This window comes from Panicum hallii, chromosome 3, assembly GCF_002211085.1.
Source record: "Panicum hallii strain FIL2 chromosome 3, PHallii_v3.1, whole genome shotgun sequence".
NCBI lineage: Eukaryota > Viridiplantae > Streptophyta > Magnoliopsida > Poales > Poaceae > Panicum > Panicum hallii.
In genome coordinates, this window is record NC_038044.1 from 38,095,623 (window position 1) to 38,167,711 (window position 72,089).

General features: G+C 46.0%; 2 protein-coding genes and 1 pseudogene across 13 annotated transcripts; 2 read left to right on the plus strand and 1 right to left on the minus strand.

The window, feature by feature from the left end:
* Positions 1-3,381: 3,381 nt before the first annotated feature.
* LOC112886900 (fatty alcohol:caffeoyl-CoA acyltransferase-like) lies at positions 3,382-5,203 on the minus strand. Its single transcript, XM_025952920.1, has one exon. The coding sequence runs from the start codon at positions 5,050-5,052 to the stop codon at positions 3,649-3,651; it is 1,404 nt and encodes a 467-aa protein (XP_025808705.1). The 5' UTR covers positions 5,053-5,203; the 3' UTR covers positions 3,382-3,648.
* Positions 5,204-16,078: 10,875 nt separating this feature from the next.
* On the plus strand, positions 16,079-20,966 carry LOC112885920 (pentatricopeptide repeat-containing protein At3g46610-like). Of its 12 annotated transcripts, XR_003227297.1 has the most exons (5): positions 16,079-16,299; positions 16,380-18,315; positions 18,928-19,011; positions 20,305-20,387; positions 20,473-20,966. XR_003227297.1 is itself a non-coding variant. In XM_025951622.1 (3 exons), the coding sequence occupies exons 1-3, from the start codon at positions 16,138-16,140 to the stop codon at positions 18,929-18,931; spliced, it is 1,980 nt and encodes a 659-aa protein (XP_025807407.1). In that variant the 5' UTR covers positions 16,079-16,137; the 3' UTR covers positions 18,932-20,966. The 12 variants fall into 12 exon arrangements, 3 of the variants coding, with proteins under 3 accessions (XP_025807407.1, XP_025807408.1, XP_025807406.1); XR_003227295.1 differs by having other exon boundaries at positions 18,928-20,387; XR_003227296.1 differs by having other exon boundaries at positions 20,305-20,966.
* Positions 20,967-39,676: 18,710 nt separating this feature from the next.
* On the plus strand, positions 39,677-42,601 carry LOC112885417 (annotated as a pseudogene).
* The last annotated feature ends 29,488 nt before the right edge of the window (positions 42,602-72,089 follow it).

Sequence of the window (72,089 nt, forward strand, 5' to 3'; positions counted from 1 at the left end):
GTGCACGTGGGGGGGGGGGCCGGGCGGCGGTGTGCAGCACAGAGGGGGGGGCGCGAGCGGCGAGGCGGCACAGGGGAGGCGCGGGTGGCGAGGCGGCACAGCGGGCGGCGGCGTGTGCGCCACGGCGGCCGTGCGGCCGCGCGCGTGCGCCAGCGACGGGCGGCACGGCGGGCGGCGCGGCACGTGGTGCACGCGCGGGTACGGGCGGCCGGGCACTGGCGCGCGCGAGGGGAGGGGGGGCCGGTGGCCGGCGCGGCGGGTGCGGCCGGGCACGCGCGCGGGAGCAGGGGCTCGGGAGCAGAGACAGGGGAAAGAGAGGGGAGAAGAAAAGAAGAGGGAAAAAGAAAAGAAAGAGGGGAAAAAAGAAAAAGGAAGAAGGGAGAGGGGAAAGAAAGGAAGAGAGAGAGGTTGGGAACAAGAAAAGAAAAGAAAAGAAAGAATGGGAGGGAGAGAAAGGAGAGAGAGGGGGAAGGGCGTGTCGGCGCCGGTCGCGGCGGCAACCGCGGCCGGTCGGCCACGCGCGCGCGGGGATTCGCGCGCGGCACGAGGAGCGCCGGCGCAATTGCGGCAGCGGTCGCGGCCGGTCGGCCACGCGTGCGGGATTCGCGCGCCGCGCGAGAAAGGTCTTGTGCCGGCGCAAATTGTGGGAAGCGGTCGCGCGTGATCGTCGTGACACGATAGCGAGGGTCGAGGCGGTGCGCGTGGGGGAAGCCGTGCGTTGTGTGGCACAGGGCGGGGGACGTAACGCGCGCGTGTGCAAAGGGGGTCAGGGTGTTACGGTGAATCCATTTTTAATCGGAACCTTTAACGCGTAGCTTAGGCTTGAAATTCTTAGGGCGTTACAGAACCAAACGGATAGTCCAGCCTGGCCATTCTCTGTTCCGTTTGGCTGGTCCGTGGAATGGGATCCGTCCCCGGCTAGCAATGACCCTCCGGAATGACGCCATGTTTCGGGCTGAGCGTGGTGTCAACTTTCGCGACGTGTGTAGTCACGTGTTAAATTCTTCCGCTGTGACTCTGAACAAGCTTGCATAACTTGTGGTTTTTAAACAATGTGTGTATAAGTTTAATTTAAGTTTGAAACAGATTGTAATAATGTTTAATATTTCTGTGAATTAAAAGTTGGTGAGCTGTTGTGTGATTGTAAACTCGCTTTCGTGTGAGGTAAACCTACCTCGATCCTGTGTAACCGTGGTTGAATCGTGTAACCGTGGTTGAATCAGGCGGTGACCCGACAGACCAATGGGTTGTTCCGTTTGAAGTGCGTTGAGTTAGTATCATCGGTATAGTGATGAGTAGCGCACTTGAACCGGAATAGTTCAAGTGGATTGGTTCTGCCACAAATTTTAAGGGCATTTAGCTTGTGTAATTGCTACAATTCTATTTATGTGGACCAGATGGATGAAAAATTTAGAAAATTTAATGTTTTTCTTTCCAAAAGATACATTTACATGCGAAATGGTGAACGTATTAGGTTTGTACAAGTATTTTGGTATATAAACAGTTCCATAAACCTTCAGGGGTATTACAGGTATTTCACCCACAGCACACAGTTTCCCACAGCTCACAGCTGCTCTAACCAAATGGTCTTCTACTTTTCCCACAGCAACTTACAGCAGCTTTTCCACAGCCCACAGCTCACAGCAGTTTTTTCAAAAGTCACGGCCCAACCAAACACACCCATAGTCAGATCACTTCTGGTCAGGTGCTGCCTATCTCTTCTTCCCCTTAGTCATGTGGTGATGGAAGTCCACCGCAGTGGTTCTGATGGTGTTGGTTTTCATTATCTACTTTGTTGTCCATTAAGATTTGATCGGTATGTTAGGATCGGTATTTGGTTTGTTGTGCTTGGAACTCGGCTTACTAGTGTTTAGTTTGGTTGTTAGCTTGAATGATTTGTTAAGGGGCCGACCAATATGAGATATCAAGCAAGTTGTTGCGTGCTTCTCTGTTACATCTACCGTAGCTCCATGACGGTTCTTTTTTTTTGTTTTATGTAACCGTTCTCCTAGAACGATTAAACTAGCCTGTTTTCCGCTATCTACCAACGATTATTGAAGGCTGTTTTAGTATTATACTTCCTTGTTCTGAGGTACTTTCATTAAGCGTAATGCTACAGTCCTGTTGGCCACCACTGACAAGCCCGCCTCTGCTGAAGGTGCAGTCTCTGAAACTGCAAGAGCATCTGACGAAACTGGAAGCCGGTTGTGGAAGAGGAATTCTGGTCGAGATCGTCGTCCTTCCGTCCGGTTCCACGGCCCTGATTGGTATCGGCGATTAGTGGGATAGTTGCCTTGTGTGCTGCTCGGAACAATTGTAAGATTAATTTAACTACATGGAGGGGAAGATTGTGTCGTTTGTTCTTTCAGAACACTGGGTCGCTATATCACAGATTCACAGACAATAGATACCCGGAACAGCAGGATCGGATCGACCTTTTTAGTTCGCAATGAATTTTTCCCATTTTATGTTGTTTGCCCGGTTGTCCTAGTTTTCCGTTCCCTGTTTGGAACTTTGGATACATCAGTGTAGCTGAATTTTTCATCTGTCGTGCTGGGTGCACTAACGAACGGCTGAACACATGATCAGAGTTTTTTTTTATCTAACCTTATCAGAGTCAAACACATTAAAGAAGATCAGTTCGTGTCATATTTTAATTTTGTTTTCTACATTCTTCTAAGTATATTGTGTGTGGGGTGGGTGGGTGGAGGGAGGGTACTGCTACAGTACCCTTCGAGGGGAAAGATTTCTGTCAGCAGGTCCCTTTCTCGGAAGTTGAGGTACCGTTATCACAAGCTGCTCATGCAAAATTTAAAAAGTTATAATATGTGAAAGAATAGTATAGAAGCGCTCTGCCTTGATTTTGATGAGAAAATTTCCTATTTGATATTTGACATTAGTAAGTTGTAAATTCCTTATTTAACACTAAAAAATTTTAACTTCTCTATTTGATATTGGGTTGAACTTTCCTTTCCTATTTGACACTTCCGTCCATTCCGTCATTTAACTTACGCAAAAACATAAACAGTACCATATAATTCCCTCTCTTTTCTAGGCTAAAATGACTATCAAATCATCTCCAAAATTCATGAAACTTTATGTAGAGATATAATGAATGTAGATGAACTTATTTTGCATAAAAACACATATGTAGCATTTAAAATCTTAAAATAGAAATCCACCAAAATAGATTACTTTTGAAAATTATCTGAATTTTTAGGGCACAAAAATATTTTCCAACAATTATGCAAGGATGAAAGAATTTACAAAATTACTTTTAATGATAAGTTAGAAAGAAATTTTGAACTTCTTTAAGAAAAATAATTTATAAAGTTGTTGCCAAAAAAATTGACCGGTATTAAATTTGTAGTTAGTTCGAGAAGATGAAATATGCTGATTGGACTTGTATTCCTTTTGACGGATCTGGACAAAATACTGAAGTCGGCCAAGACGATAAGTTAGATGATTGTCTGAAAGTGTCGCTGTCGTGCTGCTAACTGAAAGACATTTCAGCCATTTCAGAAGATGCATAGAATTTCATGCAAGCAGTATGTTGTCCGCGTTGAAAATTAACGTGCACATGCAACGACAAGAGGTAAAGAAAACTGAAAGGTCAAGAGGCACTCAGCCGCCGACGAGCTCTGGAGTCTAGACCAGGCCAAGATAGTCTGCCGTGAGAGGCTTGAAGATGTGCTGCTCGTCGGACTCGAGCGCCGCCGCAAGCCGTGGCCACACGCACGCGCTTACGAACCAGGACTCGTCGCCTCCCGCAGGGCGCGCGCTGATGGCCATGAATCCGGAGCTCAGCCGGGTGTAGCGGAAGACGGGCATGGCGAGCACCGCCTGGCCGAAGCCGAAGTCCGTGTCGAGCGGGAACGACGCGAACACCGTCTGGCTCAGCGTCGGGGCGCCGAGCCCGATCAGCGGCGACTCCACGAAGATCTCCTCCTTGTGCTCCTCCACCCAGTCGCTGATCTCCTGGACGTACTCGTCGTAGTCGATCGCCGTGATGGCCTCCCGCACCATAGCCGCGACGTCCGCCAGCGGCTTCCGCTGGACCTCCTCCACGGTCGCGTCCGCGGCGGTGTACGTCGTGGCGTTGCCGAAGTAGTTCGGCATCACGGCGGCGAGCTCCGGCGCCGTCAGCCGCTGCCGGGCGTCCACCCACCACGCCAGGCGGCAGCGCTCCTCGGGCACCCGCGACGCGGCCACGACGCCGGCGAGCGCCTTCCACAGGTACGCCGACAGCGCCTGGACGCGGGAGGCGCGCCTGCCGCCCTTGGCGCTCGACGCCTCGCGCAGCCGGTCGAGGTCGCCCGCCTCCACGTAGTAGAGGCGCTCAACGAAGCTGTCGTGCGCCGTCAGGACGTTCACCATCCGGTTCTCGTCGAACGTCGTGAACAGCTTGTCGACCCGGGCGCCGTAGGACGGCCGGTCGCGGGGGCGGAACACCGAGCGGTCGTGGCTGGGCTCCCCCGTCCCGGCGATCGTCCCCGACCGCGAGAGCTCTGACCACTTCCGGATGAGCTGAGTGATGGCGGACCCGTCGCCGAGGAGGTGGTTGATCCCCCACACGACGGCGAAGCGACCGCAGGCGAAGGAGAGCAGATGCACCGAGAGCCCGACGTCGTCGGGGAACGGCAGCGCGATCTTCTTGAGCGTCTCCGCCTCGCCGAAGTCCAGGCTGCCCAGGGCGGCATCGACCTCTGCCACCACGAGGTCCGCGCCCTGGTTGTGGCAGTGGAGCTCGGGGAGGCCGGAGGTCGGGTCGGCGGCGATGCGGCCGCAGAGAGGGTAGTAATGGTTGAGCAGGGACGGCAGGCCGGACACGAAGGCGGCGACGACGTCGTCGAAGCTGCGCCCTGCCTTGGGGAGCTCGTCGGGGTAGAGGCAGGCGATGCGGAACTGCCCCGTGCCGCCGTTGTAGAGGTCGATGTTGGAGACGGCGGCGGTGTGCGGCTGGATGGACGGGTCGGAGGCCTTCACGAGGCGGCGGCTCACGACGCGGAGGGGTGGCTGGTGGCCAGATGCCTCGACAGCAGCAGGCGCCATTGCTATTTCGCTCCTGCTAGCTGCCTAGCGAAAATGGATTGGGTCGCTGCAGCTTCGAGCTAGCTAAGGATCGGAGAGCAAGATGATTGGGTACTCCACATCTTCCGGAACCATTTTATAGTTACGCAAGTAATTGTGTGAACTGGGAACTGTTGGCAGCAAAATTTTGACTCTTTATCATACGATTCGTCAACCGTTTGAATGCCTGATTATTTGACCGAGCTGCTTGGTTGGTGGCCGGTGTCTCGTTTTGTAGATTAGGTGCATTGGATGATGTTTTGCTAACTCGTTATTAGAAAGTTTGTTAAATTCGGCTGCTGGTCAACTGTTTGAATGGTGAATCGATCGTGCATGCGTCGGGGTGATGTCACCGCCGTTGATCGATCTCCTGGCAGCTGCTGCGAGCTAGAACTCCAGTCCAGCTCACGTGGGCTGCGTGCCTGCTTCCTGATCATGTGGACTATGGATGCACCCGCTGGACAGACCCGCGCCCCGAACCCCCATCGCGCCGCGTTTTTACCCGCTTCGTTGAAGCGGACGTATGCGGGCTGCCCGCATCAACCAGCGCCGCAAGAACCGCAAAAACAAAAGGTCAAGCGGTGGATGCTGGACGGCAACCATGACGAGCGGCGAAACCTTACTATGTTTCACCTTTCACGCTGGTCGGCGAGCGCATCCACTTCTGCCATCGCCGCTGTTTTTCACGCTCTCTAATCCTTCTGGCTCATCGATTGATCAGGGTTCAGAATGCCCTCTCATCCAATAGCGCCAAGATCGAGGATTCGAGATCCCTATATTCCATCGATCTTCCTGCTTGCTTGCGCTCGGCACCGCGTGGTGTCCAGCCTCCCTGCGCATCCACTCGCCCATGGATTCGAGGCTGCAGACGCCAATTAGTCATATCCATGAAACTTGCCGACCTCTAATTGCTCACCGATGTGACACATGAAATAGATGTGGCATTACCGAATTAACCAAGTCGGTAACGAATCTGATTGTTTTAGCTGACTATCTTGATCGCCAAGTGATTGATTTGGGCTATGTCCAGTTCGATTTTGCCCAATTTAATGGCTTTATCCAACGCACAAGCCAGCGCGGCGTCTTCCTAGCTGTGTCTCAACCTTTTAACCATGCTTGCGGCGCTGCAGCAATCGGTGCTAATCGCCCTCACCAGCAGAGGCAGAATCACAGCGCATCCAGGAGATGCTCGCGGGGGCATAATGGACGACGGCGAGCCAACCGGGTTCCAGCAGGTGCGGGAAGACGACGTGGCGATGTGGGCCTAGGTGGAGTGTAGGTTGCCGCCGCTGTCCTTGAACGCGGAGCGATCAGTGGACGGGGCGGAGGACAGCTAGCGCGGGGGAAGACGGCGGGCTGCCGCAAACGCGCCGAAAAAAACTAGCGGCGGTATACGGGCCGCCACATACGCCCGCGACAGAGCTTGAGGCTCGTGCTGACGCGGGGCGGGCAGCCGCAAACTGCCCAACTTGCAAATATAATGTGGACCAACCACACCATGCGTGCACATAATCATGACAATCCAGACGTGAATACTGTTCATCTTCCCGGGGGCGGGGGGGGGGGGGGGGGGGGGGGTTGGGGATCAACACATTCCTACAGCCGCCGCAAGTATATGGAACGGTGAGAAGACCGAACCTGTGACAGGCAACAAAGAACGAACGGACCATGATGTCTACTGCAGAGTGCAGACAACATCTCGAGACAAAAACAAAAGGCATCGATGCTTTTGAGCCGTTCCCAATGGGAAGTTTGTTTCCAATCCCGGTTCTACACTCGCCTAGATGTAACCCAACTCACGGTCGATGTGCTGATAGTGGAGCGCACGTGTGTAGGCCCCGCAGGCCCAACATTTATCCGACACCTCCTTTACCTTTCCTCCCTTCCCCCTTCCTCTTTCTGTGACAGTTCGTGTATTTATAATGCTAGGAATATATTTTGTTACTGTGAAGTATGTATTCGTAAGTATGTGAAACTTTTAAAAATCTAAAGTGCGAGTAAAAAGGGTATTTTTGCAATTACAGAAAAACCTAGGGTTGTTTTTGCAAAATGTATTTGGATTAGGGTAATTTCAAAATAAGTGAAATATGTTTTTCTTACTTAATGTCTTGTAAAAAAAATATATTTATTCAAAAGTTTAATTTGAAATGTGTGTGGTGAAGTGTGTAAAAAGTTTGGGGTAAAACGGTAAAAGTAAGGGTGTTTATGTAATTTTATAAAAGTACAGGTCCTTTTATGCAAGTTTCTGATTTACAAAAGTAACTTTCGAAATTACTCAGGACTAAAGTGTAAAAGTGCAAATCATTATGACGTGTCATAAATGCTTGCATTTAAGTCCTGAGTATTATAAAATTTTACTCTTCAGGACAAAAGCAATTCAAATCCAATTTTTGTTCAAAACTTCGCGTGTAAAAATATGAATTTTGAGTTTTTGAACTTGAGCCCTAAAGCAATGTTATAGAGTTTGAAAAACTCTCCAACTTTTGTTTTGGGCATTTCTTCATTAAGGTTTTAAATCAACGGGAAATTTTAGTTTTACAAACAGGTCCCTGCAGTTTTTCCATATTGCGTATAAGCCCTTGGGGAAAACCAATCCCCTTTCTTCTCTGTTTCCTTATCTCTGGCGCCCTTATCTCATTCCCCACGGCAGCAGCTCTGTTCAATTCCATTTTCCCCTCCCTCTCTCCTCCAACCAAGCTAGCACCGGCGGCATGGGGGCTCTTGGGGCCGGACGGGCGACGGCCGTAGCTCGGGGGCGCGCGGGAGCACGCGGCCCCAGGCAGCGCAGCACGCGGGGCCAGCCAGGGCAGCGGGCGGCTCCCAGGCGCGGGCGTGCTGGCGCCAGAGCGAGCGAGCGGCCCCACGCGGGGCGCGCGCGGTGCGGCTGCGCGGCGGCTCGGCGAGCGCGGGCCGCGGGAGCCGGTGGCGCGTGGGTGAGCGCGCGTGAGCTGCGGCAGCGCGCGGAGCGGAGGGCCCGGGTGAGCGCAGGTGGGCGCTGGCAGTGGCTGGGGCAGCGCACGGGCGGCACCGGGCAGGAGCGTGGCGAGCGGTTGGTGGCGGCGGCAGGGCGGCTGGGCGCACAGGCGCGGGGCTGGCCGCGGCTCGAGCGGGGTGCAGGAGGCGCGCGGCTGGCGGGCGTTAGGACGAACGGAGGCAGGCCGGAGCGGCGTGTCGTGCGGGCAGACTCGCGCGGGAGCACGGCGCGCAGGCAGATGCGGGCAGCGCACTGGCGTGGCGCGCGCAGAAGCGGAGCCAGCGGGTAGTGTGTGACGCAGCGAGGGTGGCTTGTGGTGCAAGCGTTCGGGCGAGGTCCCGGGCGGCAGAGCAGCGCGGCGCTAGTGCACTGGGCGAGCGAAGGTGCGCGGCTCGCGCGGGAGGCGTAACGCTGACGCGTGAGTGGCACGTGAGCCAAGCGGCGCTGGAGCGGTTCGCGGACGGTGCAGGAGCGAACGTGAGCGACGCCGAGCGGGTTGCGCGAGCGTGCGCGCGGTAACGTGCGAAAGCTGGCGATGTGTACAGGTGTTGGACGGCCGGAGCAGAGCGGACCCATGGGCATGAGCGGGCGATGCTGGAGTACGACGTGCCGAGCAACGGCACGCGCAAGAGGAGTTGCGGTGGAAAGCTGTTGCGCGAGATGCAGGAACGCGATGGCCGTATCAAGGACGCAGCTCAGGTGTTCGACGAAATGCCGATACGCGTGGTGCTGGAGAACGCGAGAGCCCTGCTGTTGGGCGAGGCATCAAGGGTGCAAGACGCCGTCCAGCAGATGAGGAGGAAGAAGGGCAGCAGCACGAGGTGGTCGAGGCGGAAACAGCGGCGCGGATTTGACAGCAGCTGATCCGCAAACAGCATGGCGTCCAGGGTTTCCTCCAAGGGTTTGACCACGTCAAGTGCTCAGCGTGGGGCGGCGGAGGCCACAGTTAGTGATGCGGCTACGAGTTTGGCGAGGCGAGTCGGAAGGAGGAGTTGTGGAGCGAAGGCGGTAGTTAGGCGTGACGAGCTCGGAGGTGCCTCGATGCAATCAAACACGGCAACCCTGCCCGGCAAACTTCTTTGTCAACCATGGAATCTCTTTATCGTCGAGCTTTTCTCTTCACCGATCCTATTCACCACGGGAAATCACTTTCCGTCTGTTCTTCTCCACAACCAAGGTTTGCCCTGATTCTCTGAATCTTCTTAATGCCGGCGATTCCTTTGCCGGAATATCGTCGTTCTTTTTCCTGTTATCTGCTTTCCCGGACCAGGGACTTGATTGCTATGTTTTAAAAAGTTCTAGGGTGTTCTTTGTAAAATTTCCAAAGCTTTCTATATTTCAAATCGATGAACTTCTACATTTCATAGAGTTTCGCAGGAAGTTCATAAAAATGTAAAAACAGTTTGGTTTGAAACCCTAGATCAAAATCTACAAGTTTATGTGGTGATCTTGAATTGAAAATCTTGATGTGTGGTCTAGGTCAAGTATTAGGGAATGAATGTTTTGTTGTGCTTTATATTGTATGCTTGTACTATAACTAAAAAATAAGCCATAGAATATATGTCTTAAATAGAAAGGTGTGATATCTAGTTAATCCTATCACCCTGGTGCTTATATCCTTGCCGTCAAGACATAACCCTTGTCTTGATTGCCGTTTCCGTAAAATTCTCTTCGTATAAAGATCTTTGTTAATTCATGTGCATCTGTTGCTTAGCTTATACATCTCTGCAGCTGCATTTCAACATCAGCTTTTGGTTCAGCCGCTAAGCATCCGTTTTCCTTGAGTCTAGGATGTTTCTGTGTAACAGCTGTCAGACGATACTTTTACCATCGGCTGGTTAGCTGATACGGTTGTTACCTTTCTAGTATCGGCTACTGCCAATACAGTCCTTTTGTTCTGTCCTACATCGACTGCACAGAGTCGATGTATCGGAGATGCACACACAATCTTAGGGTTCTTGCCATCGACCTACCCAAACCAATTTTTGGTTGCTTTTCCATATCGATCAAACAAGGCCGATCAATCTTTAGTTTCCCATCCATATCCACACACTTCTATCAGTCGATTTATCGACTGAGAGGTCGGCTTTATACTTATCGGTCACATACCCTTAACCTCACTCCAATCGGCTGTACGTCACTCAATAGTTGTGCTGACGTAATTAAGCCAATAAAACTTCACCTAGTTACCTAGAATAACACTTCAGCACATCTCAGTTAAGACACAACTGCTTTAGGAATCCTCCTTCTGCTAAGGTAATCGATGCTTTCATCGATCATCTAGGAACCCGATGCACTCATCAATCAGCTAAACCCCCATTATTTCCAATCGGCTCTGTTGTAATCTTCAACGAGTAGCCGATTCTAATTAGTTGTCCACCTTAAGCTCTATCTAAGTTTAGTTCAGATCTTTCTGGTTGATATGTAAGTAGTATGTTATATGAGTGCTAGATTGCAACTGAATTGTAACATAAGGTAGTTTTATGTGCACACTTTGATGAAATGTTGCATTGCATGTAGATACGATTACTTCGGCAACGGTACCTACGAGATGTCCCCGGAGTCTACGGAGGATGTTCCTAAAGACCAAATGAACGTCACCAAGGAATTAACTGAAGCCCCGAATCAAAGTTCGGAAAATATTAACATTTCTGACTTCAGCTCCACCAGTAAAGGCAAGCCCCGGACATATCCCACTACTTTATTTACACTGCAATCTATGTCTATTTATCTATACTTATGCATTAAGTCTAGGAGTTGAGATGAAACCCTAGTTGCATGATCTCTTAGGAATCCAATGTATTGAACCCGAGTCCTTATCGCTTAGATGCTCTGCTAAATAGGACCGGTAAAAGTCGGGTGATTTCCTGTCACTCGCGCGATATAGGAGTTGCTTGTTTACGATTCCGCAATCATTATAAGGATGATGGACAGGGTCATGTGCTGTATCATGACCTGTGGTTTACCCTGTCTGTTTTGATAAAAGTTTTAAGGTCGAAATGTGTGGTAGTGGTGGCTAAGCTTTTGAAAGTACTAGCCACATGCCGCGAAATATGGTAAGCGGTAAGCCTAGTACCCGATTGGCCCGACAAATGGACGCGCTTCCACCACTCGACTTTTATTTTATGTTTACACGCACCGACGTGTGGGAGTATGTTCTGCATGGCAGACAGGAATACGGGTTTTGTAGTCGCGCTACAGACGTATGTCCTGCACGAGTGATGTGCGTATGGTCCTGCAGTCGCTTGTGGTGGCCCTGATCCATAACCCGGAATATGAGGGAAACGGTTGCTCGGAACACCCTGTTGGTATTCCAAGCGTGTGTGTTAGGTGTACCTTGCAAGTTTAAATTCGATTCGAATCGTCCGCCTCTCACGAGGATTGAGATTGCTTATCCCTTCTGCCACATCGAGTAAAAAGTATAATTGTTGATGGAATAATCTTAATGAATGATAATCTATATCATGCTTGTTTAGTATAGGTGCTTACCTAGAATGGCTAATCAAGCTAGAATCTAAAAGCTAAAACTTAAAAATGGTTTATACTCTCTGTTGCTTTTCAGCTGAAAATAAACTCAAAGCCCCATATAGTACCTTCATGAGTCTAATTATGGGTTAAAGTATACCCAAACTCGGGTAAGTCTTGCTGAGTATTAGTATACTCAGCCTTGCTAGTTTTATATTTTTCAGGTAAATCCTTTGAAGATTCTACTCTTCCCCTGCCTTGGCCCTGTGCTCTTCCAGAAGATTGGTCCGTGGAATGGGATCTGTCCCCGGCCAACACTGATGATACCGAGTGATGTCGTGCCTGGGCTTAGCATGACATCCATCTTGACGGCGTGTTGTGAATCGTCGCGTATGTTTTTCGTTGCTAAAAACCATAACTTAAACAGTTTGTAATGTTTTCTCTAAATTTGAAACTTTGCACTAATGTTGGAAACTCTTGTAACGTAATTCTTTGTGATGTAAAATATGATGGTGACTGTATCTCTGGGCTCACCTTCGTGTGAGGTAACCTTATTTGATCCTGTGTATCGGTGGTTTATCGGGACGTTACCCGACAGGCCAAGGGATTATATCGTTTGAAGCACGTTGGAGCCCTCGGGAGTGGACTCGCGTACTTGAACCGGTATAATTCAGGTTGGTTCTGCCACACTTTCCTCCCATCTTTTTTTCTCCACACGAGAGTATGGTGAGGCTGTCTCCAGCGGAGACGGTAAAAGGTTCGCTATCCTAAATTTAGCGAACGGGAGACATCACTACACGGTCCAGCGGGAGCAGGTAGAGCGTGCGCTATTTTAGCGGATGGCCACCAGTGCTGCTAAATGTGGTGTCTCGCTCGCCCTTCTGTATCCACTGCTTCCGCCGCCGCAACACGCTAGCGCTAGGTCTCGGTTTTAGAGAAAGATGACTTTTTAAGGATGGTAAGATATAGAGAATGAGATTTAGAGAATGCTGTTGCAGAGTAGGAGATATAGAGAACGGAATCTTTTTAGGGGAGTCTGTAAAGGATAGGGAATATTTCTTTAGAGGGGGAGCGTGGCAGGCGGTGGAACGGGTCCCGATGGAGTGGTGGAAAATGGGACCCGCAGAAAGCTCTCGCGCGGGGCGCTGGCTGGAGCGCGGAGGGAGGGCCATCGGGCATGGTGACCTCCCCTCGCGGGAGCGGCGGCGTCGGGGAGCGGGCGGCCCGCGACGGTGAGCGCGGCGTGCTCCCGCGGGAACGGCGGTGCCGGGAGAGTGGCGGCGGGCTGCCCGGTCGTGGCAGCTCCTGGAGCGCTAATTTTTTTCGAGTTTTTCTTTCTACGAGTATAACTTTTGTTCCTGATTTTTTCTTCTAGAAAAAGGTTTTGCGCCAACTTTTTTTCCAATTTTTTTCATCATTTTTCTTTCGAAAACTTTGTTTCCGATCTTCCAAATTTTTTTCTATAACTTTATTCTCTTTTTTTTTCTGCAAACTTTTTGCCTACTACGTTTTGTTTTAAAATTTTCGTTCATAACTTTTTCTAGTAAATTTTTGCTTCACTTTTTGTCCGGGAACATTTTTTCCAATCTTTATTTCAGATTTTGTTCAAAAACTTTGTTTCTAAAAGTTTTATTAAACTTTGGTGTATAATTTTTTTGGGATTTATTGTGTGGTGAGCGGTGTCCGAGATCGACCGTACGGAGCGCTCCTTACGGTCGACCGTAAATTAGCATGGTCCAAGTTTGTTCTCGTTATTTAGGCAACAATTTTTATGTGTTGTCTTTGAAAACAAAAATGAAATGATATGGTATATATATGAGCTATTAGTTTCAACCATCAACTAAATCTCATGATGGTTAGATGGTAGTCTTGTAAGCATAAAATTCAACCTCTCACTAGAAGACACATGACACACTGCCGAAATAAATTTATTAGAGACAAGAGGGTAGATTAGTCTTTTGCCACCCCGAGGAACGTGGTATGAGTCCGAGATTTAAATCCAGACCGGTCCGTCCTGCACTCTACCCGCACTCTAGTAGAGACACGATCCGTGGGATTCGAACTCAGGTTGCCAGCCTCGCACCCACGTGGGCTGACCAACCGAGAGCTGAGCCCCGCTCCTCTGAAGTAATTTATTGGGATAGAGATATCCTGAAATTAAAAATAAAATCGAGTCATCGCATTATAGCTTGCTCTCCAACCAAACACCTCCCTTAGAATTGTTGCACACCAGGATTAGTTTTCTCCACTTGATTTGAAGCTTTTGAAATAACAAAACTTCCAGAACTAAACATATTGTTCCTTCAGAAAAGGAATTTGGGGCAGATATGTTCAACTGAATGTTGACACAGTCATGCACAGCTTATCACGGCTAGTCAAAAGGTGCTCCAGCTAGGTGTCCGTAATTTACTCCTTCTATATGTTGATATTATTAACTACCATCTATGTGCTAACTTTAATCAATACTAGATTCTGGAGTAGATCTAAGAGAAAGTTCAACTCTGATCCGGGCGACCAAATATGAGATGAGAATAAATGACGCTATTGGCAGGAACTTTCAACGTTTCTCTGTAGTAAACATAGTCAACAATTCTAGGAAGTTTTTGCAAATGTTGAGAATTGTATTCAAACATTGATGGATATAAAAAGTATATACAGTTCTCACGACAAGTTATGTATTTATAATTGGTTCAAACATATCATGAAACATAGCAGGTAGCGCTATCGTTTCTTTTAATTTATCTGAACCAATAGATAGGAGAAGTCATACGTACATAGCTCTTAAGCTGGCCCCACCTTAAATATTGCCGCCACTTTGTTGATGGTAGTCTAATAACATCATTCTTTAAATGTTAAGGCACGCATGGGCAAAAGGGTCAATATTAATGAGATATTACAAATTGAACAAAATTCGTCTACTATATGTGTATTAGTAGACAAATTTATCCAAGCTTGTCTATATTGAATAAGACAAAGTGTACAGTCACCCACAGCTTATCATGGTTAGTCAAAGGTGCCTAGAGTCTATGTGCTAACTTTAATCCATACTAGAGGAGATATAAGAGAAATTTCAACTCTGATCTGTAACCATCAGGTTGATAAAGTACTATGAGATAAGAATAAATGACATTATTGCGGGAGTTTTCAACTTTGCTCTGTAGTAAACATGGAGATGAAATCTAGGAATTCAATGCAAATGTGGAGAATGGTTTATACATGCATATGGATTACTCCCTCCGTCCCTAAAAACTGCAACTCTCGCTTCCTAAGAATTCAAATAATTTCAAGTTTGATCAACTTTATACAAAATAATATCAATATTTATCTTACAAAATAAGTATCATTATATTAATCATGTAATATATTTTTCATACTAAATCAATTTGGAGACATAAATGTTAGTAAATTTTTATATAAATTTGGTTAAATTTGAAACTGTTTAACTCCTCGAAAAGCAAGAGTTGCATTCTTTTTGGAACGGAGGGAGTATTGGATATACAAAGTTTAGATCAAACGCGACAAGTTATATATTTATAATTGGTTCAAACATATCATAGCAAGGTAGCGGGTAGAGCTATTGTTTCTTTTAATTTGTCTGAAACAATAGATATGTTGTTTCGTGGCACTGTAAAACTGATTTTGGTTTTAAAGCAACACAATGAAAAGGGTGTTAATTACTCCTGAAACTCTAAAGAAAAGTAACACGAAAGCGAATGGTGGCATCACATCTGGTTGGTAAGTTCAACGGTTTGACCAAAAGATGTCCATCTTCCTCAATCCCCACCAACAACCGTACCCCACCTGAGCTGGCTCCACCCATAAATATTGCCACCATCCAAGAAGGGTACGCCACCTCCCAAGAAGGGTAGTAATGGTAAAATATAACTTTCATCGTTTTTTTAAAAAAAGAATAGATCTTTAGTGTCATGCTTTTTAATACCCGATGTAAACTAATTTCTAATTACTATGTTACCACCCAATGTCAAAGGATGATTACTTGTACATCTTTCAAATATTTTCCTAAGTTTTAAATTAATAAATAAAAAATAGCCATTCCAAATCCTATAGTGTTGCTGCAACTTTAGACTTCATCCCCCTAGCCCATGGCATTTCTAAATGTCAGAAATCAATTCTTGTTTCGCGGCGCGTTTCTTAAAGCCAGGAGGCGCAATAATAATGATTATAGTAAGTTCTTTTTTTTTCTACAGAGTGTTCTTTATCTATTGTATCTGTAGCAATTTTTCATCCACCTTATCATATGACTCAAATGCTTTTTGTGTAGTCGCATATGATTCAAATACTATTGTATTTTATATGAGCATAGTGGTGTTGTACATGTGCTCATATATTTAGCACGACTAACGAGGCACTCAGCATTTTGGCGTTTGCACGTGGATCAAATTATTGCTTAGAAATGTAACTTTTTCCAAAGTAATAAAAGTCTCTCTTCTCCTGGAAAAAAAATATGTGACACTATCTCTCCCTGGACGAGCCAAGCTCGACTATGTTGACACCCGACAGAGGTCACTCGAGTGCCACGGAGGCAGCATCGGCTGCAACCACAAACAGATAGCCTTCCCCTTCAGCGGCCACGACCACGAGTGCCCGGACGCCCGCCACCCGTTGCCATGGCCTCCTCCCTGGCCGCCTTCCACTCCGCAGCCGGCCACGTCCCCCGCCCTCGCAGGCAGCAGGGCGCCGCCCACGGGCGCGCCTTCTCCATCCTCCAGCTGCTCCACCTTCCGCCGGAGCCGCTGCCCCGCCGCCGCTCCCGAAGGGTCGCCGCTGAGGTACGCCTGGACTCTATGCGGACTCAAAAACGGACCTTTGCTTCGGAGATGTGACGTGTCCCGTTCTAGGACCTTCGCAGTTCGCGACTGGCGGCGCTGGCACCACCACCGGCGATGGCGGCGGCGGCAGGACGAGGGGAGTCGTGGGCGTCGACGTTGCCGCGGTCGCTGCTGTGCTGCGTGAGGCCAGAACGGCTGATGACGTGGAGCTTCTGGTGAATGGTATCTTGGAAGGCGGCGCCGGCGAGGGCGGCCTCCTGCCCCTCCAAGTGTACACCACCGTGATTCGGGGGCTCGGCAAGGAGAACTGCCTGGACGCCGCGTTCGCCGTCGTCGAGCATCTCAAACGGAGAGGGGTCAGGCTCAACCAATTCCTTTACAACTGCCTCCTCGGCGCTGTCAAGAACTGCGGCGAGTTCGGGCGGATTGAGGGTGTTCTCGCTGACATGGAAGCGCAGGGAATCTCCCCAAACATTGTGACCTTCAACACCCTGATGTCCGTCTATGTTCAACAGGGCAAGACGGACGATGTCTTCAGGGTGTACGCCGAAATTGAAGGCCGGGGACTCGTGCCGACTGCAGCAACATACTCCACTCTGATGTCAGCCTACAAGAAGGCCGGGGATGCGTTTGCAGCCATCAAGTTCTTTGTCATGCTCAGGGAGAGGTACAAGAAGGGTGAGTTGGTGGGGAACCATGACAATTGGGAGCAGGAGTTTGTCAAGTTTGAGAAGCTTACTGTCCGGGTGTGTTACATGTCAATGCGACGGTCTCTTGTCAGTGGGCAGAATCCGGTCGGTGAGGTGTTGAAGGTTCTCCTTGCCATGGATGAAGCAGGTGTGAGGCCAGAAAGAAGCGATTATGAGAGGCTTGTCTGGGCGTGCACTGGGGAGGAACATTACGCCATTGGCAAGGAGCTGTATCAGAGGATTCGTGAGCGTGATGGGGAGATAAGCCTGTCGGTCTGCAACCATCTGATTTGGCTGATGGGCAAGTCTAAGAAATGGTGGGCAGCTCTTGAGATTTATGAGGATTTGTTGGAGAAAGGGCCGAAGCAGAACAATTTGTCTTATGAGCTGATCATGTCACATTTCAACATTCTGCTGAATGCTGCAAAGAGAAGGGGAACTTGGAGGTGGGCTGTTAGGCTGCTTAACAAGATGCAAGAGAAGGGCTTGAAGCCTGGAAGCAAAGAGTGGAATGCAGTTCTACTTGCATGTTCAAGGGCTTCTGAAACATCGGCCGCAGTGGATATCTTCAAGAAAATGGTAGAGGAAGGGTTGAAACCAGATATAGTTTCCTATGGAGCACTGCTGAGTGCACTTGAGAAAGGCAAGCTATATGATGAGGCCCTGAGAGTCTGGGAACACATGTGCAAAGTTGGTGTTAAGCCAAACCTGTATGCATATACAATTTTGGTTTCAATTTACATTGGTAAGGGCAATCATGCTATGGTAGATACTGTTCTTCACGATATGGTGTCAACACAGATTGAGCCAACAGTTGTAACCTTCAACGCAATAATCAGCGCATGTGTGAGGAATAATATGGGTGGCACTGCTTTTGAGTGGTTTCACAGGATGAAAATGCGGAGCATTGAGCCAAATGAAATTACGTATCAGATGTTGATTGAAGCTCTTGTACAAGATGGTAAACCAAGGCTTGCCTACGAGATGTACAAGAGGGCTTGCAGCCAAGGTCTTGAACTTCCTGCAAAGTCATATGACACTGTAATGGAGGCATGTAAAGCTTATGGTTCCCTCATAGATCTAACTACTTTGGGTCTTCGCCCTACGAAAAGGGAGGAACCCATCAGGTTAGAGGATAACTTTTCGAGTTTTTCTCAAATCAAGGAGCTGCCTAACAGTACTCAACATTTTGGAGGCACTGGAATGTATGGATTTTTTAGATACAGAATGGCAAGACCATAATTATAGCATGCTACCACTCCCTTGTATAGTTGTCTTCACCCTCAAAAACCTATTCAACATTAAAAAAAGGGTCACTGACATATTTGTAAGTTCCCAAAATTGTAAAAATTATTACATTAGCATTTTTTATTCCACTTATGTTAGAGTAGGTCTTTTAAAATATGTTTAAGTAATTATCTTTTGTTTTCTGCTGTAGTTCAAAGTTTACTCATTAATCTGTTAACCCCATACTTAGTGTTAACAAATATTTGAAAACACATCATATGCTTCTTTTTAAAATTTGCATGGAGATATCTGTGTAAATAGTTTGCTGATCCAAACAGTAGTTAACTTTACTAAATTATCAAATTTAGTACATAAGCATTTTTTTTCATTCCTCTTATGTTAGAGTGGATCTTTTAAGCTTATGTTTAAGAAATTATTTTGCTTCTCTATTGTAGTCCAAAATTTATTCGATTGATCTGTTGATTTGTCCCCACACTTAGAGTTAACAATTATTTGAAAACGCATCATATGCTTTTTCTTACTTGCATGCAGACCATGTAAATTTCTATGCAAACTGTATTTAAATTTGTATCACGTTATCTTTACTATATCACTAGTAAGATATAGGGGCCCTGCAAAACAAAAACAGTCAAAATCTAAAGGCCTTGCTTTGCAATTTGAAGCGTTGAACCTTATCCCCAACTCTGTTCAGGTAATAGGAGTTACTATGAAACGACCCACTGCCTTCTGATGGTTTCACCAAGTTTCCTATGGGATCTGAAACTTGAAACCAAAGGTTTGTTATTGTCGTGCTGTCTTTTGCAGTTTTCCATTAAATTCATTTCTGTGTTCCACGTTGAATTGCATATGCCGAACTGTCCCAAGTCGCCTAGTGTCCAAGACTCCAGGTTACACTCAATCACCCTCCCACATACAGTTTCTATGTCAGGTTTTGCTCTGGTGAATCTCCCGTGTCCAGCTTCAGTACTTCCCTTCATGAACTACAAATTTTATGAATACAATTGTACACCTTTTAACTTCTGCATACAACTAATGTCTTATTTTTATTTTTTTGGTTTGTTACATGACATTTTACATTTGGTGGTAATGTTTGAAATCCCATGATTAATAACAAAGACAAAGACCTGATAACTGATATGGACTATTCAGGGCAAAACCTGATATGGCCTTCCCTGAAATGGAAGCATGTAAAGCTTATGGTTCCCTCATAGATCTAACTACTTTGGGTCCTCACCCTAGAAAAGGGAGGAACCCATCATGTTAGAGAATAACTTTTCGAGTTTTTCTCAAATCAAGGAGCTGCCTAACAGTACTCAACATTTTGGAGGCACTGGAATGTATGGAATTTTTAGATACAAAATGGCAAGACCATGATTGTAGCATGCTACTACTCCCTTGTATAGTTGTCTTCACCCTCCAAAACCTATTCAACATTAAAAAAAAAGGGTTATTGACATATTTTTAAGTTCCCCAAATTGTAAAAGTTAGTACATTAGCATTTTTTTATTCCTCTTATGTTAGAGTAGGTGTTTTAAACTTTGTTTAAGTAATTATTTTTCTTGTCTGCTGTAGTTCAAACTTTACTGCATTAATCTGTTAACCCCCATACTTAATGGTAACAATTATTTGAAAAACACCATATGCTTCTTTTTTTAAGTTTGCATGCATATATTTGTGTAAGTAGTTTGCTGATCCAAACAGTAGTTAACTTTCCTAAATTATTAAATTTGGTACATTAGCATTTTTTTCATTCTTCTTATGTTAATATGGATCTTTAAGCAATTATTTTGCCTGTCTACCATAGTACAAAGTTTATTCGATTCTGTTGATTTATCCCCACACTTAGAGTTAACATGTGTTTGAAAAAGCATCATGTGCTTTTCTTACTTGCATGCAGATATACGTGTCAAAAAAAAAATTGGCCCGAACAGTTGTTACATTTTAATCATGTTAGTTTTAGTATATCACTAGAAAGACATAGGATACTCGCAAAACAAAAGCAGTCTAAAAATCTTCAGGCTTTGCGGTGCAATTTGAAGTGTCGAACCTTATCCCCCACTCTGTTCAGGTAATAGGAGTTACTACGAAACGACCCACTGCCTTCTGATGGTTTCACCTAGTTTCCTGTGGATCTGAAACTTGAAATCAAGGGTTTGTTACTGTCGTGCACTCGTGCTGTCTTTTGCAGTTTTCCACTAAATTCATTTCTGTGTTCCACGTTGAATTGCATATGCAGAACTGTCCCAAGTCGAACATACCATCCACATTGGGTTTGCGGCTCATGCCCAAGACTCCAGGTTACACTAAATCACCCTCCCCCATAGGCCAGTTTCTATGTCAGGTTTTGCTCTGGTGAATCTCCCGTGTCCAGCTTTACTACTTCCCTTAATGAACGACAAATTTTATGAATACGATAGTACATCCTTTAACTTCTGCATACAACTAATGTCTTATTTTTATGTTTTTGGTTTGTTACATGACATTTTACATTTGGTGGTAATGTTTGAAATCCCATGATTAATAACAAAGACAAAGATCTGATAACTGATATAGACTATTCAGGGCAAAACCTGATATGGCCTTCCTTGAAGTTATTATTGCAGGGAAAGCACAACTATATTTTGTACAACCTCCGGTTGGATTTTATTTGTGGTCCGGACCGGATAGGTTGGTTTACTAAGGATTGATTTTTGTTGGAATGACAAATAAATGCGACCGGCAGTAGTACAATACTATGTGAGCAGTTGAGCCCCTTCTGATAGTCATTTTTAAGCGTAAAGAAAGCCTAATTGAGTATTATATTAATCACTATTGCCTTTTACTACCAGTTCGCTGTATTAATCTGTGATACAAATTTGTTTGGGTCATTTTTCATCTACTACTTGGTGGGCCTGAGGCAATTCGGTATGCAGTGCCATAATGGCAGCTATCTTGATGATGCGCAAAAATCAGGTGCTGCAGAAAAATGCTACAACTTGAAATTTGTGTACACATAAATTTAGATGTTACAATTGCAAAAAAAAAATTGTTCTTTACTAATTTGCATCGCTACCATATCATTTCTGACTATTTTGATGTTGGTCTTTTGCTTCGGTGCCCTGAATTGCAATTGAGTTGAGTTAGTTCTAACTTCTAACATGTCACGACAGGAGTGACATGTTTTTATTTTAATAGATTACTCATTTCAAAGATCTCAGGTGCAAGAAACAATATTGCACTCCCAAAATTGAGACACTAGGCAAGTTAAACAATCTGGATTTTCTAAGTACTCCCCTCTGTTTTTGTACAATTTAGTTCTCCCCTCTGTTTTTAAAATATACGATGTTTAGGAAGTCCTAATAATAGCTCTGTTTTTAAATATGCTTATACCGGAAAAACCAATAAACCAAATTGACAACAACAAAGCCATACAGGCTTTATACAAAAGCCGCGGCCTGGAGAGCAGCACATTGCCAATAGCTGGGAACACAACCCCGCAGGATATTAAGTTACTAACAATGTTGACAACATTAGAAGCATATGATGATAAGACACTAATTCTACTTCGACTCTGCTAAAGAACTGGACAATCCACAATAATCCCTTCCAGGTAGGCTGTGGAAGCATATGATCCACGAACATCTCTCTGCGCAGAATTTCAGAAGGAAAAAATTGGAACAGAAATTGAAAAGGCGAAGATGAAGGACATGGACCGATATGCAATTTCACGAGGTATACAAAAACTATATTATTCAGGTAACCACGACAGACTGATTTGCAACACGCACCAGGAACTGCAAAGATGCAATGTGATTGGCCTGAAGAACTCCTTACTGAAGCCGCGCTCACTCGCCCAGTGAAGACAGTAGGCCGCCCAGCTTCGACCGTCCCATGATCGAGCGTACCCTGAAGGAAAAACTAGGCTCGCTTCGGGATTGGCTCGAGTGCTTGTCCCGTTCTTCGGCCTTTCTGAGGAGTCGTCGATCTCCGCAGGGTATATATTACGGTTTCAGGATCCTTCAGGACTCCTGTGCACCTTCCGTGCGATAGAAACTCATGGAATCGCTAAAGCCCACTACAGCCCAGCAGCGGCCCACTGGGCACAGCAGCGCGCACAGGCAAGCAGTAATCATGCTGACGAATGACGATAGTCTTGTTGCAGCGCCGGAAGGAGGCTCAGGTCAGTCGTGCATGTACCTTTGATTATTTTTATTATTTATACTTCCTTTTGTTTTTTTTAGTTTGTAATAGCAGATTCAACATTATTGTTATAGCTGGATCAACATTTTGAAAAACTTCTTCAACATTTTTAAAAAATATTAAAACCGTATATTATAAATGTTGAAATGATAAAAATGTTGAATTAGTATATTGAAATGTTGAAATATTAAAATTTAGAAATTTAGATCACATACTGGATTTCATTTTGTTGCATTAATTCTGAGAAATACCGTGGCTCAAATGGATTTAAAATTGGATGCATGGTTTAAGATAAAACAGCATTTGAAGCTTGAATTTGTTTAGCATCCCACCCACCACCCTATAGCTGTACATCGGGCCGGGCCGGCCCGGCCCGACTCTTACATGGGCCGTGCCAATCTATAAAATGCCAGCCCGGCCCAGCACAATTACACTAACGGGCCGTGCCGTGCCGCCCATCGGGCTGGCTTCTCGGCCCATGGCACGGCCCATTTAGCACGACAGCCCACTAGACCCATTAGGTCTGTCGGGGCTTTACAGCCCGCTCATCCAACACATGATTTAATTATTTAAACAACAGAATAGAAGATGTATATAGAAAATTTCAAACATACAGCACTCAACTCAACCAGAAAATATTACACAAATACACAGTCAAACCGTCCAAAATAGATCACCAAATAGTTTAAGTGATACAAATTGCCCAATTCAGTTGTGGGTTGCCTTAATGTTTGGCTGCCTCATTAAAAACCTTTCTAAGTAAAAACTCATATCAACTACATGAGAAAACCTTAGAAAGGAAAAGAGTACAGCCAACAACCCACTCTCAGTTGGGCTTAAGACGGCGCTTCGTCGATGTACAAGTCCTCGAATCCAGAGAGAAGCTCCTCATTCTCCAAGTCATGCTGCTGCCGAGATGCTCCAAACTCCCAGTCCTTCAAACATGAAAGCATCTCCACCATCTCGCATGTCAAGCTTCGACGCCGCTCTTCAATTACCCTGCCAACAAGAGAAAAGGTAGATTCTGAACTAATCGTAGACACAGGAACCGTCATAATATCTTTAGCAAGGATAGATAGTACCGGGTATAAGCGCCTGTGATCACGCCACCAGCTCAAAATGTTAAAGTCATCATCAAAATCAGAAATAGGATCACTATCAAGATATGATGACAACTCAGATGACTGAGAGGCAAGCAGGGGGGTTGTAGCAGTAGCAAATGTAGGTGAAAGTGAAGCAGATGCATTAGTACAAGATGATGGGGCTGAACCTCCACCAACTGCATCAGAACCAAAAATCTTCCCCCAAACTTTCCTCTTCTTTCCAGCAGTATTAATTTGAGGTTGACGATGCGACTGAATGTTACCAAATTTCTGCTCATACTTAGCAAACACTTTAGAAAGCTCAACACGAACAGATTCATAATACCAATAGTAATCATGATTGGTAAGCTGCGAAATAAGAGAGAGTGCCTTATGAAAGCGTCTAATCTTAGCCCTAGGGTCAAGAATAAAAGCAAATGAATACAACATAGGAATAGTCCTCCAGTACTTAAACAACTTAGCTTTCATAGGCAGTATAGACTCCATAAGCAAAGGATCATTCTCATATTTATTCAGATGAGTAGCAATCTCAATAATATGATGCAACATGATAGGAGCAGTGGGATAGTAAACACCAGACATCTCAACGGTAGACTCATAGAACAATTCAAGAAATGAAAGCAGAGTTTCAGCAACATACCAATGATCTTCAGTGAGAAGGGTCTGACCCATAGCCTGCTTATAGTGAGTATGGATAAAAACAGAGAAGGTGAAGAAGGTGCTTTAACATGAGATAAGTGGAGTTCCATCTCACATCCATGTCCAAGCCAAACTTTCTAGGACGGACACCCATAGCAATACAATAAGATTTGTATGCAGCAATCCTTTGATTAGATGAATTCAAGAAAGATATGGTAGTTCTGAATGCTTCAAGATAAGGTTTCAAACGCTTCAAACCAGATTTAACAATCAAGTTTATAATATGACATGCACATCTTTGATGCAAGAAAACAGAACCAATGTATCCAGAGAATTTAGGAGTCAAAGAAGTCATGGCATTAGCATTAGCAGATGCATTGTCAAGAGTAAAAGAGAAGATCTTATCAGTCAACTTCCACTCATCAAGCACAAAACCAATTCGCTCAGCAATATTAGAACCAGAATGAGAACAATCTATAAGACGCAAGCCAAGCAACCTCTTCTCTAGTTCCCAATTAGAAATAAAAAAATGAGCAACCACACTAAGATAATCCTCCTTAGCATTACCATTCCAAATATCAGATGTAATTGCAACAGAAGAACATGCATTTAAACAGTCCATAAGCAAAGTACGAGATTGATTGAAAAGCTTAGCAACATCTCTAGTGGTTGTCTGCCTAGAAATAGGGGCAAACCTAGGATTATGAGCACGTTTGATATAATCAACGAAAGCATTATATGCACCAATGCCAAGAGGCAGATCTAACCTAGCAATCATATGACATAATTCAGTACGAGCAAACTCAGCATTGTACTCCCAATTTCTAAGAGAACCATCAGAACTAAACTGAAGCACAGATTGAGACCTTGCAAAATGATCAGCCTTCTTACTACATGAAGCAAGATGCCTAATTAAATGACCAGTACCATTAGTAGAAACACCAGTAAGAACTTTCTTGCAGAGGGTGCATTTAGCACCAGAACATACCCTCTTACATTCACCTCCTCAGAGATCTCCTCGAAGTTGTTCCAAACGTGCGAGGTGCGTGCCCTTCTCCTGCCCGGGGTACAGGAGGTGGTGGAGGATGATCCCCTAGGCTCGGGTTGGCCCGCGACCTCGATGAAGAAGCCATCCAGGGGGCCGCGCCCGCGCGGGGGGCCGCCGGGGGGGTGCGGGCCGCGGGGGCGGGGCCGCCGGACGCCGGTGCCCGGGGGCGCGGGGGGCCGCTGGACGTCGGTGCCCGGACCGCCCGACGCCGGTGCCAGGGGCGCGGGGGGCCGCCGGGGGGGGGGCGGGGGGTGGGGCCGCTGGTGGGGCGTGGGGGGCGACGGGGCGGGGCCGAGGGGCCGCCGGGGGGGGGGGGCGGAGGGCCGCCGGTGCCGGGCAGCCGGGGGGCGGGGGCACGGGGGCGGGGCCGCCGGGGGGGCGCGGGCGCCCGGGCGCCCGGGCGTGGCGGCGTGCGGCGGTGCGGGACTGCGGGAGTGCGGGACGGGAGTGTGCGGGTTAGGGTTAGGGTTCTGGGAGTGGGTGGGGGGCCGGCCGCCGGGGGGGGGCGGTTTATATACGACACGGGTTTATTGGGTTGGGCCGTGCCTTATGGGCCTTATCGGGTTGTGACGGGCTGCAATTAACCGGGCCGTGCCGTGCCGCCCATCGGGCTGTCTTCTCGGCCCATGGCATGGCCCGGCCTTTTCTCGAGCCTGGCCCGGCCCATCGTATATCGTGCCGGGCCTCTTTTGGGCCGGGCCAAAATCATCGGGCTGTGTGCCGGCCCATTTAGCCCGGCCCAAATGTACAGCTATACACCACCCTCCACTCAGATCGCAACACGTGTCCCCAATATATTGTTGCTGCGCTTCTCCGTGAACCCGCTCCGCATGCGCAGTTCATGCAAGCTGTGCTCACTTACCTCCAGGTATGATCTCAGCCATCCAATGATATTATACGGATATCAAACAGTGGAAGATGTATTGATTAAAATTTATCGGAAGATGTATAGGAATTCCCCTCCGCTTCTCCTTTCGGTTCCGAGTTAAAAAGTGATCCAAATCGGCGATGGTGTAGCTGCCTGATCTCTAAACTATAGATGACTGGACAAGCGGCACGACGCGACACAGCACAGGCCCGACTAGGCACGCTAAGCTAACCGGGTTCAGACGACACAAAGGTCAGCAAGGGAGGAGAGGAGAAAGGAGCAGATGCTGATCCCGCCACCGCCTACAGCTCGGATCCACCGTCCCCCGCCCGCGCACCGGCCGCCGCATGCCATCCCTCCTCACGTGCCAGACATGTGGGCACTGGAGAGCCAGTGCGGTGGCTGGAAGGAGATGATGGAGATCGAGGGGAGGAAGGAGGCAATGCTGGAGAGCTAGTACGGTTGCTAGAAGGAGATGATGTTGACCGAGGGGAGGAAGGAGGCAATGCTGATTTTTATATGTATACTCTAAGTTTACATGGACCTAGCGGGCCAGCCGGGCTCAACTGTGCCAGCCATTAACTTGCTATGGGGTAAGGGTATGGCCCAAACATGATACGGGTCACAGGCCATGCAGGCCCAGCATGATGCTGACCGGGCTGTGCCGTACTTAGGCAAGACCAAATTTCTGGGCCAGGTCCCGGCCCACGGACCTTTTGGCTGACTGATCCTGTGATGCCTAGAGATGGGTTCCTTCGCTCTCCACTCTACAAGAGATGTAGGATCCTTCGCTTGCAAGCGGGGCGGGTTGTGGGCTTGTGGCTACCCCGCGTCTGCTCAAGCCGCAAGTCCTGTTGCGGGCACATGCGGCTGCCCGCATGGCGCCGCTTGCTTTTTGCGGGCTTTGCGGCAGCCCGCAGGCGCCCCGCGTCCGCTTGCCCCCGTACGGCCGCGTACGTCCGCCTGCCGCACAATTACTCAATTAGCCTTGCTAAACAACATTCCTCCAAATTAAATCATCTCCAAACCTTACAGATCAAAGGCTCAAAGCCACCTCACCGAACTATCCATGAGAAGCTCTTAGCAGAGGCTCCTCTAGCACATCAGGACTAGAGTACGTAGGGGATGAATCGGACCAAGAGGAGCGTCCCTGACTCCTTTCGATCTCGAGGCTGGAGCTGGAACAGCAGGCGAAAGTCTCGACGTGGAGCACAGACGGATCAAACACCCAAGCAGGCGAAAGCCTCGCCGCTATTGTAGGAGTTAGAGGCACACAACGCGGCAGGTTGTGGCGCCGCCGGGTTGTGCGGACTCGCCACGTAACGCCGCTAAAACGATGCGGGCAGAATCGCGGGCTTTGACGGGTTGGCGTCACGGGTCTTTCCAACGGGCTTGCGGCAAAGCCCGCCCCGCTTGCAAGCCTAATCTACCAGCGGATCAGAACTAGGGCAGGAGATTTGCATCTCTTGTCATTACAGGAAAAACAAGTCCTTTCTAGAGCATGAGAAGCTTCATCCCATCAACTAGTGATGCCGTGTATATAGTTCTTGGTCAAAGGGGAAAACGTAAAAATGACGGAATCCTAAAAAATTCTTGAGCAGTGAAATCTATAGGGAGACCTCGACATAAGTTGCTGGCAATCGCACATACCCAGAACTTCGACGTAATACTACGAATAGCAGTGCATAACTGCTACATCTCGTCGGATCTCTACTGTGTTTCTGGCGTTCTGCAAATATTATTCCATTCGGAAACTATGGGATGGTATTAAGGATGCGAATGTCTCGTCGGATCTCTACTGTGTTTCTGGCGTTCTGCAAATATTATTCCATTCGGAAACTATGGGATGGTATTAAGGATGCGAATGACTACCTAATAGTATTTTTTAGCTAATTAATTACGATAGCATACCAGTATAGTTTATTTCTCCTCCCAAATTATTTACGCAGAATACCATTCTAGTTTATTTTGCATCCTAGTTATATATATAATTTTGCATCAGACCTCCGTCCACCTGATGACCCAAATTATATATAATTTGCATCCCTAGATGGCATACTGTGGCAACAATTTAATTTCTTCGTTAATATTAGCTTATAACTAAATTCAAATCATATATATGTTCAGACCTTCCTCGAAAGCCAATATCTCAGTAACTTTTACACGTTCTACAATATCAGTTAGTACACGTTAAATCTAGAGCGGACCTTTGGAGATGAACAATTTCATATGACTGGCAGACTGAGTCAACTTCCTCCTCCTTTTCCAATCTCAAGAAAGCTCGCAACACATTGACAATTAGTTTCTCATGATTAAAAAGAATAATGGCAAATCAGCATTTATACATATGTCCTTCAGAAACTTAATCTTTGCCACTCCAAAATCCAAAGAGTATCCCACGTCGAGAGCTGACCTACTGTTAGAACTGGGAAGAAGTCCACAAAGCATGGGCAGGGTCGTCCTTTGGCTTCACATCCTAGCGGTGCTCTCGGCTATATAAACAGCCACATCGATCACGGTCCATTACCCCAAAACAAACATTCAAGAAAACATGTCCCCGTCGAATTTGACCATCTTGTTCTTCCTTTTTTTTTAAACAGAAGGGGTATTCCCCTACTGGTTATATATTAATTAAAAAGAGGTAAAGAAAAAACCGTCCAAGAACTCAAGACACAAAGAAAGAAACAAAGAAAATCAGAAAAATTACAAAAGGGTTTCTAGCCATTCGTACATCAAAGGTTTTATACTTGCTTTTGCCTTTAGGATAACCAAGGCAAATTCTCTCTTGAAGTGGCTCAAGCAATTGTCACGGTGAGTGTCACACCCCGGGTCATGGGACTACGCACATGACGTACATATTTTAGGATAAAAGATGGAACATGACCCACGCCCTACATCAGCTATAACTACTCGTACCGTAGTAGGACTAGTTCGGAATAGAAGAAAACTACTCGAGTAGCACTCGGGTAGGACTTCTAAGCTCGTATCTGGCTAGAATTTCCATGTAAACTTATCCCCCAAGATTATATAAGGGCGGGCAGGGACCCCCTCGAAACACATCAACATCTAAGGCAGTACAAACCACCATACATGACATAGGATATCACGCTCTCGGCGGCCCAAACTTGTCTAAATCTTGTGTTCCTTGCACTTTCGAGTTTCTGATCTCAGCGACACCCTACCTACAATCTACCACCTCGTGGGTATCCCACGGTTGGCTTGGAGGTTAAACGCCAACATCTGGCGCGCTAGGTAGGGGTGATCATCGATGATCCCTAGGAGAACTTAATGGTATTTTTCAACTTCACCAGTGCCGTGCTTGATGAGGGCACAACATTCACCTTCAGCTTCTGGATCTGCGTCACCAACGGCTTGGGTGGTTTCAACAACCACCTAGCCATCACCAGGAAGCTGGAGGTATCTGCTTCGGCATCCAGTCGCGACATCGACAACCTTGCTGATGATCTCGACGGGATCCGACTTTCCGATCTAATCGGAAGCTACGCAAGTCATATCAGGGCAACCCCTCGCCCACCGATCAACCCTAGTGATCTAATCGCTGAGGTAGATTGGGTGGATGACAACATCGCCAAGTGCATAAGCTCGCGGAAGACGCTCTCCAACGGCCTGATGACCCGACGTCCCCAACCTGGAACCACCTTAAGGCTCCACATCATCTTCTTGTCGCCACCAGCGACATCTTCTCCGGCATCCATCAAGTCAACCAAGGTATCGCGGATTGCATTAGTTTTGCAGAATCTATCCTGTACTGCATCACCCTTAGGGAGCTGGAGGAATTCGACTATGATTTCGATGACTTCATCGGCAAACTCAAAAACCCTATACCAAGTCCAATTCGATCTGAGGCGGTCCCACCCAAGACCCTCTCCGTATTGGAAGAGGACTTGGATCATCTACTACAGCTTGGAGAAGGAGAAGCCACCGCATGTCAGGGGCTGCCGTTTCCGACAACCACTCGGATTTAGCCACTCACGCAACATCTATAATAGGCAACCGCCAGCGTCTGGTAAGGGGACCAACTCGGTCGGGCAGGCTCGAGCATTGGAAGGGTACAAAGCCATCTAAATTTCTTGATCAAACCCACCACGATCCATTATCGACTAGTGAACTCCTATTCCAAGAAGGCAGGCCTCTTGCCTCTTCCGACGATGAAGAGGAAGGCCAGGTTGCGTGGAGTACCAAACGCATTGAACCGGATCGAGAAGTATTCATGATTCACGTCAACAAGGACAGTGAAGGCCTAGAGCATGTCCAGCTAGATGACTATGATGGCGACTACATCTCTGATTTGCTTGACCAAAGCGTGGACGTGATGATGAGTTTTGATGTTACAAACACCATTAAGATAGAAAATGAAGACGACGTCCAGAAGGAACGCCGCAAGCTCAGAAACGCAAGGTGCGCTGAATGCAGGCACCGCGTGGTCGAGCAGCACCAGCGGGGGCAAGGCAACCTCTACGATTGCTCCACAAGCGACCTCCACACCATCATCAACGTTGGTCGGGATACCCGCAATGTCATCATCGCCAGGCAGCAGGAGCGTGAAGAAGTGGAAGCCTACAACCCCACCAACTATCACATCTCCCTCGACTACCCGGATATAACTCGAGAGCGCAAGCCAGAAGCAGGGGAACAATCCACCCAAAGAAAGAGAACCCTCAACTTGAAGAAACGATTCGAGGAGGCTCTGCACAAGCAATATCCATGGCACCTAAAGGGCAGGCATTCCACCTTTGAATGTCAAACCCTCCGAAGGGCTCTAGGAGCTCCACCACTCAACGAAGACTGTGAAGAAAGGCGACGGGACTACCCGAATAATGATTTACTCATAAATTACTACCCGACTCAAGGAGGTTTTCTGAGGGTCTTTTGGGTGTTAAGTTTAACCATTGTTTTTGGAATTATATCTTGAAACAAGGGGTTCTGTAAACCCAAAAGCACCCCTTTTTACCGCTTAGTTAGGGTTGCCATTTAAGTTTTCATTATCTATCGGGTTAATTACGACTTCCTCACTATATTTTCCCAATGAATGTTCAATATACTTAGTACAACTTTTTTTCAGTCGATCTCTTGCCACCTATTCCTTTGGCCACGAGCCTTTTTCACCAACACTCGGGGGCTAAGGATAGGGGCGGTGGGGATGGGCTCGGGAGCGGAGGATGTGATCCAACATCTTCAAGGCTAATCTCAGGGAACCGTGTCACGGCCGAACCATACAACTACCAAAAGTGGTCGCCTCGTTTGGCATTAACTAATGGAACCTGCTAATTAGTCGAACAAAGCATCCATGAGGTTATGCTTCAAACACCTCCAGTAACACTCTGTTTTACTAGTTCCCGACTAGTACTACACATAGTCTACTGAAGGGCCCTCGCTCCCACACTTCCAGTAACACTCCGTTTACTAGTTCCCGACTAGTACTACGCGTAGTCTATTGAAGGGGCCTTACCCCCACACTTCCAGTAATACTCCATTTACTAGTTCACGACTAGTACTGCGCCGTAGTCTACTGAAGGGGCCTTGTTCCCACAGTTTCGATAATACTCCGTTTACTAGTTCCCAACTAGTACTACGCATAGTATACTGAAGGGGCCTCGCTCCCACACTTTCAGTAACACTTTGTTTACTAGTTCCCAACTAATACTACGCGTAGTTACTGAATGAGCCTCGCTCCCATATTTCCACTAATGTTACGATTACTATTTCCCGACTAGTACTCTATGTTATTGAAGGGGCTTCACTCCCATACTTCCAGTGGCACTGTGCCTACTAGTTCCCATCAGCCGCCCGCTCGGCCACGACGACTCGGCCATGCTGACTACTCCATCAGCCGCCCGCTTGGCCATGATGACTCGGCCACGCCGACTCCTCCATCCATTGCCTGCTTGGCCACGACAACTACTCGGTCAGCAGCCCGCTCGGCCACGCCATCTGCTCCGTCAGCCGCCCACTCGGCCACGACGACTGCTCCACCAGCCGCCTGCTCGGCCACGACGACTCGGCTACGTTGACTACCCGTCAGCCGCCTGTTCAACCACTACAACAACTACTTTGACTTCACGAGGACGCTCGGCGACCTGCTGATGACTACTTTGACTTCGCGAGGACACTCAGTGACACGCCGTAGCAATGGCCTTGACTACTCCATTAGCCACCTGCTCGGCCATGATGACTCAGCCCGTCGACTACTTCGTCAGTCGCCCGCTCAGCCCCGATGACTACTTTGACAACCATTGATTTACTCAGTCCCAGCGGCTTCATCGACGGTTACCCCACGAATCAAGATAGACAACTCTCCATGCTTGTCTGGTTCCCATGCTCGGTGGCTGGATGCAACAGGGGTACTCAATGTGCTTTCGGCGGATTGTTTGGCCCCCACGCTCGAGCGCTGGATGCCACAAAACTACTCGGAAGACTCATAGAAGAACCCGATTTAAGAGACTTTTGAGGATTACTCTCAGGAAGATAATTGTTTAACCATTATTTTAGGAATGTTATTCCAAAATAAGGGATTTTTCAAAATTTTAACCTAGAGGTCTTATCTAGATATTAAATTAGGAAAAAAGATTTGATTTGAGTGATAATTTAGGTCTCCTTTGGGGAAGTTAAGCACATTTTTCAGGGATACCATTCCGAAAAAGGGGTTTTTGAATTTCTGAACCAATTTACCAATTTTAACCATCAATTCAAACTCTTAACATTTTACACAGTCCATGCCACGACCTTTTGGATCCTTTTTTCCAAACCCGGGAATTTGTATTAAAGGCTCGGGAGCCGCGGGACACGTGTCATCGATGACTTATTTTTCAAAGTTTTGGAAGATAAGGACAGAAGATTCAAGACTAATTTGACCCTTAGTCTTATTCTTCGATTCAACCCAAGGCTCGGGGGCTACTCCATATGGAGTGCGAGTTCAATCGCACCCCATATAAAAGAAGACTTGAAAACTACTCAGGGCATGAGCACCTCACAGCCTTGATGCAGCCAAGGAAATACTTGGAAAATACCTTCAAGATAATGTTCGGCAGAACTTGAAGTCACCTTCGGAAGTATTCGAAAGCCTGCAGTACTCGACTACGAATAGCTCGAGGGCTTGTCAGACCCGGAGCCACGGGACTACGCATATGGTGTACATATTCTAGGATAATGGATGGGACATGGCCCACGCACTACATCAGTTGTAACTACTCGTACCGTAATAGGACTAGTCGGAATAGAAGGAAACTATCTGAGTAGCACTCGGGTAGGACTCCTAAGCTCGTATCTGGCTAGAATTTTCATGTAACCCTGTCCCTCCAGACTACATAATGATGGGCAGGGGCCCCTTCGAAACACATCAACATCTAAGGCAATACAAACCACCACATAGAACGTAGGGTATTACACTCTAGGCAGCCTAAACCTGTCTAAATCTTGTGTTCCTTGCACCTTCGAGTTCCTGATCTCGGCGACACCCCACCTACAATCTACCACCTTGGAGGTATCCCTCGGTGGGCTTGGAGGTTAAACACCGACAGTGAGGTTGCAATTCTTTGAAAATGAGATCATTTCTTTGCATCCAAATGCACTAGCTCAGAATGCTGATCACTTACATGAAGAAAGGGACTGCCAATTGATTCTTAAGATCCATAAGAGTGTCAAATGAATCAACTGCAGTCACCAGAAGACCAATGGAGGCCCAGCTGGCTTGGGCAAATGAGCAATTAATGAAAAGGTGCGCCAATGATTCTTCTTCTCTGTCTACACATCACACGCATGTATAATCAGGAGGCACCATGTTTCTTCATTGCAGTAGTTCTTTGGTACTGAGCCTATCTTTGAGTTTGTCCTTGTTCTGATATGCAGACTTCCACAACCATTTGAAGGCGACATGAATCACCCTATGACCAGTGAGGTGGTTGTATGCATAGGAGGAGGAGTAGAAAGGAGCTCCCCAAATATATGACCAGAGGTCTGGCTCATGAGTACCAATCATGCTTGAGAGGTCCTGAGCAAGCATTGTAAGCTACTGAAGTGCAACTGAAGAGATGGGCAGATGAAGTAAGAAGCTGGTCCTACTACCTCCCTGGCGGATTTGAGAGAGATAGTTGGATCCTTAGCAAAAGAATAGAGCTCAGGGAAGTGATGCTTAGGGACTCTATGCATCCAGAGATCTTCCCAGAACAGACAACTTGCTCCATCCAAAGTGTTTACCAGTGCCATTCCTTTAAAAGAATCCAAGAGTTTGAGAAGATCTCTCTACCAGAATGACCCTCTTTTTTTGATGATGGCAAAGCACCATTATTATAGTATTTCTCCCATATTAGATGAACCTAGGGGACATCTGATCTGTTGAAAAATATGTGTAGATGTTTGAGCAGCAAGGCCTCATTCTGAGTCTTTAGATTAAGCACACTAAGGCCACCTTCCTTTTTTTTGGCAAGAAAACCATCTCCCATGCTGCTTTTGGTGTTTTTTTTGGCATTAATATCTGCTCCAAAGATAATGCTTTCGATACTTGTCTATCTGCTTGATGACTGTTTTATGGAGCTGGAAGGTACTCATAAAGAACATGGGTAAGGCAGTGAAGATTGAGTTGGTGACCTCTAACCGACTAGCCTGGGAGAGCAAAGTTGAAGTACATGTGAGTCTCCTCTCACATCTGCTGACTAGTGGAAGAAAATCTATCACCTTTGGTTTTGTAAGGCCAAGGGGCAAACCCAGATAGGTGAATGGAAGAGTTCCAACAGAACAACTGAAGAATTAGGCTAAGGATCTGGATCTGTCGTCCTCCATGTTTATGGGAAAGCATTGATTTTGAGTAATTCACTTTAAGCCCTGATGAGAATGAAAAGGTGTGCAGAAGATTCTTAAGCAGTGTTAACTGAACTTCACATCCTTCCATGATGATCAAGGTGTCTTCAGCATACTGGAGTATGGGGAAATCCTGAGTGTGGTGAAGTGGAATAGGGAGCTGAAGATGTCCAAGTGCTTTTTCATGATTGATGAGACTCTCAAGGATATCACAAAAAGAAGTGGGGAGAGGGTATCACCCTACATAACACCTCATCTGCAATGGATAGTTTTTCCTGTTACACCATTTAAAAGCACAAATGAGGTACTAGTGTTGAAAATGATCTTCATCCAGTTCATCCAATTAGGGCCAAAGCCTTTAAGTGATATGATATCAAGCATTGCCTAATGTTCAACTTTGTCAAAAGCCTTTTCGAAATCAAGTTTCAGTATGATGATCTCCTTTTTTGATTTATGACCATGATGGAGATACTCTAATGCCCAGGCAAGACAGTCCTGAATTGTTCTTGACTGAATGAAGCCATATGGTTCTTATGAATGATAGGCTGGATGACAGTCTGGAGCCTATTAGCCAATAACTTGGTTAAAATCTTCATGGAAGTGTTTAGTAGGGAGATAGGTCTGAAATCAGAGGCTCTAGAGGCACCATCAACCTTGAGTATGAGAGCAATGAGGGATCCATTAATACTTTGTAGGCAGATATTTCCATCATAGAATGCTTGACAGTGATTTTAAAAGTTTTATTTCAGAATTGGCCAACATTTTCTCACAAAATTAGTATTGAAACCATCTGGGCCAGGTGATTTATCAGAAGGCAGGTGCTGCATGATATCAATCTCTTGTAAAAGGCTCTTTCAAGCACTCAAGGTTGGGAGAAGCCTGTATGAGAGTGTCCAAGTCCAACAACATTGACTGGAATTCAGTTTGGCCAAGTCTATCTTTAAAAGAGTCCCAAAGTATGGCTGCCTTGACGTGTTGTGCATACTGCAAGTCACCATTATTGTCCACTAATGTAGTGATTAAGTTTCTTCTACGTCTGATGGTAGCATTTGCATGAAAAAAATTTGTACCAGCATCTCCACAGGTTACCCATTTGATGGTACCACACTGCTTCCAGTAAATTCTCTGTTGCTTTAGAAGAAAGAGTATTTGCTTTCTAGGAGGCCTTTGAAGTTCCTCTCCATTACAGTTAAATCCCTGAATTCTTCTAGCAGGTTTAGAAGGCCAAGAATAAGTTTAACATTAGCTATGTTTTCATTTAGACTTGAAAGATAAGCTTGCCAGGCATTAATGGCCCTTCTAAGATTCTTAAACTTGGCCAAAATCACCTATGCCATGTCTGTCTGTGGGGTTGGAAGTGAACAACCATGATTAACCGCCTCTAAAAAGTTCTCATGTTCCATCAGATAGTTCTCAAATCTAATTGTACCTCCTTTTGGGATGTCTTTGCCAACAGTGATGAGACAAGCCACATGGTCCGATGTTTCCATTGACAAGGTGTAACCAAAGTTCCAAGAAAGCTGGAAGTCCAAGCATTAGAAGTGAAGAACGAGTCAAGCTTTTCAAGTAAGGGCGGGTCTTGCTTATTAGTCCAAGTGTATTTTCTTCCTTGTAAAGGAAGTTCAACAACTCCTAAAGCACTGATAGCTTCATTGAAAAGAAACATCTCATTCAAATCTCCACCCGACTGGTTTCTATCTTCTGGCGATCGCATAAGATTGAAATCCATAATAAGCAGCCAATCTACAACATTCGGCATCTGTATATTTTCAACCACGAGGTAAACAACTGTTTTCCAGAGGGAGAACGGGGACCATAAACATTGGTCAGCAGCCAATCCAATGCATTGTGATTAGAGGTGAACTCCATTGAAATACAACATTCATTACTGAAAGCTAAGGTGCCTTGGGACAAGTGAGATTTCCAAATAGTGATTACACCCCCTAAGGCCCCCTGTGAGGGTAAATATTTGAAAGCATCAAAGCCGGATGGGCAGAATTTCCCGATGAACTACAAGTCAAAAGACTCCTTTGTCTCTTGGAGGCAAATGATATCACATTTTGATTCAGCAATTTTATCAAGAATAGAGTCCCATTTTTTATCAGAATTTAAACCTCTGATATTCCAGCTGAGAATTTTCCATGATCTAAAAGAGGTTGTACTAGCCATGGAACCACACAAGATTGGGTAGAGCATTGCAAATATAAACTAGATGTAGGCAAATAAAGAGCTGTCCAGACATAGACACCAAAGGAAGGTAAAACAAGGCTACATCAAGCCAAAAGGACATCCTGAGAGAGAGTATCCTGGAAAAGAGGACTTCCAGATTTAGGGGAGGTCTAGATGAACCAGAAGTCCAGGCAAGAGTTAGACAGACTAGATTATTACAGGCCAAAAGGAAAGAGGCTAATGTAAACATGGGCAACAAAATCACATGCTGAAGATCCTCCAAAGGAAGATCACTTCCTGGGCTTCTTTTTATCTTTGCTAGGGTTTGCATCATTTCCATCTAACCTTGGCTTCTTCTTTGAAGTTTTTTTCCTCCGGGGCTGTCACTGGCACTTTCCTTTTCTTTTGTAGAGCAGGGACTGTGAGATCCTTCTCATCAAGCTTGCAGAAACTGGCACCAAGGTTTCTTATAACAGAAGGAGACAAGTGGGAGGGGGGGGGGGGCAACGGTGCAGGCAAGACAATCTTTTGAGGAACATTAGGGATCTTTAAATCCCATCTTGAGGTTCTGCATTCTCTGACTCCTTCTCTTATGAGGGTCCTTCAACACAGCAGCCTGTTTAGCATTCTCAGCCTGGTCCAGGAAAGATTTTGACCAAGGTCCTGAAGAGGGTGAGATCTTGTGCGGAATCTGGTCAAAAGGAGAGCCAGGAGAGGTTTTTTCTTGAACTGCTTTACCTTTGCCTTTCTGAGATGGTGGCGTGGTGCAAGTGGTTTCTATTTCCACTTGATCCTCCAAAACCAGTTTATTTTTGGGATCAGGCAGGTCTTTGAAGCAAGAAGTGGTAGGAAGAATCGGGCACTTGGCTGGCAGGGTGAAGTGAAGTCCTGAAGAAAGGTTACTCATGTTTTGCCAGGCTTGGGAAGTCATGCATTTTTTTGCCCACTCAAAACTGGAAGGATTTACTAGCAGAGCAGTCATGAAATCAGCCCAGGTGTGGGGTACTAGGATTGAGTCTTGTGAGGAGCCTGAAGCAAAAAAACTTTGCCCATAAGCTCACAGCTTTAGCATTGGGCTTGGGCTGGGAAGTGCTAAGAGATTGAAAAAAAGGAGGAAAAGACTAGATCAGTTGCAGGTTCCATCATCTCCACAAAACCAAGCTGCAATTGCTCATCCTGATGCTGTTCAGGCTGGTCAACTTCATCAGGGTTGACATCCATGAGATCTTCTAGCTGGATCTCATCAGGGTTGATCTGTTCTAGAGGGAAGAAAACTTCCACATGATTAGCATTAATTTGATCCATCTGCACCGGAGCATTCTGTCCCACTGGGTCTTCCTCAAAAAAATTCCCTTCATCAATGATATATTCAGGCTGTGGTCCAATATTGGGCTATTCTTCAAGGGGTTTTGCAATCTGCACTAAGTCCTTAATACCTCCCAAATCTTCCTCTAGGGGTGCAATAAGGTCTAAACCATTCTCCTGGGCTGGCAATGGATCATTGAGTTCAATGAAGCCTCCCCTGGTTGAGGTAGTACAGGAACATCCACCAAGAGAGCATTGACCTCAACATCAGCAGGCCCATTGTTGATTTGATCAGGCCACAATCCCCAGCCTTCAGCATCCATGGGCTCATTACCATTTCCAGCAACATCATTAGCATTATCATTTTGATTAGCATCATCTGCATTCTGATGTGGGCCTTGGCCAGGTTGACCAAATCCAAAGAACTCAAACAGGGTGGGCTGTATATCATTTGGGCCATTCGGTGGTATGTCCTCATCAGGTGGAACACCTCCTAGTGGCCTTGCTTGCAGGATCTCACATTGGGCTGTCCAGGAGTCACCTTCAAAATCTTCTCCCTCAAAGCACACAATAAACCAAGGGATTTCCGTGAGTTCAGCCACTCTAGCCTTAACAATGATTCTAGCTGGATGATTTGGATCCTCCTCCCACACCAGAAGTTTACCAAAGTCTGCAATTGCTTTTTCAATATCCTTTTGCTTCCAATAGTCAACGTTAAAGCCTAGGATCATAAGACAAACCTCATAATTCATCATAGTGGTCCTATTATTCTACCCTCTATTATGTGTCTTAAAACTGATTCTATAATTACCATAGGTGTGAGGGCTACTTTGGATTAAGAAATCTCTGTCATGATAATAATTCAGACGCACATAAGCCTGACCGTAAGGACAAGGTTAGATCGATTTGAACCCCACTTGTTTGTGATTGCGAAGGAAGTCATCAAGCAATTCTCTGATGGACTGAAAAGATACCTGCTCCGCTGAAAGTGGCTCAATGGCGACGATAGCGGGGTCGCTGTTGTGCCTACGGGCACTTCCAAGAACTGCTCGAGTCATGGAATTACGGCCTTCCACATGGACGCGATGACAACCATGGGGCATGAAAGGGGTAGGGTTGATGAAGCGGTAGGCCATTGGCTCCTCAGTGCACGGCGATCTACGAATATTTGGGGGCAGTACTGTAGCACCAATTGGGGTTTTCTGAGCCGGGAGCTGCTCCGCATTGGAGTTAGTGGGGGTGTGGAGGCGAAGGAGGGTGGAGCGGCATCAGAAGTTGGGAGCGACTCTGGCGGCAGACACTTCGAGATGCGGCAATGCAAGGCGAGATTGGTATCACCGTCTCCGGTGAGCTGAGGTGGGAGATGCCACTCAATGGAAGACGAAGTGGTTGCAGCTGATTTGCCTAAGATTACCTGAGCAAAATGGCCGAAAGAAGGAAAACGTGGAGGGCCACTCTCACAGGGTCCACTGGCCGATGACCTCGGAGAGTCAAACCACAAGTGTGAAGGGCTTCCATTCATCACATGAAGGAAGGAAGGCAAGCTGCCTGACGGAGGCAATTCCAGAAACCGAGGTGGGAACCTGTAATGAAGGGAGATATGTCCCAGCCTGAAGCAGGAGGTGCGTGGGAGGTGCATCTGACCCTGTTTTGGCACTTGGACATGGAATGTTTATGGGAAAGGCAACGGGAACAAGGAAATCGGCCCAAGTTCATGGGCTGAATGCGAGGAGGTGGGGGCAGTCCATGTGGGCTGGCATTAATGCCCAAATTAAGGGAGAGGTTCAAATTTAAATCCAAATCTCTCCTAGATTTACGCGTGGCCGTGTTCTTCGCGCTTTGGATGAACTGGTCCGAAGAAATGAGATTACGACACAAATCATCTGGATTCAAGCAGCCAAAAATAGAGGTTCGAGAAGAAGATAGCTTAAGAGAACCAACGGAACACGATTTGCACTAAGGGTGGTGAAGCGCGGACCACATCCATGAAAGAACATTTGTCTTTATTTAATCGAACCTCAACCCACTAAAAATGAGTACCACGAGAGGTCGAAACAAAAGATTCGACAAGAGCCATGCCTCTTTTATTCTAGAGATCGAAGGACAATTTGAAGGAAGCATCACTCAAAGTGCCCAGCTTATAGACTAACAAACCAACTTCGTGAGAAAAAACTGTGAACTTAAATATTCAGTCCTTCACTTCAACAACCGCAAACTCAGAAGCAATCCCACCAAGGATTGATTGAAGGATGAGACCAACATTGGTCACGTCAAGTTTCAGTTTGGAACGTGCAAATGATGCAATGAGCCAAATGCTTCGGGCATCATCTGGAAAGGGAGACACGATCAGGGAATCCAGGAGAGATCGTACCTTTCCCGAGAATGCAACCCCAGGAGCAGGGTCAAGGATGGAGGGGAGCATTGCAGAAGGTGGCACGGAGCGATCAATCGGACCGATGGATCAAAGACGGGAGGAACCATCACCGCCAGTTGCCGGAGGGGAGCACCCTGACTCCCCCATCTCCTTACTCCTCCACGGTCCATCTTGTTCATCTTGCACCTAGTGTTCTCCTCCTCGCCACGCGCACTTGCGAGTGAGGGATACGGTGGCAAACCCCTAGTGATCCCCATCACCAAGGACGAGTCCACCTCCCTCTACACAATACCCTTCAAGGACGACGACTGCAGCCTCGTGCTCGACCGGCCCGCTCGTCTGGTCCACCTGCGAGGCCTCCCACGAGACGTGCGGTTCCGACCCTACGAGCGCGAGTGTGTGGACGCCAACCGGTCACGCTGCCACTGTGCTGGGCGCAGGCGACCAGCGGCCAAGACAACCAGCCGGACTTCTCCTCCGGCAGGTGCACCGCCCACCCTTACAACCCCTTCTTCGGCAAGTGCGCCGCCGCAGACCTGACCCAGGCGCGGATCTCCATGAATGCCACCTACGGCAGGAACCCGCTGTGCCCGGCATCCTTCCCCGTCCTGGCGTCGTGCGCGCCGGGCACCCTCCTGGCATCCCTGCCGGCCGGCGCGGTGGGTGTCGCCGGACTATCCAGCTCGGACCTCGCGCTTCCGGCTCAGGTGGCCGCTGCTGCCACCTACTGCTGAATTGCTCCTTTGCATGGGAGATCTGGTACAAAGTCCTGCTTAAGCTGAACTAGCAAGCCCTCATATCGAATGGTCATTCTCATGACCTCGCTGATTGGTGGATGACTTCTCGCAAGAGCTTGGCGAAGACTGATCGAAAGTGCTTTGATTCCTTGGTTATCCTCACCTCTTGGATGATCTGGACCAAGCGCAATAGAAGAACTTTTGATTCCAAGGTCAAGACCGTTTATGAGCTCTTAGCTTGCTTCGAGGAGGAAGCTGTTGCCTGGTTGCTAGCACGATTTAAGCAGATGAGTGCCTTTGTGGCTGTTTGTGATAGAGTTGCTGGTCGTCATTTGTTGATCATGTAATATAGTTCCTAGGATTTGTGAGTTTGGGATCCCTGCTCCTAAATTTCCTTGTACGGACTTTATATTCTTCTTCCTCTTAATGAAAAATGTGCCTAGGCACGACCGCGAAAAAAAAAGGTGGCTGCTGCGCAGAAGGTCCCCAAGAAGTTCGCCGTCTGCCTACCCGGCGGTAGGCGAAGCGCGGCCATCTTCGGCGGCGGGCCGTTCTTCCTCATGTCGCGGTGGGGGCTGCCCGACATGGCCCCAACGGTCGCTGTCCCTTTGCAGGTCAGGAACATGGATTTCTCCGGCAGGTATCACCATTACATCAAGGCCAAGAACTCAGTGTAGCGCTTAGCCCAACGGACAGATACACGGCTCTCCGCTCTGATCTGTACTGCGTGTTCCTGAACACCTATGATCGGGCCACGTCTACTAGCTACTCTCGGGTCACTCCGCCGGTGGCGCCATTCGGGCTGTGCTACGACACCCAGACCATGATGCTATCAAGGTTCGGCTATATCATGCCGGAGATAGTCACGATAGTTGAAGGGGGCAGGAAGTTGAGGTTGGATGACAACGCACTTGTATAAATCAATGATCAGACGGTGTGCTTGGCATTTGTTGAGATGAAGCAGCAGGTGGTGCACACAGATGGACACATGGCGGCGATTGTGTTTGGAGGGTATCGGATGGAAGACAACATTTTTCAGTTCGACTTGGAGAAGATGCAGCTTGGTGTTAGTGGATTGCTGTGGTCTAGTACAAACTGCGGCAATTTCAACTTCACAGTGGGCGTCTAGTTTACTTGTTTTGCGTGGATGAGATGGGGTCGTTACTTCCAAATAATTGATACCAATTTTTGGTGACCTCTACATGTTGTCATTAGGGTTTCAATTCATGCGGATGGATCATTTTTTAGTTTATGATTCCTTCCTCTTTTGATGACTGCCTTTGTGTAATCTTTTGAAAGTCCGAAGTCGTCATGAAGAAGTTAGCTTCATTTAAAATTGAAAAATTCATGTTATAGTAATCAAAGGGATAGCTTTAGGGCATCATATTTGTATTAAAGGAATAGAGGTTGACAAAGGTAAAATTGGAGTAGTAGATATTTTTGCAAAGGGAATACCGCTCGACTTTGACAATGCATGCACATGGTGGTGGTGCTTTGAAATGCTCAAAGAAGCTTTAATCTTAGCTCTACTTTATTATTCCAGGCTTGAAGTGGACTTACTACAGTAGACACAAGTCATTACGCCATTACCGTGGTGCTTGGGCAGCTGAAAGATAAGAAATTAAACATTATTTATTATGTAACATTTCGTCCAACCACTACTTTATTTTTTTTAGTGGCCAAAATATGAGGGTCTGGCATTTTATTTATCAATCAGTGACTCCCACAATGGGCTACACACAACAATATTACGAATTCAATTTGCTTTGGCTTCCGTTTAATATCCCTACCTCACATTAACTTTGTGGTTTCTGCGGGTGGTTATGGTATTCGACATCTGTACGTTCCTTTTGAGGAAAACCTCTACATTTTGTTTTTAATTAGGAATATGTATGGAGCCTTAACTTTGATAGTTGTACATGTAAGGAGATTGCAAGTCTTTATTTTGAGATAAGAAATGGGTTGCTAAGCAAAAGGTTAAATACATTTCGATCTCATACTTTCATTATGCAGAACTAATTAATAAGCAACTAGCGAACTAAGCATAGCTCAGCTGGTAACATTTCTTGTGGTGGAACCTGTCCACCTAGGTTCGAGTCCTCGACTCGATACGGGTGCTCACATTTTTCTAGATTATTCTAAGATTTAACCGGAGCTATTCTTTCAGTGGTAGGTGACGTGCCCGTCGACAGCGAGGCACCTGTGGTGACTTCGTCAATCTCGAGGATCAGCTGGCTCAGTCTCCCGGAGGTACTCATAGGGATAGGGTTGCGTGCGTGTATTCGTAGGGGTAAGTGTGTGCGTGCATATAATGAGTGTATGCGTCTGTACTGTGTTTAAAAAATTAATAAGCAACTATTTGTTTTGCGAAAGAGTACGTAACTAATACTTTGTCATTCTAGTCCTCCATATGGTTTTGGGAGGACCTCTGGATTGGGAATGAAACACTGATGACAAGATATCCTTCTCTGTATAACATTGTTAGAAGGAAAAATGAAACAGTAGCTAAAATCCTAAGCACAATTTCTTTAAGCATCTCTTTTAGAAGAACTCTGAAAGGTGATCAGCTCGCCATGTTGCTTGATCTAGTAGCAAGGGTGGTAATTGTTCCTTTGAATGGACAGAATGATGCCTTTATGTGGGCTTTACATAAAAACAATTTTTTCACGGTGAAGTCCATGTATACGGATTTAATGTATCATGACAGAATACCGTCCAAGTGTTTATCATGGAAGCTGAAGTTACCTCTAAAAATCAAAATGTTTTTATGGTATCTGAAGAAAGGAGTTATTTTGACAAAAGACAACCTGGTGAAGAGAAAGTGGCAATGTTGCATCAAGTGCTCTTTCTGCTACGCTAATGAAACCATACAACACCTTTGAAAGTGCATTTGGCCCCCTAAGTGGGTTTTATTTGGTGTTGATGACATACAAAATTAAAGAGCTAATGAGTTTATCAAGTTATTGACAGGTTAAAATTTAATGAAATAAAAAAGAGCAAGAAAAGACGCCAAATTTGCTTAAAGGACGGTGTTGGGTCTAAAAGAAGACCTTTTAATATTTTCTATTTTGAATTTGAGTATAGGAAATACTGTACTATTTAGAGGGATGCGAATGGATAGTATGAAGGTGTCAAAGTGCTTCTTTGAGATACTAACCATCGAGGAGAGACATAGAATCACACATGTTCACCTAGTTTTCTGACTGTTTCAGTGTGTGTTGGAAGTTCCGAAGTTCCGACACTTGTCGGAATTCCCAGTAACTTCCGACAGGAGGTTCTCGACCAGCCAGTTTTAGCTGGGTCGGAAGTTCCATCACTTGTCGGATGTTCACTGTACCTTCCGACAAAGGGTTCTCAGCCAACTGATTTTAGCTGGGTCGGAAGTTCTAGCCCTGTGTCGGAAGTTCCAACAATCACTTAACCAATGCACTAATGGCTAGTTTTGGGGGCTCGAGTATTTATACCCCCACACCCGCTCCTTTATTTGCTATTGACTCCACACGCAAGAACACCTCCAAGAACACTCATTCCACTCCCCAAATCCTTCCTTGAGCTAATCCTTTAGTTGATTTGAGCTAGGGTTGGGTGAGAGCAAGATTGAGTGTGAGACTTAACCATTTGAGTGTGAGGGCAGCCAAGTTCATCTCAAAAGCACTTGAAGCATCCTGATCCATTGATTTGCGTTTGTTACTCTTGAAGCTTGCTTCTAGATGCTTTGGTGTCGCTGGTAGAGCGTCCTCTTGTGCGTGTGCACTTCGGAAAGTTTGTATTACCCATCCTTTGTGGATTTTACAGTAAGTGACTCAATCCTCCTTTATGGTTGATTGAGTGAGGTAAAGGGTTAGTGGAAGACCCGGCTCTTTGTGAGCTCCTCAACGAAGACGTAGCTTCCTTAGTAGGAGTGAACTTCGGGAACAAATCTCTTGTGTCTTGTGCTTATTGCATTTATTTAGGTCTTGTTGACCTAGAATTTGTTTCGTGCCGATCTATGTACCCGAGTTGTTGTGCTTGCAAAGATTACCTGCAGAAGTCTCCTAGTATCATTGCGCAACTTTTGATTCAGCCAGGTTCTGCAGTTTCAAGTTTAATTTTGAATTTCGTATAAGAACTTTCCTTTTGTCGGAAGTTCCAGTCCAGTGTTGGAAGTTTCGACCCATCGCGACTTCCTACATAGTGTCGGAAGTTCCATCAGATTTAATTGCTGTGAAGAATTTTTCAGGTTTACAGTTAGGCCTATTCACCCCCCTCTAGGCATCACCATGATCCTTTCAATTGGTATAAGAGCCTAATCTATTGATTAAGGCTTAACCGTTAAGGGATATTATGATGTCTAAAGTTGGGGATGGTGCTGGCGCCACTGCAACCATCGCTGCTCAAGTCGATGTCGGTACCGGGTTAGATGGTACCAGAAATTCCTTTGGGCAAACAAGCCATTCACCCTCCATTCATGATGCCGACTCAAGTTCAAGTGATGAAAGCGAGGGTGAGATATCGGAAGCAAGAAGAAGGAGAAAAGAGAAGATGAAGGCCAAAATTGAGAAGAAGGCTGAGAAGTTGATGATGAAGCGAATCAAGGAAGAAAGTGAGAAGCATCCTTTCTTTGGGTTACATCAAGTTCCTCATAACTATGCTTCATCTCAATATTCTACTTCTCAATTTCAATCAGTCCACTTTGGAAAATCTCTTTTCTTTGATGGGACGGATTATCCCAAGTGGTCTTATAACATGAAAATGCATCTCTACAAGCTTCACCCCTCTATTTGGGATGTTGTGGTTGTAGGTGTGACTCATTCTACGAATAGTGTACCCATGGCCGAACAAGCTCAAGACTACTTCCACAATGTGCAAGCCATGGGGGTCATCACAAGTTCCCTATGTGCTCAAGAATTCAATAAGGTCCGCAATGTTGAAGTAGCCAAGAAAATTTGGGACACATTGAGAGAAGCTCATGAGGGGACCGATGAAGTTAGAGAAGGCAAAATGAACTTGTTGCAAGGAGAGCTAGAGTACTTTGTCATGCATGATAAAGAAACCATGAGGAAAATGTATGATAGACTAATGGTCCTTGTGTCGGACATTAAATCTTTTGGAAGCACGGAGTGGGAAGATCACAAGCTGACAAAAAAGTTGCATAGGGCTTTCACACCAAGGAACCCTACTCTTGCAACAATGATTAGAAGATATCCAAAATTCAAGGTCAACACACCTAATCAACTTCTTGGTGAAATTCTTCATCAAGAGTTGGTTGAGAGGGATGTAGCCAAGTCACTTAGCCACAAAATAAACAAAAATGTAGCACTCATTGCTAGCTAAATGACAAGGTTGAATGAAGCCCCAAGGCTCTAAAGTCAAGGAAGGAAGATTCAAGTGATGAAGGCTCCACCGGTGAAGAGATGACCTTGGTGTTGAGAAACTTTAAGAAGTTTATGAAGAAGAAGTACAAAAATAAAGGTGGTAATGACAAGAAGAAGCCATCATAAAGAAGATGCTATGAGTTCAAAGAAGTGGACCACTACATTGCCGATTGCCCATAATTGAAGAACAAAGAAAAGGAGGAGAAGGGGTACAAGAAGAAGAGTAAGGACTATAAGAAGAAATATCAAGGTTATGCTCTTGTTGGTCAAGAGTGGGAGTCTAGTCATGAAGATTCCGATCATGAAGGTATAGCAACTCTAGTCATACCCAAGTCTTTAAGGAAACTCTTCAACAATATCTCCAATGATGAAGATGACGCTCCTTGTTGTCTCATGGCAAGAGGGACTAAGGTACAAGAATCATCCACCTCTTCCTCTCATCCTTCCACCACATCTAGTAGTACACAAAATAATTTTGATGATGAGGAAGAGCAACATAAAGCATTCATGATAAAAGAATTTGGAAAGAAAGGTTTTAAAGAAATTAAAAAGCTTATGGAGAAATTGGTAAAAAAGAAGTAGTGTCTCGATAGGCAGGAGGACTTACTCATCCTTGAGAGGGAGAGAAACCTTGCCTTAGAGAAGGCTCTTGCCAAAGTAAAGGTGAAAGTTCAAGAAAGCTTCTCATGCTTAACGACCAAGTACAAAGGTCTTGAAGTTAGCTATAATGCCCTTTGAGAAAACACCAAAACCAATTCTAAAGCAACTCTTGACTCCAATGTCTCCACAACTGAAGGGTGCTCAAAATGTTATAAAGTTGATGTACAAGCTTGTGTTACTAACATGGCTAAGCTAGAAAAGTTGATATCGGTGTTTTACCGCCACACCCTCCGAGGGATACCCAAGAGGTGGTGAGTTTGTAGATAGGGTGTCGCCGATGATGTGAACCCGCTAAGGTTTGTTCCTGATGTTTCGATGAGAGGTGTGGGATAACTCGATTGATGGAGAAAACGATGTTCACGGCCCGACTGCAGCCTTCCAAGGATGCTGCGCCTTAGCAACCGATACACCACCTCCTACGGTCACCGCGATCTTGTGGAGCGTGACACCCGGCCACTAGAGCACTCGTCCTGCAAGCAATCGAAGAACTAGCAAGAAAAAGTATAACAAGTACTGAAAATATGAGATATAATTGAAGGTCTCAAACTGAATCTCAAATACGGTGGGGTTCCGAAAACAAGTAGACGGATGGCTGGATTAACACGTGCATCTACAAGGAAGTAGCAAAAGCTAAACTTGCATCTAACAAAACCCCAGTGTTCTTGGCGGCGGCTAAAGGTTATAAAGAAGTGGGAGAATGACCACAAGGGTGCTGGGGTCATGTTCCAACCCTAGGACGCATCCGAATTGGACTCAACTTGATACACGGCCAAATGGGCTAAATAGGGTGACACAGCACCGTAACTGAAAAAGGACTCTGTAGTAAATTGATGATTGCAGTTGACTCCAAATAGATATAGAGGTGATTATGAATCCTTTGGAAAGTAGATTTGATAAGATTTCTAGGAAGTACTTGAACGACCAAAACGGAGTCCGGATGAAGTCGTGGCGGCCATCGCAAGTCATGTATGTCCTGCAGTTCAAATCCAGCCTGCGCGATGCCTCTTCCCTTTTGATCCAATCCATTGTTCCTGAGTAAAACAAGAGTGCATGTGTCTCCATTGTCTAAATATGATGAACCTGAGATTAAGAGTGAACTTACTTGATGGGTAAGCCGATGAGCACGAGCGTGAGTAATAGAACCAAATGGTGTTGTTGAAGTAGATACTGGTATAGGAGTGGATGTATTGTTGGTGGCGATGTCCTCATCAGCCGAGATCAGAAAGTCGAAGGTGCAAGGAACACAAAGTTTAGACAGGTTCGGGCCACCGAGAGTGTAACACCCCACATCCTGTGTGTTGTTTGTATTGCCTTAGGTGTTGCTCGGGGTGATTTTGGGTGATCTCCTATTTGGAGGGGGTCCCTGCCCACCCTTATACAGTTTGGGGGGGGGGGATAGGGTTACATGAGAGTCCTAGTCGGATATGAGCCTAGGAGTCCTACCCGAGTACTTTTCAGGTAGTTTCCTTCTGTTTCGACTAGTTCTATTACTATTTGAGTAGTCCTACTACAATACGAGTAGTTAAAATAGATGTAGGGCGTGGGCCATATCCCATCCCTTATCCTAGGATATATACGCAATATACACAATCCCGTGGGCTCGGGTCTGACAAGCCCCCGAGCTCTTCGTAATCGAGTACTGCAGGCTTCCGTGTACTTCTAAAGGTATCTTCGAGTTCTCCCAAATTACATCTTGAAGGTGTCTTCCGAGTACTTCCTTGTCTGCATCGAGGCTGTAAGGTGCTCATGCCCCAAGTAGTTGTCAAGTCTTCTTTTATATGGGGTGCGATTAAACTCGCACTCCATATAGAGTAGCCCCCGAGCCTTAGGTTGACTCGTAGAATCAGGCTGAGGGTCGATTAAGTCTTGAGTCTTCTGTCCTTATCTTTCAAAACTTTTGAAAAATAAGTCGCTGATCACACGTGTCCCGCAGCCCCCGAGCCTTGGATCCAAATCCCCAAGGTTTGAATAAAGGATCCGAAGAATCGTGGCATGACGGTAAAGATTTGATGGTTAAGATGGGCAAATCGGTTCAAATATTCAAAAACCTCTTTTTTCGGGATGAATTCTCTGAAAAAATAGTTAAACAAATAACTTCTCCAAAAAGTGCGTTAAATTATCGCTTAAATCAACCTTGTTCCTTGAGTGCCATGTCGTATCCAGCCCCCGAGCCTAGGAGCTAGATGAGTTGCACGAGATACACCTAGTAGTCAGTGGCACCAGCCCCCGAGCCTAGTCATTTGCCAAGTTGCCATTGGATCTTGAATTGCCGATGAAGCCGACCAGTCGGAGTCAATTCTGACTAGTTTTGTAGGTGAGACGAGTAGTCGAAGTAGCTGATGACGTGTAAAACTAGTCGGGAACTAGTAAACACAGTGTATGGGAGCAATGCCCTTGCAGTAAACTTCATGTATAACTAGTCGTGAACTAGTAAACGGAGTAGTACTGAAAGTATGAGAGTGAGACCCCTTCAGTAACATAGAATACTAGTCAGAAACTAGTAGTCTGAGTGTTACTGGAAGTATGGGAGCGAAGCCCCTTCAGTAACATAGAGTACCAGTCGAGAACTAGTAATCTGAACGTTACTGGAAGTATGGGAGCGAGGCCCCTTCAGCAAACTTGCATGTAGTACCAGTCGTGAACCAGTAAACGGAGTAGTACTGGAAGTATGGGTGCATGGTCCCTTAAGTAACATAGAATACTAGTCGAAAACTAGTAGTCTGGGCGTTACTGGAAGTATGGGAGCGATGCCCCTTCAGTAAACTTGCACGTAGTATCAATCTTGAACCAGTAAATGGAGTAATACTGGAAGTATGGGAGCGAGACCCATGCAGTAAACTACATGCAATACCAGTCCTGAACTAGTAACCAGAGTAATGCTGGAAGTATGATAGCGAAGCCCCTTCAGTAAACTTGCACGTAGTAATAGTCGTGAACTTGTAGAACGGAGTAATACTGGAAGTATGGGAGCGAGGCCCCTTTAGTAAACTTGCACGTAGTACCAGTCGTGGACCAGTAGAATGGAGTAGTACTGGAAGTATGGGAGCGAGGCTCCTTCAGTAACATAGAATACTAGTAGGAAACTAGTAGTGTGGGCGTTACTGGAAGTATGGCACCGAGTTCCCTTCTGTAACATAGAATACTAGTCGTAAACTAGTAGTCTAGGCGTTACTGGAAGTATGGGAGTGAGGCCCCTTCAGTAATATAGAATACTAGTTGGAAACTAGTAGTCTGAGCGTTACTAGAAGTATGGGAGCAATGCCCCTTCAGTAACATAGAATACTAGTTAGAAACTAGTATTATGAGTGTTACTGAAAGTATAGGAGCGATGTCCCTTCAGTAAACTTGCATGTAGTACTAGTCGTGAACCAGTAGAATGGAGTAGTACTGGAAGTGTTGATCCATTCACCTACTGAAGATGATTCCTTGGGCGGGCCATGAGAATTCACATGTTGCCATGCAAAAACATCACGGTTGGCCCGAAGCAAGTGACGACAAGGTCCTTCGTATGGATTTGATCAGTTCCTTGGTTGGCTAAGGATGAAAACGGCGTAGATGCTCGATATTCCAGGAGTTTGGGACCTCCTGGCCATTAGGGTACGGTAAGCAATACGACCCTGGTCCTGTAACCTTGTGCATGATGAAGGGTCCCTCCCATCGCGAATTAAGCTTGTGTAGCCCGGTTTCATCTTGGATGCGGCGAAGGACCATACCTCCAACGTTGAAAGATCATCGTTGAGCGTTCCTATCCTGGTAACGATGGACGCCTTGTAAGTAGCGGGCTGACTGGAGCAAAACATTGCATTTGACTTCTTCTACCGAGTCGAGTTCAAAATGTCTTGCATCATCAGCCTCGCCTTCTTCGTACATCTCCAGTCGGGGAGATTGCCACATGACATCAGCTGGTAATATAGCTTCGGACCCATAGACAAGAAATAAAGGTGACTGTCCTATGGCTTTGCTTGGTTGTGTGCGAAGCCCCCAAATTATTGACGAGATCTCATTGATTCACTTGCCGCCCTTTTTGCTGTTCTTGTCGTAGAGTCTTTTCTTCAAGCCATCAAGAATCAAGCTGTTGGCGCGCTCAACCTGTCACTACATTCACAGAACTCCCAAAACTGATGTGAGTGGAAATTGGATCCTAGGTCCGTGATGATAGTGTTGGGGAAGCCGAATCAGTGCAAGGTGTCGCAGATGAAGCTAACCACTCTATCTGCAGAGAGCTTTATAATTGGCTTGTACTCGATCCACTTTGTGAACTTATCGATGGCTACCAACACGTGAGTAAAACCACCTGGTGCAGTTGTCAAAGGCCCTATCATGTCCAGGCCCTAGCATGCAAATAGCCATGAAGGAGGTACGGTAATAAGGTTGTGGCCGGGACATGGGGCTGTTTGCTGAAGAACTGGCAGTTTGTGCACCGGTGAATGAGTGCTTTGGCGTCTGCCAAAGTAGTCGGGTAGTAGAACCCAGATCTGAAAGCTTTGCCGACTAGTGTGCGAGAAGCAGCATGGTTCCCTCACACTCCTTCGTGAATCTCCTGGAGTATTTCTCCGCCTTCCTCCGTACGGACACACTTCATGAGTATGCCTGATGCTGATCCATGCATGTATAAGTTGTCCCCTACTAAAATGTACCCTTTGCTGTGCCTTAGGATGCTTGTGGCCTCAGCGCTTTTTGGGTCGACGCCGGGGGGTAGTTTGTGCTCCTTGCTGTTGTCGAGAAACATCACCCGCTAGTCGACCTTGATCATCAAGACCTCTTGGTTGGGTTCTGTTGGGCCCTGAGCGATGGTGCTTGGATCTGGTGTCTTGATGGATGGGTGATGCAACTCATGGATGAAAACATCCGGTGGGAAGTTGGCTCGATCGGAGCCAAGTTTCGAGAGCACATCTATTCCCACATTGTTGTCGCAAATCACATGATGAATTTCTAGCCCTGAGAACTTGTTCTCGAGCTTATGTATTTCCGTGACGCACGCGTCCATGGTGTCCTTGTTGACGTCCCACTCTTTGTTGACTTGTTGGACCACCAGCAAGGAGTTGTTGTAGACAAGTAATCGCTTGATGCCCAGAGAGACTGCCAGGCGTAACCCGTGCAATAGTGCCTCGAACTCAGCTTCATTGTTGGAGACCTCAAATAATATTTGGAACACATACTTGAGTTGTATTCCTTTTGGACTGATGAAGAGTATTCCTGCGCCACCGCCTCCGAGCTTGAGTGAGCCGTCGAAGTCGACTAGTGCGTGTGACTTGATGGCAATTCAGGGCTTGAAGTTGAGAGTAAGAGCCTCCAGATCCACTGCCCAGTTGGAGATGCGCCTGGTGGCATCCCGATTGTGGAGGATATCCGCCAAATGGGAAATCAGTGACCACCAAGATGTTGTATGCATTGAAGTAGTGGCGAAGCTTCTTGGAGGTGATGAGTATAGCGTAGAGTAGTTTCTGAATTGTCGGGTAACGAATCTTGGATTTAGAAAGGACTTTGTTGATGAAGTAGACAGCCCGCTGCACACCAAAGGCATGGCCTTCCTATTGGCGTTCCGCCACGATTGTCATGCTGACGATGTGAGTAGTCACGGTGATGTAGAGTAATAGGTTCTCGCCTGGTTGTGGAGCCGTTAGGATGGGGGGCGACTGCAAATGATGCTTGAGATTTACCAGCGTCTGCTTCGCGTCCTCAGTCCACTAGAATTTGTCGTGGCGTTTGAGCAATTCGAAGAAGGGTAATCCCCGTTCTCCAAGTCGTGAGATAAATCTATTCAGGGCCGCCATACAGCCAGTGATCTTCTGGACATCCTTGATCGTCTGTGGAGCATCCATGTCTATAATGGCGGTGATCTTCTCCGGGTTTTCTTCAATTCCTCGGTGACTAACGATGAAACCAAGTAGTTTTCCTTATGGCACGCCGAAGATGCACTTGGTTGGGTTAAGCTTCCAACAAAACTTGCATAAGGTGTTTAAGGTTTCCTCGAGGTTAGGGATGAACTCGTCGTGGGATCTAGTCTTGATGACCATGTTGTCCACGTAGGCTTCAACGTTGCGATGTAGCTGATCAGCAAGGCATAATTGGATGGCCCGCTGATAGGTGGCTCTTGCATTCTTCAACCCGAAGGACATGGTTGTGTAGGCATATGCTTCAAAGGGGGTGATGAATGCTGTCTTGATCTGGTCTTCTTCCTTGAGAGCGATCTGGTGGTAACCCGAGTAGCAGTCGAGGAAAGAGAGCTGGACGAAGCCAGCCGTAGAGTCGATAACTTGGTCATGGGAGCGCGAAGGGATCCTTCGGGCAATGTTTGTTGAGATCAGTGTAATCCACACACATCCTCCATTCATTATTGTTCTTCTCAAGACTAGTACATGTGACATTCAGGTAATTAGTATTGTCACACCCCAGATTTTAGTACGAAGTTGTGTGCAAAATGTGGTAAAAGTGTGCTTAAAAATTTAAATGCTAAGGAAAAAGGGTTGTTTAAATAGTTATAAATTAATAAAGGTCCTTAAGTGTTAAAAGGATGAGAGTGGGAGGAAGAATTTAAATGTATGAGGGTTGTTTTGTAAAAGTCAAGAACTTGTGTTTAAATCGCAAATGTAGGTGAAACTACACATGGGATGTAAGTGTAGTGCAAATTTTAAATAGGATTTATGTAAAGTTTAGAAACTTTGCTAAGTTTTATATTAACTTCAAATCCTTAACTCTTCTGTGAATGCACCTTAAAGAAAAGTTGTACATTTTGAAAAACCCTGCATTTTTGCTTTTAGGCCCATCTCCAATTGAGCACTGGTTTGAAAGTTATCAGGGCATTACAGTGGGGTCCCTCTACTTTTGAGGTTTTGCAAATCGGTCCTCGTCTTCTTCCTCGGGTCCCCGAACTCCTCTGTCTCTGCCGCGCGCGCGTGATCCACCATCGCCGGCCGCTTCTCGAGCCGCTGCAGGCCTACGCCGCCCTCCCCTCGCCCACGTGTCGCCTTGCTGCCTCTCCCACCGCCCGCGCCACCTCCGCTGGCCTCCCTTCGTCGTGCCATGTCGGGCCACCGGTGCCGAGCGACCACCACGCACCCGAAGGGCACGCCGGCGCCGCCCGCCGACCTGAGCCCGGCCCCGTGACTGCTCTCCCTCTCCCTCTCTTCTACGAAGCAGTGCACTCCTATAAAGCTTGACCCGAACCACTTTTCCTCGCTTGATTTCCTCTTCTTCCCCCTCGCGACCACCAAGCCAACCGCCGCGCTCCTCGCTAGATTCCTCCACGGCTGATCCACCCCGCCCAAATTCCAGCCCTCCAGCGCTCCCTCACCTCCTCCGCTAGCTCCCCGACCTGCTCTGGCCGAGCTTCCGGCCTTCCCTAGCCAGAATTGCCCCGACCCCGTGCCGTTCCTCGCTGGAGAGGTCCGAGGACCGCCTCACCGTCGACAAGCCTCTTCCGCCACATCTTCGGCCAATTTGGGTACGGGAATCGCCCCATTACCTCTCCCTGTGGTTGCCCGTGTTCACCGGCCCCTCGCCGGGAACGCCAGCACGCCGTCGCGGCCGCCGCCCCTCCTCGCCGCCGGCCGTGTTCCGCCCCTGCCCATCGAGCACATCCCCTCCCAAACAGCACCCCAGGTCCTGTAGGTCGTGCCAAACCAGTCCATCCCCGCCGGTGACCTCGCCGCCGGTGGGAACGTGCCGGAGCAGATCGGCCGGCCGCCATCGGGAGCTGGCAGGGGCACATTTGCGAGTGTATTTCCTGTTCTAGGGACCCATATGCAAGAAACTAAGGACCCCCCCCCAAAAAACGGTTTTGTTATTTCATGTGAGCAAGGTTGCCGGCTTGTAGAATTTGTAGAAAATTGTAGGAAAATCCAAAAATTGCCAAACCAGTTTTGTTGGAAACTAGATTTCAAACTCTGCAACTTTTATTAATGAAGTTTGGTTTGAAACTAAATACTTTTGAATCTATTTTAAACTTAAGTTAAAAGGGTATAGTATGCGTAACTTCTACATACTAGCTTAGTTTCTTGTGATTTTTGGTATGTAGCTTCTTCAGGACATGTATGAGCTAGTGTAAAAATTTCATGCTCAGTACTGTTTTGTAGTTTAAGTTCTTTTGAACTTGTGCAAATCAAATTTAAAAAGGGTTTGAATTTAGTTAAGCATATTCCTAAAGCTTATTCATTTAGATCTTTTACCATAATCTAATATATTAATAATTGGTTCATAATTAGATTTTCAAGACTTTATAATTCTATTTACCTAAGATTTGAATTTAAACTTAAAGTTTGAATTCAAATTCAAATGTTTTAGTTTCTATTTTCAGTAATTCGAGTACTATAACCGTAACTTAAGTGTAAATGGTAACTTGAAATTAAACCCCCCTTGTTTCATGAATTCATGTGTGTTAATTATTGGATTGCAACTTTATCGTGAAATAAAATCTTTAACTCAAGCACCATCTCACTTAAATTATTGCATACCATGTAGAATCAACGACACTCGACGACGGAGACTACGAGCTAGTCCTGGAACAAGACCAAGGGTTTTCCGAAGACCCGATAAACGTCGGCAAGACTCTAACTGAAGCTCCGAACCAAAGTTCGGAAGTCCCTGACACTCCTGCCCCCAACCCCACTCAAGAAGGCAAGCCCCGATGCATAACCCAGTATTTCAATTTATTACCATTTTACTTATATTATATATCTTGCATTACGTCTAGGAGTTGAAATGAAACCCTAGTTGCATAAATCCTAGGAATCCAATGTATTGTACCTGAGTCCTTATCGCATACACGCTCTGCTAAATAGGACCGGTAGAAGTCGAGTGATTTCCTGTCACTCGCGCGATATAGGAGTTGCATGTTTACTGTTCTGCAATCACTATAAGGATAATGGACAGGGTCATGTGCAGTATCATGACCCGAAAGTTTACCCTGTCTATTTTGATAAAAGTTGTTAAGGTCGCAGTGTGTGGTAGTGGTGGCTAAGCATTTGAAAGTACTAGCCACATGCCGTGAAATATGGTAAAGCGGCAAGCCTAGTAACCGATCGGCCCGGCAAGTGGACATACCTCCCACCACTCGTAATTTGGTTTTTTCTCATGCACCAACGTGCAGGACTACGTTCCGCACAGCGGACAGGAGTACGGTCATGTAGTCGCGCTACAGTCGTATGTCCTGCACAATTGGTGTGCGCATGGTCCTACAGTCGCTTGTGGTGGCCCTGTTTCACAACCTGGAATGAAAGGTAAACGGTTGCTTCGGAACGATCTTTGGATGTTCCAAGCGTGTGAGTTAGGTTTACCTTGCAAGGGTGAAATTCAATTCAGAATCGTCCGTTTCTCGCGGAGATTGAGACTGCTTATTCCTTCTGCCACATAGAGTAAGAAGTGAAACTATTGATGGAATAATCGTGATGAATGCTAATCTCTACCTTGCTTGTCTAGTATAGGTGCTTACCTAGAATGAATAATCCAATTAGAATCTGAAAGCTAAAATTTGAAAGTAGATCATACTCTTTGTTGCTTTTCAGCTGAAATGAAATCTAGAACCATTTCAAGCCTTCATGAGTCTAATTACGGGCTAAAGTATACCCAATCTCGGGTAAGTCTTGCTGAGTATTAGTATACTCAGTCTTGCTAGTAAATCTTTCAGGTATAACCTTGGAGAACCCCACGGATAACCCTGCATGGTCAACTTCTGTTCCTTTTGGCTGGTCCGTGGAGTGGGATCCGTCCTCGGCTGGCAGTGACCCTCCGGAGTGACACCAAGCTTTGGGCTGAGTATGGTGTCAACTTTGGCGACGTGTATAGTCTCGTGTTTATTCTCCTTCTGCTGTAAACCTGGACAAGCTGTTTAGCTTGTCGTTTTAAACACGGTTTGTATAAGTTATCTTAAGAGTGAAAAAAAGTTTGTAATAATGTTTACAATTCTGTAAGTTAAAAGTTGATGAGCTATACAGTGATTGTAAACTCGCCTTCGTGCGAGGTAAACCTGCTTCGATCCTGTTGAACCGTGGTTGTATCGGGCGGAAACCCGACAGACCAATGGGTTGTTCCGTTTGAAGTGCGTTAAGTTAATATCGGCTGAGTATGATAACTAGCGCACTTGAGCCGGAATAATTCAGGCGGTTCTGCTACAGCTGGTATCAGAGCTGTAGATTTATTTTTACATCTGGAATAGCTCTTAAAAATATTTTCAGGATAAAACATGCTTAACAAACGAATTTACAATGTACGTTGGATCCGTTAAGGTTGTGCTTAGATCGTAAAGCCCTAGGGACTTATATGGGAATGATCAGGTGGCTATTAGTATATATATGTAGTTCTATTCTAACTCGCAGCACTACTTTCTGTTAAAACTTAAATTTATGTACAACCCAACTTTATTATCTGTTACGACACCTTTGTGGTGAGGTAAGGAGGTAAGTATCCTCAGCCAACTGAGGGAGCTTGGCCTTCCCGTCGGTGATGCGAACCGAACGCTGTTTCTCAAGCAGTGGCCTACTTGAGATGCTGCCAATATATCAACTTAGGTTGGTTATATTGGGAGTATATGGTTCGGCGCAGGGTACGGCGATCGCTATTCATACCCCCGTATTTTGCAGTACCCCCGTGAATACGTTGTTTAACGACGTATGTTAACGTTGTCTGTACGGCGGTAATTGTACAGATGCTGTTTCTATAGTGAACAATACTATTTGGGAACGCTTTCATGTCGTGCTGCCATGAAAGGTTCATGTTATATATATGTGATCTTTTGCAGGTACACTAACCACGATTAATAGGTTAAGACGAATAGGATTTATCGACTAGTTATTAGAGAGAGTCGTATGTGTTTTGCCACCGAAATTAACCGCGTAAGACTGAAGATATTCGGCAGTTGTTTTTGGTTGTGAGGTCGAATAGTACGTGCATGCATAATCCATCATCAAATAAATGAATGCAATGTATGTTTGGTTCTATTAAGGACTAATAGCGTGTTGTTTATCTCTAGAATGGGTTAATAGGAATTTCGTGATAGCTCTAAGTTGAGTACCTTAAGCGTCCATCTAATTTCCAGTCTTTGCTGTTATCAGAATTGATTATCTCTTTCCATTTACCTTGTGAGTCTCAGCAGGGTAAATAAGTCTCACCATTTGCATTCTTGTTGCAGATGGCAGCCCCTTCCAACGTCTTTTGGATCCTACAGGGCATCTCCATACTAATGCCTTGCACTGGGAGGGTTTTCCTCGTCTTCTCTGGGAATCACTAAGCTCGTTCCGTTATACTGAGCCCCCACAGTATGACGCAGTGGAATACCAGGAAGAAGGTGTTCGTCGATGTCGAGTCAGGATGACTATTCCACAACATCCCTTCCGCTCCCAATGGCAACCTATCGAAGTTGACGTGGTAGGTTATCGTATAGTTGATACGATTGAAGGAGCAGCTCTGGAAGCCATCTACCTTTTCTGCAACCAGCATCCAAGGGAAGTAGCAGGACAGCCTATCGGTCTATTTCCTACAACAGATCCCAACGATCCTGAGTGGAATCTCAAGGTAGTCCCTGAAAGTCACAGGTTGGCAGGTTCAACGGAAGAAGCGCTTCAGGGTACTATGCGGTTCATGAATGTTCAGCATCATTATCAACTTCTGCTACATCGCGGTATGGGTTAGTTGATCAATATTGCGCAAGGTCATTTCAGGAACACTGACCGACAAGTCACCCAGATTGCGCAGCTTCAAGCCTTGGTGACTGAGAAAGATGAAATCATCGCTGCCCGAGAGGAGACTATTCATCACCGGGACGATCAAATCAACGAGAGTGATGCAATGATCACCCAACGCAATACGATCATTGAGCTTCTCCAGGAACAAATCCATGACCTCATCCTCGAGGTTGATGATGCTTAAGCCCAAATCAATGAACTCCAACAGCAGCCAGCACCTCCTGCTGTACCAGCACCCGAAGCCGAAGAAGAAGATTCAGAGGAAATTGAGGGAGTTTCAGACCTCGATTCTGAGCATGGAGATCCTGTCCTGAGTCCCCATCACTCCTCTTCAGGCAGTCAGTCATCCGTGGGCAACTACAATGACTTTTAGTCTTGTTTGAGTTGGTGGCATCCTAGTTGTAATTAATGTAGAAAAAATGTGCATAGGTAGTGCATAGTGTACCTAGATCTAGAGCCACTTGTTGTGTTATATGTGGCATGTGTACTCATGAAATGGCTTGCAGTAGTTAAAGTGCCCTGATGTAAGATGTAAGGACCACCAGTGTTTGAGTAGTAATCCAAACCCCGTGTTCTACCATCTTACTTAATCTCTTTGCATTTGAAATGAGTTGATTGAATGGAGCTTATGAATTACATTTTAGCAACTGTATATCATATGAAACTGGAGTAAGGATATGATTGATAATGGATATCTCCTTTATTTCAGATGGTTGGAGCTACTCGCGGAACCCTGGAAGGTTTCCAGGCAGATCAGGCTAGCGGTTCTCAGCAACCACCACTAGCCCCGCCAAATCTGGCCGAAGTCATGGCCCGACAAACAGAACTCCTCAACCAGCTTGTGCAGGCTCAAATGGGTCAAATCCATCACCAGTCCCGAGGCTGAGATGAACCCCCATCGGCCAGTTATCAAGACTGCCTCAGCACCCAGCCTCCACTGTTCCATAAGGCGGACGAGCCTCTAGACGCTGATGCTTGGCTTCGCACCATCGAATCCAAGTTTGCCTTATTGTCTGCCCCATGTTCAGATGAGAACAAGGCGCTCTTTGCAGCCCAACAACTCCATGGCACAGCCCGCATCTGGTGGGATAATTATCATGCCATGCAAGCTGCCGGTCATGTCGTCACTTGGGATGAGTTTCGGACCGCTTTTCGAGTGCATCACATTCCCAAAGGACTCATTGAGCGAAAGCTCAATGAATTTCTGAATCTGACTCAAGGGACCCGCACCGTTCTGCAATATGCACAAATCTTCAACCACTTATGCCAGTACGTAGGATACCATGCGGACAATGATGCCCGCAAAAGAGATCGTTTTCGCCGAGGCCTAAACACTAAACTCAAGGAACGACTGAATTTGGTAAAGGCCGAGAATTTTAATGAACTGGTCAATATGGCCATCACTCAGGAAGACTGCATCTCAGCCCACAGAGCAGAAAAGGAAAGGAAAACACCTACAAGGCCTTCAGCTACACAACCGTCAAGGTATATCGGTTGGTCCCGAGCACTGCTACCCAAGCACCACCTCGAAGTAACATGCCTGGCAGATGGGTAGCCAGACCACCCCAACAAGCACGATTCAACCGACCACCGACACCTCAACCTCAGCAACAGCAACAACAGGGTCCGCGGCCGAGTTTTCCGCCAGTCAACCAAGGAAACAACAACTATCGTTGTTTCAATTGCGGAAGCCCGTCCCACTTTATCAAGGATTGCCCTCAACCTAGGAAATTTTTCCAAGGGCAAACATCCAATCCAACCAGCAAGGGCAAGGGTAAGAGGCAAGTGGTCCAGGTCCGCCAGGGAAGGGTGAACCTCACCACTCTCTCTGAATTTCCCGAGGCGACACCAATAATGACGGGTACATTTTCTATCAACCATCACCCCGTAATTGTTCTTTTTGACTCTGGTGCTACCCATAGCTTTGTCAGTGCAAAGTATGGGACTAAAATAGGCTTGGATATCTATCCTACTAATAGAGATTATAAGATAACAACTCCTGGTGGAAAAATCTTATCAAATCAAATTTGTAGGATGGTACCACTTCAGCTGGGTAGTCAATTGATAAAAACGGACTTGCTTCTACTAGACCTAGAAGGAATGGATGTTCTTTTAGGTATGAATTGGATGACCTAGCATAAAGTGTCATTAGATATTCCTTCCCGAACTGTGGAGATAGGTTCACCTGAGTATGAACCTACCATTCTCTATCTTCCACAACCGAAGTACATTAACCCTTGCACCTATGCTACAACCGGGATCAAGTTAAAGGATATCCCTATCGTCTGTGAATACCCAGATGTCTTTCCAGACGATTTGCCTGGAATGCCCCCAGATCGAGATATCGAGTTTATCATAGAACTTCAGCCAGACACAGCCCCCATCTCTAAAAGATCTTATCGTATGGCTCCTAACGAGTTAGCAGAGTTAAAAATCCAACTCCAAGACCTCCTTGATAAGGGTTTCATTCATCCGAGTGCATCACCATGGGGTTGTCTAGCTTTATTCATGGAAAAGAAAGACAATAGCCTTAGGCTATGTGTAGATTATCGTCCTCTCAATGCGGTGACTATCAAAAATAAGTATCCTCTACCCCGCATTGATATTCTTTTCGATCAGCTAGCCGGAGCTAAAGTATTTTCCAAAATTGATCTTCATTCCAGCTATCATCAAATTAAAATCCAACCAAGTGATGTTCCAAAAACGGCCTTTTCCACTCGATATGGTCTATATGAATACCTAGTCATGTCATTTGATCTTACCAATGCTCCAGCATATTTCATGTATCTCATGAATTCTGTCTTCATGCAAGAACTCGACAAATTTGTTGTGGTCTTTATTGATGACATACTGATCTACTCTAAAAATCCAGAAGATCATGTAAAACATCTTTATGTTATTCTTCAGCGATTAAGAGACCACCACTTGTACGCCAAATTTTCTAAATGCGAGTTCTGGTCAAATACTGTGAAATTTTTGGGCCATACTATCTCCGGTGACGGTATATCCATTGACCCCTGTAAAGTACAAGAAGTGATGGATTGGAAATCTCCCACATCAGTCCATCAGATCCGTAGTTTTCTTGGTCTAGCTGGCTATTATCGCCGCTTCATTCCTGACTTTTCCAGAATAGCCAAACCTATGACCGAACTACTAAAGAAAGGTGTCAAATTCTCTTGGGATCAAAAATGTGAAGATGCATTTCACACTCTCCGAGATCATTTTACAACTGCTCCAGTCTTAGCTCAACTAGATGTGTCAAAACCCTTTGACATCTATTGTGATGCTTCAGGAACCGGACTTGGTTGTGTGCTTATGCAGGACCACCGAGTAATTGCATATGCATCACAAGCACTTAGGGTTCATGAACAGAACTACCCCACCCATGATCTTGAACTCGTAGATGTCATTCATGCCCTGAAGATCTGGAGACATCATTTGATGGGTCTAGATCTAGGTACACTATGCCACAAAAGCCTCAAGTACATGTTTACACAGGCAGACCTGAATATGAGGCAAAGGCGCTGGCTAGAACTCATCAAAGGCTATGATTTGGAAGTACACTATCATCCAGGCAAGGCCAATATCGTTGCGGATGCACTCAGTCGCAAAGCACATTGCTCTTGTTTATCTGTAGAAGCTTTCAACGAGACTCTTTGTTGGGAAATAAGAAAGCTTAATCTAGAAATCATTCTCCAAGGTGACTTGAACCATCTCTCAGTTGAAGCCATGCTTATGGATAGTATTGTTCTTGCTCAACAGCGCAATAAAGGGGTCAGAATCATTAAGCAAAAGATAACACAAGGAGAAGGGAAGTATAAGTGCTTTCGAGTAGATCCAGAAGGATTTTTATGGTTCAACAAACGTATCGTTGTACCCAAGGACCATAAGCTCCGTAAACAGATATTGAATGAAGCCCACCTGTCCAAATTCTCTATGCACCCTGGCAGTACGAAGATGTACCAGGATCTGAAACAAAACTTCTGGTGGACTCGTATGAAACAAGAAATTGCCAAGTATGTCTCAGAATGTGATATCTGCAAAAGAGACAAAGACAGTCATCTGAAAACTGCTGGTATCCTTCAACCTCTATCTATTCCCTCTTGAAAGTGGGAGGATATCAGTATGGACTTTATTGTTGGCTTACCCAACACTTCTCTGAGACATGACTCAATTTGGGTAATCGTTGATCGATTGACCAAGATTGCACATTTTCTTCCTGTGCATACTACATATAATGCCAAAAAGTATGCAGAAATCTATCTGGATCAAATCGTTCATCTTCATGGAGTATCTAAGACAATCATCTCTGATCGTGGAGCCCAGTTTATTGCTCGGTTCTGGGAGCAACTTCACCATGCCCTTGGAACTAAGTTAATTTGAAGCTCCGCATATCACCCTCAAACAGACTGAAAGAGTAAATCAGATCTTGGAAGATATGCTTAGAGCCTGCGTTCTTCAGTATGACAAGAATTGGGACAAATGCTTGCCACTGGCAGAATTCTCGTACAACAACAACTATGAAGCCAGTCTCAAAATGGCCCTGTTCGAAGCATTATATGGCCGCCCATGTCAAACTCCTTTGAGTTGGTCACAAACCGGCGAGCGTAAAATCTTTGGACCGGACCTTGTCACTGAAGCAGAGGAAAAAGCGAAGACTATTCAGAGCAATTTAAAAGCAGCCCAATCTCGACAGAAAAGCTACGCTGATATACGAAGAAGACCATTACAGTTTCAAGTCGGAGACTTCGTATATCTTCGAGTATCTCCTACTCAAGGTATTCAAAGGTTCAGCGTAAAAGGGAAACTTGCCCCTCGTTACATCGGACCCTTTGAAATCCTTGAAATCTGTGGACCCGTAGCTTACCGTCTTCAACTTCCTCCTCAATTAGCGGCCATCCATAACATCTTCCATGTGTCTCAACTTAGGAAATGCGTCAAAATCCCTACCGAGATCATCGATTCCCAAGCCATCGAAATCGAACCTGATCTAACCTATACCGAACATCCAATAAGAGTATTAGACATCAAAGAAAGAAGCACTAGAAGAGAAACCATTAGGATGTTCAAGATTCAGTGGAACCATCATACAGAAGAAGAAGCAACATGGAAAACCGAATCTTATCTTCAGCATAATTTTCCAGACTTCTTTCAAGCCAACCTCCGAACTTGATCATCCAAATTCATTCTATTCCGGAATCTCGGGACAAGATTCTTTTTAGGGGGGAAGGCTGTGATATTCAGGTAATTAGTATTGTCACACCCTAGATTTTAGTACGAAGTTGTGTGCAAAATGTGGTGAAAGTGTGCTTAAAAATTTAAATGCTAAGGAAAAAGGGTTGTTTAAATAGTTATAAATTAATAAAGGTCCTTAAGTGTTAAAAGGATGAGAGTGGGAGGAAGAATTTAAATGTATGAGGGTTGTTTTGTAAAAGTCAAGAACTTGTGTTTAAATCGCAAATGTAGGTGAAACTACACATGGGATGTAAATGTAGTGCAAATTTTAAATAGGATTTATGTAAAGTTTAGAAACTTTGCTAAGTTTTATATTAACTTCAAATCCTTAACTCTTCTGTGAATACACCTGTCACACCCTAAAATATTTAATTTTAGGATGTGAATATCTTTCAGAATGTGTTTAACCATCTTTGGGTTTTTCCGAGAATTTTAAAGATTTTTCTGGCAATTATTCTATTTATCCTAGCGCTAGAACCATTTATTTTATTATTTGGAAAGCTCTAAAATTCTTTTTCATGAAGTCCAAATATTTTATTTGGAATCCTCGTGACCCAAATTAACTCCCGAGTTTTCCTCGGAAAATTTTGGGATTCTTCCGGATATATTTTCTTGGTTTGAAACATTTATCTGGACTTTTCTAGATTTATTTTAAAATTGAAAATATATTCTGAAAAATATTTCTATTTTGATTTTCATCGTAGCCGGACCGAGTCGTATCTTGTTGTACATCCTTTTAATCTTGTCTCTTCGAATCTTTAAGAGGTTCCATCGAGCTCCTGATCCTGTAACCATTCTCCTCGATCAGGTCATGCTTGAAAACGACGCTGCGTGGTTCTTCTTTAGTGTTTTTCCGACGATGTTCGATCACCATTAGATCCAGCGACTCGGCCTGATTTCTCTCTTTTATAATTCACGTTCTCGAACAGCTCGTTCATGTTCAACTAGCACAGTCAGCTTGTTTTCGTGTTCAGCCCTCACCCGATCCTGTTTCGGCCCATAACCGAACCCGCTCGACCTTTCTCTATCTCTCTATCTTGTTCTATCCACGATCGACCCTCGCTCTCAACCGGCTCGTCAGTTTGCGCTGGTGCGGTTCCACCTCCCCGTCCTTTCTTCTTTCCGCGGCCCATTTCAGCGTTCCAGGCCCGCACCAAACGAATCTGCTCGGCCAGCCCAGGTTGAGCTCTCAGCCCATGGCCGAAACTGTTTCGGCCCACGACCGAATCCCTCGGCCCCACGCTCACCTGAACACCGCGCACCCTCCTCGCGAGCCCTCGCACCCTCCTGGTTGCCAAAGCTCAGCTCCCTGCGTACCCTATAAATCCTGCTCGCATAACCCTAACCCTAGGTTGCATTTTCTCTGCCTGTGCCTCCCCCACGACTCCATGCTGCTTGCACCCTTGCGACCTCTTTCTGCATCGCCCCGAGTTCCTGCAGCCAGTCGCTCCTTTCCCCTGATCCTTCTCTACGACATCACGGCCCCACCTGTCATTTTTTCCCCTTTTCATTTTCTGTTCAGGCCCAATCCGTTTCGTTTTCTGTTCAGGCCCAACCCGTGCACGGGGAGAACTCGGACTCCCCGCACACAGCACCCCTATAAAGGGCGAGCCAAAACCCTCGGGCCGCAGCATGATCTCCTGCTCACAATCTTTTTCCGGTGCCGCGCCGTTGCCCTAGCCTTTGCTGCCCCACGCATCCTCCTCCTCTGCTCGTCTCTGCACAGCTGCCGCCGTGCCCCTGCAGTGGGCTTTCCTCCTCGCGTTCCTGCATCGCCCGGCGCCCTCACCTGCCTGCATCCCCCCTGTGCACGCCCCTGCCCAGCCCTGCACGCCCCCCTGAGCCGCCCAGCAACAGGCGACCTGCACAGGCGCCGCCACCACCAGAGCATGCCGCCGCCTGAGCCCCTGCGCCCAAGTCCCTGACCGCTTCCTCCGGCACCGCCCTGACCCCTTCCCAGCACCCTGCGCCCCCCTGCCGAGCCTGCAGGCCACCACAACAGAGAGAACAGCAGCCAGAAATGAAACAGAGCTGCCACCCAGGAAACACTATGAACAGACCCGCCCTTCATCTTCCTCCGCGAAATTCGATCTCTACGATGCATCCCCGGGGTAAGTTAGGTATGGAATTGAATCCCCTCGTCGTCCTCTTTCTTTTCCCCCACTTCCCGCGACCTCTCGTGCCCTAAATCGCCGGCAATTTGAAGAACATGGGAGGCTGCTGTGAAGGTTTTGTGATTAGGTCCCTGGAAGATTCTGTAATTACCGTGAAAATTCCTGCGTCTTGGAAAAATTGTAGAAAACCCCCTAGATCTATTCCATCTTCTCAATCCAGCCCCACCATGGAATTTTTCAGATCTAACCCTAATCTTTTCCTGTTTTGCAAGCACTATTTTCTGTGTCTTGTATTTCTTTTCTACTAACCCCTAAAGTCTATAGTTAATTGCGTATAGGTTCCTGCAGCGCTGTTTTGTGCGTAGTTTCCGCGTTTTAGATCCGTTTCGATCCGTTCTTTTTGCGTTAGTCTTCTAAAACCCTAAGCTATTGTTTAATAGCTTTGTTGTGCCATATTTCCTATTTTTAAATTTAAATATCAATTTAATTTGAATAATACCCTCTCATCTAGTTTTCCGGAATAAAATCCAATTAAGTCTTTTCTCCGGTTTTCATAAGAAATGTTAACTCAATTAATATGAACTTAAATGTGTTTGTAATTTAATTTGTTTAGTTCAACATGAATCATAAAGTTCAAAGTTTAGATGCGCTCACTAGTTTCTTTTCTAATTAATTATTTAATTAGTGTAATTTGTACATAGAGAATTGTATATAAAATTTGACTAAGTTCTACTTTGTCTTTATAAATGCAAATATAATATGAGTTATTTATAATTAGAGATATTTCTCTTCTAAATCTTTTACATTGGTTTTCTAAATTAAAATAAATGAAAGCCTATAGTTCTTTATTTCTTTTTAACATAAATCTTCCGATAGCTGTATCTTTTCAACTCTAGCTCTGTTTTCCGTATTTCTTTATTTCTCATGATCGTAGCAATGAGCCTTATCCTTTAGTTCGCTCTTTTAAAGTTTTCCTTTTTTTGTTGTATCTGTTCTTAGTTGTTCTTATTTGTTTGCTTGCTTGTATGCTTCGGTCGGATGCTTGTGTGACGTTAGAAAGAGCGTGATCCAAGAGCTTTGAAGATCTAGAGTTTCAAGAACAAGAGTTGAAGACTCTGAGCAGCTATTTTCTAAAAGAAAGGCAAGTGTTTCCTTGATCTTGCTTTTGTCCTAATAATCACAATAAATACAACATTTTCTTTATATGCATGCATGTGTCCTAATTTTTATGGATCCTAATTAAGGATATGCCTAGTCTTTGTGATCATTCCTTGTCAACCTGGGTTTTATCTTTATTGTTGGGTAGCTATTGCTTAGTTGCTATAACTGGTTCTGGTTTGGGAATAATATATAATTATGATGACAATAATGATGATGTTTCACCTGTTTTATCCATGTTCATGCTCTTTGTGTTGTTAATCACAAGATTATATGTTTAATCGGAACATGGAGAACCACCCAGGAAAACAGTGCAACCACAATACTATATGGCTCTGGTCTTGGCTAATTAATTAGAGACTCTAGCTTATGATAATCTTACCGAAAGGGTAAGAAGGGTTGCATCATCGGGGTATAGCTCGGTCCTCTTGCGGGTATGATATGGTCCTGGGTAAGGCGTTTGCCTCATTAGGGAGAGTTATGACCGCTTTGACTTGAAACCTCAGTGGACTGTCATAAGTTAGGGAGTTTTTGTAAAGGCCTCGTAGTGAATCCCTTGCCACTCACCTCGGAAGTGTTTAAGAGGCTAGCTACCTTGGGCAAATCGGGAGACACGAATTGTGGGTAAAGTGTACAACCTCTGCAGAGTGAAAATTGATATATCAGCCGTGCTCACGGTTAAGAGCGGCTTGGACCCTCACATGATAATTGAACTTGAAGATGAATTAAATCGTGGACCATGGTTATGGTTGTGGTTATGGTTATGCTTATGCTGTATCTCTTCTCTCTCTTTTAATGTGGGTTTTGGTATGAACTTATACCATAGTAATTAGGTGCTAATAAAATTTGACCAACTAAAATTGCTTATCGCAGTAAGCCAGTCAGCATTTCCTTGATTTTGGCCTTCATATCATATAATTCCCAACACTTGCTGAGTACCAACCATAAGTGTACTCACGCTTGTTATAATTGCTGCTCAGAGGAGAAAGTGATGTGAAGTCTTTTGAAGATGATGCTGAGTTCTAGGCCTGCGCAACCCCCCGGTCGATTGCCTGTGAAGTTTGGAGTCTTCGTTTCCAGGATAAGCTGTATAACTCTGATAATCTTTATAGTCTTTTAATTCTCTTTTTGTGATACTGTTCCTGATTATTCACTGATGAGGTCACTATATGTATGGAACTTGATCCTGGCATATATATAGTTATGCATTCGGTTTTGTCTTTAAAAACCGGGTGTGACAGCACCTTAAAGAAAAGTTGTACATTTTGAAAAATCCTGCATTTTTGCTTTTGGGCCCATCTCCAATTGAGCACTGGTTTGAAAGTTATCAGGGCTTTACAGTAGGGTCCCTGTACTTTTGAGGTTTTGCAAAATCGGGCCTCATCTTCTTCCTCGGGTTCCCGATCTCCTCTGTCTCTGCCGCGCGCGCGTGATCCACCGCCGTCGGCCGCTTCCTGAGCCGCTGCAGGCCTGCGCTGCCCTCCCCTCGCCCACGTATCGCCTTGCTGCCTCTCCCACCGCCCGCGCCGCCTCCGCTGGCCTCCCTTCGTCGTGCCACGTCGGGCCACCGGTGCCGAGCGACCGCCACGCACTCGAAGGGCACGCCGGCGCCGCCCGCCGACCTGAGCCCGGCCCCATGACTGCTCTCCCTCTCCCTCTCTTCTACGAAGCAGTGCACTCCTATAAAGCTTGACCCGAACCACTTTTTCTCGCTTGATTTCCTCTTCTTCCCCCTCGCGACCACCGAGCCAACCGCCGCGCTCCTCGCTGGATTCCTCCACGGCTGATCCACCCCGCCCAAATTCCAGCCCTCCAGCGCTCCCTCACCTCCTCCGCTAGCTCCCCGACCTGCTCTGGCCGAGCTTCCGGCCTTCCCTAGCCGGAATTCCCCCGACCTCATGCCGTTCCTCACCAGAGACGTCCGAGGACCGCCTCACCGTCGACAAGCCTGTTCCGCCACATCTTCGGCCAATTTGGGTACGGGAATCGCCCCATTACCTCTCCCTGGTGCTCTTGCACGCCTTGGTTGCCCGTGTTCGCCGGCCCCTCGCCGGGAACGCCAGCATGCCGTCGCGGCCGCCGCCCCTCCTCGCCGCCGGCCGTGTTTCGCCCCAGCCCATCGAGCACATCCCCTCCCAAACAGCACCCCAGGTCCCGTAGGTCGTGCCAAGCTAGTCCATCTCCACCAGTGACCTCGCCGCCGGTGGGAACGTGCCGGAGCAGATCGGCCGGCCGCCGTCGGGAGCTGGTAGGGGCACATTTGCGAGTGTATTTCCTGTTCTAGGGACCCATGTGCAAGAAACTAAGGACCCCCCCAAAACCGTTTTGTTATTTCATGTGAGCAATGCTGCCGGCTTGTAGAATTCGTAGAAAATTGTAGGAAAATCCAAAAATTGCCAAACCAGTTTTGTTGGAAACGAGATTTCAAACTCTACAACTTTTATTAATTAAGTTTGGTTTGAAACTAAATACTTTTTAAACTAAATACTTTTGAAACTAAATACTTTTGAATCTATTTACCTAAGATTTGAATTTAAACTTAAAGTTTGAATTCAAATTCAAATGTTTTAGTTTCTATTTTCAGTAATTCCAGTACTATAACCATAACTTAAGTGTAAACGGTAACTTGAAATTAAACCCCCCTTGTTTCATGAATTCATGTGTGTTAATTATTGGATTGCAACTTTATCGTGAAATAAAAACTTTAACTCAAGCACCATCTCACTTAAAGTATTGCATACCATGTAGAATCAACGACACTCGACGACGGAGACTACGAGCTAGTCCTGGAACAAGACCAAGGGTTTTCCGAAGACCCGATAAACGTCGCCAAGACTCTAACTGAAGCTCCGAACCAAAGTTCGGATGTTTCTGACACTCCTGCCCCCAACCCCACTCAAGAAGGCAAGCCCCGATGCATAACCAAGTATTTCAATTTATTACCATTTTACTTATATTATATATCTTGCATTACGTCTAGGAGTTGAAATGAAACCCTAGTTGCATAAATCCTAGGAATCCAATGTATTGTACCCGAGTCCTTATCGCATACACGCTCTGCTAAATAGGACCGGTAGAAGTCGAGTGATTTCCTGTCACTCGCGCGATATAGGAGTTGCATGTTTACTGTTCTACAATCACTATAAGGATAATGGACAGGGTCATGTGCAGTATCATGACCCGGAAGTTTAACCTGTCTATTTTGATAAAAGTTGTTAAGGTCGCAGTGTGTGGTAGTGGTGGCTAAGCGTTTGAAAGTACTAGCCACATGCCGTGAAATATGGTAAAGCGGCAAGCCTAGTAACCGATCGGCCCGGCAAGTGGACATACCTCCCACCACTCGTAATTTGGTTTTTCTCATGCACCAACGTGCAGGACTACGTTCCGCACATCGGACAGGAGTACGGTCATGTAGTCGCGCTACAGGCGTATGTCCTTCACAATTGGTGTGCGTATGGTCTTTGGAATGAAAGGTAAACAGTTGCTTTGGAACGATCTTTGGATGTTCCAAGTGTGTGAGTTAGGTTTACCTTGCAAGGGTGAAATTCGATTCAGAATCGTCCGTTTCTCGTGGAGATTGAGACTGCTTATTCCTTCTGCCACATAGAGTAAGAAGTGAAACTATTGATGGAATAATCCTGATGAATGCTAATCTCTACCTTGCTTGTTTAGTATAGGTGCTTACCTAGAATGAATAATCAAATTGGAATCTGAAAGCTAAAATTTGAAAGTAGATCATACTCTTTGTTGCTTTTCAGCTGAAATGAAACCCAGAACCATTTCAAGCCTTCATGAGTCTAATTACGGGCTAAAAAATACCTAATCTCGGGTAAGCCTTGCTAAGTATTAGTATACTCAGCCTTGCTAGTAAATCTTTCAGGTATAACCTTCGAGAACCCCATGGATAACCCTGCATGGCCAACTTCTGTTCCTTTTGGCTGGTCCGTGGAGTGGGATCCGTCCCCGGCTGGCAGTGACCCTCCGGAGTGACACCAAGCTTTGGGCTGAGTATGGTGTCAACCTTGGCGACGTGTATAGTCTCGTGTTTATTCTCCTTCCGCTGTAAACCTGGATAAGCTGTTTAGCTTGTCATTTTAAACACGGTTTGTACCAGTTATCTTAAGAGTGAAAAAAAGTTTGTAATAATGTTTTCAATTCTGTAAGTTAAAAGTTGATGAGCTATACAGTGATTGTAAACTCACCTTCGTGCGAGGTAAACCTGCTTCAATCCTGTTGATCTGTGGTTGTATCGGGCGGAGACCCGACAGATCAATGGGTTTTTCCGTTTGAAGTGCGTTAAGTTAATATCGGCTGAGTAGCGATAACTAGCGCACTTGAGCCGGAATAATTCAGGCGGTTCTGCCACAGTACAGGGTTGGCTAACCACTCGGGGTGGTAGACTTCTTTAGTGAAGCCAG

Coding starts and splice junctions, on each gene's coding strand:
- LOC112886900 (XM_025952920.1), bottom strand. CDS start 5,052: ATGGCGCCTGCTGCTGTCGAGGCATCTGGCCACCAGCCACCCCTCCGC.
- LOC112885920 (XM_025951621.1), top strand. CDS start 16,138: ATGGCCTCCTCCCTGGCCGCCTTCCACTCCGCAGCCGGCCACGTCCCC. Junction 16,300..16,379: donor CCCGAAGGGTCGCCGCTGAG/GTACGCCTGGAC, acceptor GGACCTTCGCAG/TTCGCGACTGGCGGCGCTGG.